Below are 72,089 nucleotides of genomic sequence, written 5' to 3'. Positions count from 1 at the left end.
TCTTAACCTCGCCATCAGGACGCTGCAGAATATACAATGCAAGTGAGGTGTAATTTTTGGTGTTTTGGAGTTTTAATTTTCGAAGAAATATGTATTCTTAGTTTTTATGGTCGGGAAGAAGATAATAAGTGTTGATATAGTCCCTTATTGGATCATAATAAGATCATATTTTTATGAGTTTGGATGCAATTAATTTGGTTTCTGGGATTCAATTAATTTGTTCTTCATTCAAGAATTGGGGATCGCCTAAATTTTGAGATTCCAAACTAACGTTAGCCCACCATATTGGATAACAGGATAAGATATCGAAAAGTTGTTTAAGTGGAAATATACTCCATGTATTTTGTCAAAAGAAAATTTATTGAATGAGACATGAAAGGGCTACCAACCAAAAAATATCTTAGAGGTAATGTTGTTATCAGTCCCAGTGAGCCCCAAGCCCACCTCCATGCTTTGCCCTATCTCAGCCCTAACCTTGGCCCAGCTATATTCCGGCAATATTTTTGTAGATTTATGAAATTTTATGTATGAATATTTTCTAAATATAAATGGTTTGATGAATTTAGCATTGTATATTATGAGCTCTTTTGGGTTCATATTATCCGTTATGCATATTTTACTAGAACAGCAAAAACATGATTCTGGGTGTATATTGAACTCGACCGAAGCTTTTTCTCGGAAAATGGACTGAGATTGGGCATGGGGTCTAACATGAAAGGAAACGCATTAATTCGGCAATGATTCAGCACATCCCAGTTGACCGGCATAGTTTGGGGCTTTTGAATTTTTTTTTTAGTACTTAATTTGAATACATATAAACAAAATGTACAACTATAAAGTTGAGCATGCCCCTATGTACAATGAAAAGAGTAAACAATCTCGTTTAAAGCATTGAAAATCTCATTTTGAATGGATTGACGATCATCTCTAATTTTGTTCAACATCGCTTATCGTTTCTTTCCTTCTAAAGGGTGTATACAATACTGTAGCAGAAAGCAAACACCAATTGAACGAATTGTTCCATACCTTCCTTTTCACATGAGTATATTGCAGCTAGCCAATACCAGAAAGGACTTCATCAGATCAGTGGAAGATGGACATTGAATGCAACCTTAGAAGAGAGCTGTCAAAACTATTTTTTCTAACCCAATGTAGGAGTCTCCCGCCATTGTAGGGTTCGGGAACGTTGTGCACAGCTTTACCTGTGCATTTAGAGAGGTGGTTTTCCATTTCGAGCCAATGACCTCTAGGTCAAAAATGGAGCTAACATATTGTTGCGCCAAAAGTCTGCCCTCAGAGAGCAGTCAAGATATAGCTGGTAAATTTGCATTGGAAGAAAAGATAAAGTAGATAATTCAGTGACTAGCTAATCCACAAAACACACAACTAGATGAAGAATGCCTTTTTGGATGAAAAGATATTGAGTGTTCAGTGTTCAGTGTTCAGTTTTCCCCTAGCAGCCAGCCAAAACTATGGAGGAGTGCTTAGGGACATAACCAAAGAGATTCACTGCAAGGAATTCATAAAACGTTTGGTTGAAACTATGAAACTCACTTATCATTATTCATTTTCAGAAAAAAAAACACTACAATTCTATACAAGTGAGAGAATACAAAATTTTGGCTACAAGTACATATTATGTACTTATGTGTGTGTGCGGGCATAGATGCATGCATACATACTCTGTTCGCTTATGTATTTTATGCAAATTTATATACATACATGTCTACATATATATATATATATATATTATTATTATTATTATTATTTTCTTAGATAGGAGTTGCATATTGCAAGTGTACATTTGAAGAATAACTTCGACAAAATAAAGCGCTGGACCGAGTATATTTCTATTCTATGCTGGAGGCTTATAAAATCAATGCACCTAGGAGAACAAGTCTTAAGGACTCAGATTGCACTGCCCTAGTGGAAAAAGATTACAAGCAGGTCGACTATGCTAGATGGTCCCAACTGATATCTATTCTAATCAGCATTCAACTTTTCTGGTGCAGCCACCTAATTTTGCCTAAATCAGTACTCACAAACATTAACAGAATTTTCAGATGCTTTCTGTACGTGGGCAGGATCTGAAGCTATAAAAAGGAATGCCAAGGTAACATGGAGACTAATATGCAAACCTAAAGAGGTAGGAGCCTAGGTCTATCTCATCAAGAAACATTGAATATTGCAACAGTTTGGTGGCAATGGACAAGAACACATCTCATCAAATAGAAATGCATTTGGAATGAGAAAATACCTCAAAATTGCTATTGGAACTGGCACAAGCTCCTCCAGCTCGAAAATTTTGCCAGTCCACTCATCGAAGCTGCTGTAAGGAGTGGAGAATCACTCTTTTTTTCGGCGTGACAACCAGTTACCAAATGGAGCTAGCTTGCCGAGGCACAATCGCATTCTTTCCTCCCTTCCAGATATAGGCTCTTCCACCAAACTCAACAGCTTCATAGAGGATTCCTCGTAGAGTTTTCCTCCAAAATTTATTTCACTGCTATCGAAATTGTCCTCAATTCCCCCTCCATTTCCTCTTATCCAGACATTTTCTTTTGGTCCCATTCCACCTCAAGCCAAATCTCTCTAAAACATACAGTTCTACACCTCTCACACCGAGCTCATTCTGTTCGTTTGAGCCATCTACTATAGAGCACCCTCTTTGTCCCCAAGAACTTTTTCATCCTATGGTTTGCAATACAAAAACTGGTTGCCCACTCTAGACAGTTGAAAGATGTACTTCTAACAAATTCCCGACTTTCTTAGTCTCTGTTCTTCCTCAAGTGAAACTTTTCTCATATTTTCTCTAATTTTCCATTCTTACTCCTCATTTGGAACTTCCTTCAAACACATTGTGGGTTCCATAAAGCTCCAAGAGACTTGAACAGATTTAAGGCTCGGTGTTCCCATCAATGGATGACCAAATATGTCACAATATCAACAGACAAATTGGTACTCTCTCCATTCGTGTACCACATTTAAGGTGAAAGGCACAATAACATCTTAAAATGCAGTTATCAACTTATCATCGAAATCCAAGAATCCATTAGAAGCAGGTTGCTCTTAGCAATAGTGAAGGATTCTCCGAAAACCGGGAGAGTGAGTCAACTGACCAAGTTCTCTAGCTTCCTTTCTCCCCTAAAAACGCAGTCGAAGAGAAAGCCACTTCTTGCCACCGAGCCATTATTAACTCCAAAAAAGAGTCTTTTGATTTTAAAAAGTGGGATGGGCCTCTCCCCAATAAATTCTTATGTAAAGAGTCCTTTGATTTTAAAAAGTGGGATGGGCCTCTCCCCAATGAATTCTTATGTAACGAGTCCTTTGAGTTTAAAAAGTGGGATGGGCCTCTCCCCAATGAATTCTTATGAAACGAGTCCTTTGAGTTTAAAAAGTGGGATGGGCCTCTCCCCATTTGGTTGCTATGTAAATGTTTGTACTTTGTACTCATATCCATACACTTTGCTTTAAATTTCCGAAAAAAAAAAAAAATCTTGTACAAAAACCAACTCCGGATCACTTTCAATCTTTGTAAAGACTAGTAATAGCTAGGTGTAACAATTCGGACATTTGTTAAAAAAAAAAATCTTGTACAAAAATCAACTTGGGATAACTTTCAATCTTTGCAAAAACTAGTAATAAATAGATACAACAGTTCGGGCGTTTATTTGAATACTGGTTAAAAAGTTTAAGCTACTAGTAGCGCTACATTATGCATAACGCTCCTCCTTCAGATTTAATGTGAAACACGAATAGTGCAATTCGGGTTTAATAGGAGATTCCCCCTTCCCAACTGCCAATTTTTGGCACAATAGCTCTCAAATATTTTTTAAAATATCTAAAATCCTCATGAACTGTTCAATTGCATGTGAATTCACATACCTTAAAATTATGTTATAATGATGTCCCTTAAAATAAATTAATAAGAAAATTAGGTTTTCTTTAAAATTATTTTCATTTTAGGTTTTCTTTTCATTTTAAATTTTTGTAAAATAAAAAATTAAATTTTTTTTTTTTTTAAAAAAATTACTTATCATTAAAGTGATGTTATAATGATTAAAATTTCCTTTAATATAAATTTAAGAAAATTTAGATTTATTATAAATGATTTTCATTTTAGATTTTCTTTTCATTTTATTTTTTTAAAAAATAGACATTGAAGAAAAATTGAAAATTATGGACCATTAAAGTGAAAATGCCCCTCAATATAAAATTTAGGTTTCTTTTAAAATGATTTTCTTTTTAGGTTTTCTTTTCCTTTTTAATTTTTTTAAAAAAATATAAATTTAAGAAAAATTTAAAAATTTTCCGTTGTATTTTTATTTACTTATAGAAACATATATTTTATTATTGTTATTATTTTACACTAATAACAATCCATTTAAATATATTTTTTCAAAAATAAGTTTTAACAACACTATACGGAATCATTCCTTTGTATTAATTTTAATTTTATCATTGAATAGAATTCTAAAGAATTACATAGTTTCATCTGTGGGTATTAAATACCATGCAAATTCCAATTTTATACAATAATTTACGAAAAATCACATTAAACCCCCAAAACTTTTAAGTTTTTTCACAATACCCCCTAACTACATCCCTGCACAACCTATATAGTTATTACAATGATTATTTGTCTCACATCGAATCTGAATATAAATGAATAGATATGTAATACTATTCGAATAAATGGGTAAGCGCGACAAAACAAAGGTCATAGGAATTATTAATTTCTAGCTTCAATTTATAGTAAGTAAAAAACATGAATAGATATGTAATATCTAAAACAATACAAGAAAACATTAACATCGCTTCCAGATGACCGTGACTTATAAGGCTGAAAATTGTTGTCCGATTTCCAATGCCGTTGATTCCGGGAATAGTGACAATTTACAACCGCGTCGAGCTATCATTTTCCTATAGAAGCATCTGTTAGACTAAGATGACAGACGTTATGTTTTTGAAAATAATACGCGCCAAAAGTCAGACGCGTAAGACGCGTTTGAAAGCTTCAATATTAATGATGTTCCCATTTCACACTTTTCACATACCTCTTGTTCTTTATATATATATCTACTAAGCATTCATCCTCTACCGTCAACACATTTCCTTCAAACACCTACCAGTAAACAAGCAAAAATTCTCCTCTCTATAAACCTAGCTTGTCAATATTAATCAAGAAGATTAATGGCAGATAAGCAACAGCAACCAGGGCATCACATGCCAGAACCAAATAGCTATGGCCACGTAGACGAAGAGGCACAATCCAAAGAACTCAAACGCCAGAAACGCAAGAAACTCATTCTATATATTGCTGCTTTTGTTGTGTTCCAAACCATTGTTATAGTCATCTTTTCACTCACTGTCATGAAAGTCAAAACTCCCAAGTTCCGCGTTCGTGCTGCCTCATTCGAGACTCTTAATGTGAATGCTTCGTCATTTGACATGAGAATGAATGCTCGACTTGGTGTCAAGAACACCAACTTCGGTCCTTACAAATTCGACAATAGTACCATTACCTTCTTCTACAAGGGTGCAGCAGTGGGGAATGCTATTGTTCCCAAGTCAACGGCTAAATTTCAATCAACCAAGAGGTTCAATGTTACTATAGACCTATCGTCAAGCAGTTCAGAAATAGCAACTGATTTCAGTTCTGGGATTTTGCGGCTGAGCTGCACATCAAGACTGACCGGAAAGGTGGAGCTAATGCTGGTGATGAAGAAGAAGAAAGCTATCAATATGAATTGCACCATGGAAGTTCATATCGCGACCCAGCAAATCCAGAATTTGAAATGCTAATGATACAGTTTTATGTACGTAGTGTTTGGACTTTATTTTCGGAAAATATGTACTCTGTTTATAAGGGGGACAGTATATGTGACTTTGTTTTCCAAGGATTATGTATTTTGTTTTATTGTTTGTGTGAGGGTAGAGTAAGTAGTACACACAGCTAGAGTTCATTTCCTCTTTATAGACACTGTTTTTTGCTTTACATATTTGGATTTGTACCAGAGTTTAGAACTCATTTTATTAGTCTATGTTTTGTAATTTCTCTGTTTTCTGATTCATTCTTTGTTCTTCAATCCAGCCTAATAGCTCATTTAAAATCACAGAAAATTACAACAGGGTTGTAGGGTAGAAAGTCATTCAAATCTGACCACTTAAAAGTACACATTGTGGACCATAAAAAGAAAAGAGACAGCAAAGCTGTAGAATATATTTCGGCGGTTTAAGTATCCCCCACTTGGTCAACAATGGGTGTTTATTAAAAGTTTGGTACAGAACATGGTATGTTTTAGGTTTTTGGTCTAACATAAACAAAATGCCATGAGAAATCTGAGGCAACCCTGCAAGTTAATAAAAACCAAACTGTTTGCACCCAATTTTGACATGCAATTTGACACCATGTATCCGGTACAATGGTGAAAAACTATTACTTAATTAGAACTTTTAATAAATTCCATAACTTTATATCCGCCTACCCGTGATTACATTTAAAATAAGAAAATTAACTAAAAGAGCCCAATGGCTTGAATATTTTTATTTTTTATTTTTAGGGAAAAAAAATATTTAGCATTTAAGTATTTTAAGTCTAAAGTTGGGATCAGACATGCTTTGTCGCATTAAACGGATCTCAACACTTGCATGTGTAAATGCTCACAAATATATGAAATGAGATCCATCTAATACTGATACAGCACCTCGAGATTTTCTAATTATTCCTTTTGAATTCAATTGCACACTGACTAATTCTTCAAACCCACATGGACAGGGGAATGGCAATTAAGGCAATCAAATAGCCATAATTAAACTTTCAAATATGCCTTTAAATTGCCAAGAAAATATGGATATCCAGAGAGTGATGGTTGTGTAGGATGGACTATCACTCCTTTTCCAACAAATCAAATCTACGCGTTTGATGTAGGTACAATATTTAAGCAGCCGACAGCCATAATGATCTTTCTTAGAGTTGTGAAAAAAATTAACACCATATATATATATACAAGAGGTAAAAGATGTAAAACAATTCATTCGCATTTGACTTCTTTACATGGGCCTAGGCCACGTTTGCCTTCTTTACATGGGCCAATATGTAGCCCAATCCTTTTGAGAAGCTAGGACAATCCTCATCCAATATGTAGACATTGTAAATCTATCAACACTTTTTATAGAACTATAAGAAATTTGTTATCAATTCATTCGCATTTGACTTCTTTACATGGGCTTAGGCCACGTTTGCCTTCTTTACATGGGCCAATATGTAGACATTGTAAATCTATCAACACGTTTTATAGAAGTGTAAGAAATTTGTTATTTTTCCTATACATTTTTTATATTCTTTCAAATGCAAGAATAAGGTTTGTTCCATTAAATGTGTTTATTTATTTATTATTAATAATCTTTTATGTTATTTGTTATATGAGCTAATACCTTTCAAATTACATTTTGGTTGTTACTAATCGTTTTCCTAAACGTTTCCTTGTACTGCAGGGCATCCAAAGAACACAGATGTTGATTATTAATAATTGTATTCCTAAATATTTTCTTTTCTTTTCTTGAAGGACGACATAACACAAACGTTTGGCAAAATTTTCACATCATTTTTATATTATAAGACATAATTAAAGTTCTGGCAGAAAAACACAGATGGCGAAAAAAAAGAAGAGGTGAGGAGATTGCTGATAAAAAATTTGGGATTTCTGAATTGATTAAATTAGGCGTCGATGTGTGTTACAACGGAATGACGATCCTCCATTGATGAGACCAAGAAAAGGTTAGCTTGTGGAGAAACACACATCTTTCTCAAATGGTCAATTCTACATCAGTAAATGCAAGAGATGGACCATGTGTGTGTGTGCGCGCGCTTTTTTTATTTTTATTTTTATTTTTATTTTTTATTTTCTTTGTTAATTTGTATTGTTGATTTAAATTGTTTTCCTGAACCTGAGATATTACCCAATTTGTATTCTAAAATTTCAAAATCGTTAAATGTTAGTTCAATGCAAACTGAGTATAGATAGTGTAGATTCAAAGATTTTCACTGAATTTTAGTGCAAGGTATGTAACGCCTTGAATCTCATGATCCGGTGCATTAAATAAGATGATTCAAACTCTATCCGAAAACCCGGACAACAAAATGCGAAAGCTAAAGTCAAAACAGTCATAATATGAAAATCAAGGGTAAAATGGTCATTTCATGAAAAATATGGAGAACATGCAGGTGTACACCATTGGATAACTTACTCAAAATCCATAAAATTAGGCTCAAGAATGACCTAAATCGGGTTTAAAACAAAAATGATATGACCATCTGAAGAAAAATGGTTAATTGCACAAGTGAATAGCCCAGTGCTTGAGCACTGGAATGTTGTGCTCGAGCACAATAATGTTGTACTTAAGCACAAGAAGGTTGTGCTTGAGCACAAAGAAGATTACTGTGAAGAAACTCTCGAAAAATGCAGAGTTCGAGCTCTAGAAGAAAATACTCGAGCACTGAGGGTAGTGCTCGAGCTCAAAACCTTAAAAAATATCACAAACCCTAATATATGGCACTTAAAATCCGAGGCACCTCCTTGGTACCCTACAAGGTCCTAAGCACAACTAAAACTCGTAAATCAAAGGTAAAATGGTCATTTCATGACAAATATGGAGAACATGGTGTACACCATCAGATAGCTTACTCAAAATTCATAAATTTAGGCTCAAGAATGACCTAAATTGGGTTTAAAACAAAAATGATATGACCATCTGAAGAAAGATGGTTAGTTGCACAAGTGAAGAGCCCAGTGCTCGAGCATCGGAATGTTGTGCTCGAGCTCAATAATGTTGTTCTCAAGCACAAGAAGGTTGTGCTCAAGCACGATGAGCACTGAAAAGTACGTATTTAAACCCCTTAAGCTTAGGTATTCTAGAACCTTTATCTATCTTATTTTACCGTTTTATATTGATTTCGTGTTATTTCCATTTTCAGGTACTTATTCCCAAAATAAGCTAACTCAACCAAATAAGAGCATAATTGAAGCAATTCTGGGATGAATCAAAGAAAGGAGCAAAGTAGAGCAAAAGGAAGGAAATGGTGGAATTTCAGCAACTTCGATCGATCTCAAGAAAAGTTCGATCGATCCAACTTCCATCGATCTCAGTACTTCAAGATAGATCCAGGCCATGATGTCATTTTCAGAGATCCCAAAAGTTTGATCGATCTAACATCATTCTCTGATCGATCGAACTTTCTTATCCTAATCCACATGCCAGATCTTTTCCAGCTGTACCACCCTACCAACCACTTTTGTCCTTTTCCTAAAATATTTCAGATTTGTTTTTATCCAAAAAGGCGCCGCCATTGAGGATCGATCCAGCTTCAATTCGATAGATCTCAGCCATGTTCGATCGATCTCACCACAAGTTCGATCGATCGAACTTCCCAAATCCCGAGAAAAATCCAAATTCCAGCTCATTAAAAGTTGTCTCATATCCAATCATTAGAGGATTATTAGTGTACGAACCCAGTTCATTTGGGGTGATTTTTGACCTACCTATATAAGGAATATGAGCCACTTTTACACATATAGACATACTTAGAGAAGATAATACTTAGTGAGGAAGAAAAGGAGATGAGGAGGCTAGAGACACCATTGGAGACTCTTCATCAACCAAGGAGCAGATTTCTTCCATGGAGCTTGCCCTTGAGGGTTGGAGGACATCATCCATGAGTGGCTAGACATCATCTTGGGGCTAGAGTTAGCCCTAAGCATACTTTCTACTTCTTGGTTTATGTATTTATGAGGGGATTTATATTGTGATTCATGTCTTGACACTTTTATATATATAGATCTTGTTTATTCAATGATTTATGTGGTTTAATGCTTCCAATTGATCATTTCATTATACCTATATGTCTATGTATGTTAGAATAGATGTTCATGTGTTTGTCTCTATTTCTTGTGTTATTGATACATATCTATGTGTATTGATACTATAGATCTAGAGATTGTCAAGACATAGTGCTTAATGTCATGTTATTATGGTTTATTTGATAGTTCATACTTATTTCTTGATGGATTGTACCTTTCCCTTAGTTTAATTAGTTTAATTTTATGTCATTAGCTTAGTTGTAGTGTAGCTATTAAATGGGAGGACAATTCATGCTTGTTGTTGATGTTCCATACTTATGAAAGCAAGTAACATATATTTCTAACCTTGTGATGTGTTTGGATTGTGAGCTTAAAGAAAGGATTAATGGCTTAATTTGATATGTTGTACTATCCACCATGTTGTTTAGACAATACATGCTTAATTTGTCATCCATGCTTGTTGAAACAACCACACACATACACTTTGTTGCAATACATGTTTTTCCCCTCATTAATCATTCATTAAAGGTATAGAAAAGTATGTTTAGTGGTGATCTCTAAACCCCAAGATCTCTCTCTCTCTCTCTCTCTCTCTTTCATTCTCATTATTGCATTATTGTTTACTTTAGTTTAAATTGCATCTTAGTGTAATTCAACCACCAACCACTATTTTGATCACTCGACCTACTAACCCTAATCTTGATTCCTCAACCTAGTACGGCACCTCAATCCCTTGGGACGATCCTTTCTCATTCATACTACATAGTATAAGTGTTAAGCGGTTTATAAATTTAAATTATGGTGCCCACTTGACACTAATTTCCAAACTCAAAGTTTTATGCATTGTTTTGTGCACACTCTTGGAGAGGCACCATAGTTTTTGGCGCCGTTGCTGGGGATTAATTGATTGGCAACGTCGTATTTGTGAAATCAATTAGTACTTTTTTGATCATGTCTTTACTTTGTTTTTAATTTTTATTACTTATTGTGTTTGTTCTTGTTTGACTAGGAACATTGGGCTAAGAAGGTGAACAAAGGAATATTCTAAGCAAAGGAGCTAAGAAAATAAGGAAAAAGGCTAAAATCATAAAAAAAATTGCTAAGCTAAAAGCTAAAAATTTGGAGTTGAAGTGCTAAAGAACCTTTGGGAGCTTTTTCTTACTCAAACCTTTAATTAAATCGTCGGCCCACGTGGAGACAATTTACTTTTCTTGCATATTGTTAAAGCATGGGAGTATGGGAACATTGTATGTGGAGGAAGTTTGTTGATTATTGACTTGTTATGAAGGTGAAGTGTTTGTCATTATTGCTTATTGTGTTGCATTGTGCATACATGGTCGTAGATCATTGAGACCCACTCTTGTCCCTTTAAATTTTCATCTTGAATCCATTATTCGAAACCCTAGGGGAAGAGGTAGTTCTAGTCAATCCATTTTATCAATGGAAGTACATAATGAGGACTATGAGGAGGATCTTGGTCACATAGACCAACAAGGTATCCTCCATCCCAATGTACATCATGATAACATGCAAGTTCCATTAGGCATGTCGAGGCCATTTGTTCATCCACCACAACAACAAGGCCAAGTTCTATTGGGAATGCCAAGGCCAATGTATGTTCCACAACCTCCCATCATTTAAGGCAATCAAGGTGCTCATGTTGCACCTCCAATTGCTAATCCACCTTTTGCTTTAAGAGATCACTATGTGCCTAATGAGTATAATGCACCCACATGCATTCAATTGCCACCATTTAGAGCATATCATTATGAAATCAAACCACAAACCATACAAATGCTTCCTAACTATCATGGACTTCCAAGTGAAGAACCTTATAAGCATTTGAATGAGTTTCTTGAAGTATGTTCCACCGTAAAATATACGGACATGTCGGAAGAGGTCTTAAGGCTTAAACTTTTTCTATTCACCCTTAAAGACAAGACAAAATATTGGTTTAATAATCTTAGGCCTTTTTCAATAACTTATTGGGCAGAAATGCAATAAGAGTTCTTAAAGAAATACTATCCGATTTCTAATACCAATGCCATGAGAACCTCAATTCGAGAATTTTCACATGGGGATAGGGAAACATTTCATAAGGCATGGGAATGCTTTAATGAATTGCTTAGGAAATGTCCACATCATGACATGCCCAAATGGTAATTAGTTCAATATTTCTTTGAGAGCTTATCGGATAATTACAAGGGCATGGTTGATGCTTCCATGGGTGACTCTTACATTGATAGGCATGAGGATGACATGTGGCGTCTTTGTGAGAGCATGAGTGAAAATTCTTTGCATCGTACTTTATCTTCGAAGAATGGTAGAAATTCTAGTGGTAGGAAGAGTATTGGCTTACATCAGGTCGACCACTCCAATGAAATTGCCGCCGAGATGAAATCATTATCTCAAAGGTTTGATCAATTTTTAATCAACCAAAACTCGGTGAATCAAGTATCTTCCCTCCCTAACCATTCTCATAATGCATCTAATGAGACACGTATGACTTATTCAAGTGTTTTACATTCTACTTCCAATTGTCCCCATGGACATGTGCAAAGTGAGCATCATGAACAAGCAAATGTTGTTTTTACTAATCAAGGGAACAATCCTTATGGCAATCACTACAATCCTAGTTGGAGGAATCACCCGAATTTCTCTTGGAAAAACCAAGGGGGGGGGGGGGGGCTCAAACCCTTCCTAAGGCGATTTTCAAGGGAAATACATTTCACCTCCAATGCAAGGCTAAGGTTCCCAAGGTTTTAGATCATCATACCAATCACAAGGAAACCAATTCTCTAATTCTCATTTTCCTAATCAACCATCATATTCCCAAGGAAATGTTAGAAGTCCCGTTTTTGAAGAGAAAGTTTTAACCGCTTTGGGCACTTTAGAGGCCAACACACAATTACTTCATTCTCACTCTCAATCTATTGCTAAGCTAGAAACCCAAGTAGGGCAAATAGCTAGTATTTTGAATGCTAGAGAGAAAGGAAAAATGCCTTTGAATGCCCCACAAAAGCAACAATGTGTTGTGGAGACTCATTCCTCATCTGAAGGTCATACAATAGAGCATGTCAATGCGGTGACTACCTTGAGAAGTGGAAAGATTGTGGACAACCAAGTGGGTATGTCTAATGAAGAGAGTGAATCGATGCAACCACAAGTTGACACCCGTCCCGTTTCATATCATATTCCTCCTTCATTGCATGTGCATGACCATACAAATGAGAATGTGTTGAAAAGTGATTTGAAAAGTGATTTTGAAAAAAGAAATTTGCAAAATGATTTGAAAACTTCTTGTGTTAAAAAGACTTCAAAGAAAATTTTCGAAAAGGTTTTTGAACCAAAAGCTCCATTTTCGGATGCCTTAAAATGATTCATTTCAAATGACATGCAAAAGGCCAAAGTAAATGAAATTATGGAAGTGTTTAGGCAAGTGAAAGTCAATCTTCCACTTTTGGATGCAATCAAGCAAATTTCGGCTTATGCCAAATTCTTAATAGACTTGTGCACCCAAAAGAGGAAGAACAAAAGCCAAGCACCTAGAAAAGTGGTCTTAACTGAGCAAGTGAGCTCAATTTTGTAACATAACACTCTTCCAAAGTTTAAGGACCCCGGTTCACCTACCACTTCATGTATCATTGGTGATCATATCATTAATTGGGCTCTTCTTGATTTAGGAGCAAGTGTTAATCTTCTTCCATACTCGGTATATGTCAAATTAGGTTTAGGAGACTTGAAACCGACATCAGTAGTTTTACAACTTGCCGACCGATTAATCAAAAAGCCTAGGGGTATCATTGAGGATGTCTTGATTAAGATTGATAAATTCTTCTTTCCTGTTGATTTCGTTGTCATTGATACGGAACCAGTCCCAAATCTTAAGAGCCAAATTCTCATTACCCTTGGCAGTCCTTTCTTGGCAACCGCGAATGCCAACATTAATTGTAGTTCAGGGATAATGAAGATCTTATTTGGCCACATGAAGGTAAAGTTGAATATTTTCAATCCAACCCTAACTCATTTGACAAGCATGAAGAGATTAATGTTGTAGAGAAATGTCATGACCTCAAAAGTGAAGGAATTGAGTTTTTGTGTGAGACCAAAGTTTCAAAAAGTCCATCTTCAAACTTGAAACCAAAGAAAGTTATTTCAAAATCTTGTTTTGAAAGGGTGTGGAAGCCCAAAAATTATCTTGACCAATGACCGGAAACGTCTTTTGAGCTTAATCCAACAAGTTCCTTAAAGAACCATTTGTTGGGTGGAGTTCAAAGCACTTGTCACCCCATTGAGGAGGGGATGCACTACAAGCTGTTTGATCCGGGCTAAAAGAGCCCAACGTCTTGCTAGAGACGTTAAAGACTAACAAGACATTTCGTAGGGTGTCAAAACCCTATTCCTCCCTCATTTTTATCTTTAATTTCATTTCTTGCGAAGTCTAGATATTGGCTTTGGGTTCATATGCACTGCTAGGAATTGTGATTAGGATTGCATGCACTTTTATGTTGAAATTGAGCATTTTGCATAAGTTCAATCAATCTCAAACTGAGTTCAATCGATCGAACTTCCCACTTGCATCAAACCTGCATCCAAATTACTCTCTGTCCAATGGTTCGAACAAAACCTGCATATTTCAACTCTCTGTCCGATCGTTCGAACTTGTTCCTAGATCGATCTAAACTTCTTTGATCGATCCAACATCATCTTGGATCAATCTGCAGTTCCAACACTTAGAAAAATTTTGAACCAGCATCCACCTGCATCCAAAAGCCTCTCTGTCTCATCGATCGAACATTTCTTCAATTCTATGCATTTTCGATCGATCGAATGTATTCTGTGATCAATCTTGGAAAGATTGATCTTTGTTCTTTGATTTTCAATTTTGACTTTGTTTTAAATTTCAAAAATTCAAAAAAAAATATATATATATATATATATATATATTTTATTATTTTTATTTTCCAAAAATATATTTATATATATATAAATTATATATATATTACTTTTATTGTCATTTTTTTATTCCAAATATATATATATATATATATATATAATAAATAATTTGAATAAATATTTTTCCAAAATCCTAAAAAAATCCTAAAAATATTTTACTTTTTCTTTTATTTTTATTTTTATTTTTATTTTCCTTTTTCAAAAATGACAAAAATACTTTGTCACTTAAGAGGAGAGATCGATGTCAGTTCGATCGATCTGAGATTTAGTTCGATTAATCGTTCTGGCAAGGGAATGTTTTTAAAATCGATTCGGGGTCATTTGATCGATTCAACTTGAATCGATCTCAGACCCTTGTTCCCCCTTCGCCACTGCATCCCAACTCTTCCCCATCTCCGGCGAGACTCCGGCGAGCTTCCCCTCATCACGAATCACTCTCTCTCCTCTCGGATCTCATCACCTCTTTGCACCTCATCTCTCTTCACCCCGGTAAGATCTGAATCTCCCTCTTATGATTTCAAGCTTTAATTTGTTCTACACATGCTCTAAATGCTAGATCTAAGCTATTTTGATGTTAAAATCTCCATTGATGAAGTTTGAAGTTCTTTATATATATGTGTATATATATGTATATATGGTTGTATATATTTGGAGACTTGTTTCGATTTTTGGGAGTATGGACCTCATAAAGTGACTAGGATTGATGCTTTGTTGTGTTGATGGGCCCACGACCATGTTCGTGAAGGCCCCGTGCCATCCACGTTATAGATTTGTGACTTTTCGAATTTCACTTCTCAGTTCGATCAATCGAACTTTTTATTCGATCGATCTGTAACAGATCGTTCTAACTCATTTTTGATCGATCGAACTTGAATCGATCTCACATTTTTTTGATCGATCGAACTTCACAGATTTGTTTCACACATCTCACACACCATCTCTTGTGTTTCATGCCATCTCATACATGCCTAATGCCTGTGTTTTCCACATTGGATGCATTCTATACTTATACTGTCTCACATGTTTCACATCATGTCACTTATTCCTTATCACTTAAATAGATTCATGTTCCTTATCTGTTTTGTCTATCCTATTTGATATACATGATTCTATGAACTGTGTTTTAATTCTTTATATCAACACTGACTTCCTGTGCAACTTTTTCCTTTTATTTTGTAGACCATGGCTAGGTTTAAGACTGTAGCCCGCGGACACTATCACTCTAGGGGCTGGCCGAGTTTGGATGACAAGACGGGTCCATCTCATGCCCAGGAGCCCACTCCACCTCAGTCTCCAGTTGACAGCCGCCTACAATCTTCAGACGGAGCATCCCCTTCACACGGTGACGCTGAGGCCGAGCACATACCATCTCCACCACCATCGCCAGCTCAGCCAGCCCAGAAGTTAGACCAGCCATTATGTAGATATTCACGCCTTCGAGTGGCGCATGAGTCGGTCTTTGACACAGACTTCTTTTCCCGATCGGTGCTTACCTGGTCAGCATATGATTATATCTTCAGACGGGGCATCTCAGCCATACTAGCCCCTGTCTCATACCCAGTGTACCCGAGGTTGGTCCGGATGTTCTACCAGAACCTCCGACCTGCCCCGAGTAACCTGGCGGAGCTGCGGACCACCATTGATAGCTACCCGATCCGCATCACTGTGGACACATTGTCCAGATCTTACCAGTGTCCACACGTCTACCCTCCAGAGCTACAGGACACATATCCTACTCTCTACAGGCCCACTTATGCAGACATGGCCGTTTTACTCACAGGTTACTATGTCGGTGGCAAGACCTATGCCACCCGGACCTATCTTCCAGATGACCTGTGGTTTTCCGACTCTGTCTTGTTCCGTAACATCTTCATGGACGGCCATAAGATAGAGAGGCACAGTGACTATTTGACAGCTCTGTACGCATTCTATACAGGGCATTGGTTATCTATTCCAGCGCTTATCTGGAGCGTCATGATGAAGCTGTATGTCGACCACATCAGCAAGGCCAAGCCCAAAAGGGCTAAGTATCTTCCATTTGTCCATCTCATCACCCAGATTCTATGAGACCAGCGTTATCCCTTCCAGCCATGGGAGCAGACTGAGTGTGGGGCCTGTTCCTTTAAGAAGAAGGACTGGGATAAGAGCTACAACGCTCTTATCAAGAGCCTGAGGGACGATGCTGTCGAGGTAGCTGAGGATTTAGAGGCAGAGGAGCAGGCAGCAGCAGCAGTAGACCCGGCAGCAGACGATATACCAGTCAATCCGGCTGCCGTACATATGGACATTGATTTGGAACAGCCTGTAGAGGACGCAGAGCAGCACTCTCCAGTTGGGTCACCCATTCACGATGCGGAGCAGGCTCAGGATCATCATTCTCCCGATTCAGCCACACCTAAGGCTCCAGCACAGACACCCGGCTTTGGAGAGCGACTCCAGGCTTTGGAGGATGCTGTAGTTTCTATATGCGCCGACACGATCTTTCTCCGAGAGAATGCTATCTCCATTAGAGCTGATATTGCTTCCCTCCGTACGGATGTCGTGACCGCATTCAAAGATCTATCCAGAGACATCCGCGGAGCGCAACCTGCCCGTCCTACCTCTTCCTCCTGATCATTTTATATATCTGTGATCTCCGCATATTTTTGATACTGTTATACTATTTTTGCAGTCGTGTCTGTCGGCTTTGATACTGGATGTACTGCACTTTATTTTTATTTATATATGCTTTCTGTATGGATGTTATATTTTCATATTCTTATAGATATCTATTTGACTCCATCAGGTGCATCCCAATGACTTCAGTGAGAGAGAGTACTGCGAAATTTTTTCAGGACCACCTTTTTACCTCTCTCTATTTTCAGTTACTATCCCATTTACACTTGCGTGTCCACTGTGCACTGTTATTATCCCTTTTGTTATCTGATGAGTTTTATCCAAGTGCCAAATTTCAGGACCATAATTGATCCCAAGTTTGGGGGGGCTATGCCACCCACTTTGGATACTTCTGTCGCAGCCATTCTTTGCCTAAATTGCACTGGTATACTCTTTCCTTTTGTTCTCTTTGCATATTGAGGACATTATGCCATTTAAGTTTGGGGGTAATGGTGCTTTGTAGTGCTTGTTTTAAAATTTTGAATTTTGAGCATGACTTGTGTATTTGTGAATTTTCCATGATTGGTCCAAACTGGCTATGATTTTGATCTTTTGAGGACTATATTGCTTAGAATTTAAAAATTGCTTGACTTGAGAGTCCAATACTCCTTATATGCCTTTTGGATGCCATTTATGAGTAAATTTTTTGAAAGGTTGATATTTTGCTTACACTTGTGGTCCACATCATCCTGATTTTGTGATTGTTTTTAGATTCACTCTAGTATTCTACACTAGCACAGGCGCACACTACCATTCATTTGTGGGGTACATGCTTTGTTGATTATTGTATTGGTTATATCCCAATTGGGCTAGTAGTGCATTGAAAGCTTTTATTTTGATAAAGGTGGATAACAAACCCTTTTCATTGAGTAGCCGAGATTCTAGCCTTATCAAGCACTGAATTTCTAGGCCGAAAGGTGGAGGGCCCAAACTCTAGGTTAATAATTGAACTTGCTTACAACAACAAAAATAAAAAAAAAAAAAAAAAAAAAATAAAAAAAAAAAAGCAAAACCAATAAAAAGTGATAACTTCTCCCAAAAGGTGAGAAGTGGGAAATGATTAGATGGAGGTTGTTTTGATTTGTAACCTAGTTGATTTGAGCTTGTAAGTCCGTAGGGGTGTTTGAACACCTAATGCCCTAAAGCCGTCCGGTTTGGGAGTCATTGACCTAACGTTCGACCTCATGGATCACTAGAAAGCTTAATAGATCAACACATTGCACAATGATTCCATCTTTGATCCCTTTAAAAATAAATAAAAAATAAAAAAAATCGATTGAAAAGAATAAGCGCACCTAGATCAATAAAGTTTTAATAAAAGGTCCACTTTTTGTCTTGATGATCAGTACTAGATTTGTGTGCTAGTTTGAGGGTAAGGATGTGATTAATTCTTTAGTTGGCTAAGATAGCAACATATTTGATGCCGGTCCACTCAAAAAGGATTCTAGAGTTGTTTTGATTTTCATGATCATTTTCTTGATGTGTGGAGGACCATATTTACTTGTTTGATGTTGAGATTTTGGGAGATTGCTTAGAAATGTTTGAAAAATTGCATACTTGAGGTAGTTTTCTCCAAATGCTTGTTTGCAATATTGGTTCCTCTTTTGAAAGAATGAGCTTAATGTTCGTGGGTATCATTTCTGGAAACTCTCACGAGACTTCACTCGTCCACTAGGGGTAACCTAGGGGTTTAAAAGGCTTGTTGCATATGTTAAATGTAATCGTGTTCCCTACGAAAGTGGCGTTATCCATTTATTGCTTTCTAGTTCGTAGTCGTATAGTTGTTCATTTTATTCATTTACTTTCTAGTTCATTGCTAGGGACTAGCAATATTTAAGTTTGGGGGTATGATGAGCGCTGAAAAATGCGTATTTAAACCCCTTAAGCTTAGGTATTCTAGAACCTTTATCTATCTTATTTTACCGTTTTGTATTGATTTCGTGTTATTTCCATTTTCAGGTACTTATCCCCAAAATAAGCTAACTCAGCCAAATAAGAGCATAATTGAAACAATTCTAGGATGAATCAAAGAAAGGAGCAAAGTAGAGCAAAAGGAAGCAAAGGGTGGAATTTCAGCAACTTCGATCGATCTCAAGAAAAGTTTGATTGATCCAACTTCCATCGATCTCAGCACTTCAAGATAGATCCAGGCTATGATGTCATTTTCAGAGATCCCAAAAGTTTGATCGATCCAACATCATTCTTTGATCGATCGAACTTTCTTGTCCTTATTCACATGGCAGATCTTATCCAACTGTACCACCTACCAACCACTTTTATCCTTTTCTCAAAAATATCTTCAAAATATCTCAGATTTGCTTTTATCAAAAAAGGCGCCGCCATTGAGGATCGATCTAGTTTCAGTTTGATAGATCTCAGCCATGTTCGATCGATCTCACCACAAGTTCGATCGATCGAACTTCCCAAATCCCGAGAAAAATCCAAATTCCAACTCATTAAAAGTTGTCTCATATCCAATCATTAGAGGATTATTGGTGTATGAGCCTAGCTCATTTGGGGTAATTTTTGACCTACCTATATAAGGAATATGAGCCACTTTTACACATATAGACATACTTAGAAAAGATAATACTTAGCGAGAAAGCAAAGGAAAGGATTAATGGCTTAATTTGATATATTGTACTATCCACCATGTTGTTTAGACAATATATGCTTAATTTGTCATCCATGCTTGTTGAAACAATCACACACACACACTTTGTTGCAATACATGTTTTTCCCCTCATTAATCATTCATTAAAGGTATAGAAAAGTATGCTTAGTGGTAATCTCTAAACTCCAAGATCTCTCTCTTTCTCTCTTTCATTCTCATTATTGCATTATTGTTTACTTTAGTTTAAATTGCATCTTAGTATAATTCAACCACCAACCACTATTTTGATCACTCGACCTACTAACCCTAATCTTGATTCCTCAACCTAGTACAACACCTCAATCCTTTGGGACGATCCCTGCTCATTCATACTACATAGTATAGGTGTTAAACGGTTTATAAATTTAAATTATGGTGCCCACTCGACACTAATTCCAAACTCAAAGTTTTGTGCATTGCTTTGTGCACACCCTCGGAGAGACACCAGAGCGCAAAGAAGATTACAGTGAATAAACTCTCGAAAAATGCAGAGTTTGAGCTCTGGAAGAAAATACTCGAGCACCAAAGGTAGTGCTCGTGCTCAAAACCTTAAAAAATGCCACAAACCCTAGTTTATGGCACTTAAAATCCTGGGCACCTCCTTGGTATACCCTACAAGGTCCTAAGCACAACTGAAACTCGTCCCGAACATCATATACACACCCCAAAGTGGTCAAAGGTCCGTGAATCATGGTATGCACATAATGAATCCTAAATATGTCGTTACTTTACATGAATGTGTGCATATGCTAAGATCCATACAATGAAAACGAAACAGCCTCATAGCCTTATACATTATTTAAACATTGAATCATTTACTGAATACATGACATTTACATTATCCAAATGTATCGAAATTACTGAACGGTTACAAGTAATCACATATAAAAATATCTACAATAATTATAAAATAGCGTCGTCCACGCCAAACATGAAAAGCATCCAAAATCCTTGTCTTAACCTGAAAGGGGAATCTACGAGCGGTGAGCTTACAATTAATGCTTAGTAAGAAATATGCTAGGTACAATCACATAATATATTCTTTTGGCCCCACGAGAGTAGCCTATGTCAACAATGCAAAGAGACATGCTCCCTAACATCTAATTCCGGTGAAAATTAAAAAAATAATTAATAATTTATATTCATTTATCATCATAGTTAATATATGAACCACAAAAAATATACAACATCCATTCCATTTCTAGTAGTCATGTACATAGCAAATGAAATACAGCAAGTAATGAAGTCGCAACTGCACATGGATGCCAACTTACAACAAAATTGGGAATTGAAAATAATAATAATAAACCAAGTTGCCACTACACATGGATGCCAACTTAAAAATAGATTCCAAATCAATAAGAGAGGAATATCTTGATATACATGACCCCCAGTCATGCACATTACATGAACCAGTAAAAGTGGTTCTTCTAGAATAAAATGGTCGGTAACCAACCATCTAAAGAGTTATTTTCGGTCTACTAAACTACATGAACAAACCTAATGGTTATTATAAAGTTGGAGAGCCCAAGCTTGCCTACTAGTGCCACGCCCTAGCTGTCACAGATCAAATCGTACAATAATCCTAACAATATCCTAAAATCATCATCTAATTTCATAAGGTAAGCATATACCAATATATAATCAAATTGCACTTCACAAGCGTACATAAGCTCATGTTTTCCACATGAATCATGTCCTAAAATCCAATACTATCATGGCATGCTCATTAATGCATTGACAACATCTAAAGCGATATATAATTATAATCAACTCTATATAATCATGAAATCATTTTATCAATTCCAATACAACCTTGATATCCACATAGTCATACTTTCAAAAGTAAGCTCACTACATCATTCACATAGCCTCAAAAGTAAATATAACATATATACTCAACATCATCCATATAGCCTCAAAAGTAAGTATACCACTTATACACAAATATGTAATTTACAAAATCAAGTGAACTCCTTGAATAATAACCAAAATTGCAATAACAAATCCATGAACATATTAGGCCTATAATTCATTAACTATATCACTAAATCATCATTTTAAAGCCGTTTTAAAATCAAATATGAATTTCTAAATATACATAAACCCTCATATATGCATGTGTAGATAATCTAACTCACTCATAAAACTCAAAGAAATATAACCTTACATATGCAACACACCCCTACCTCAATTGGGATGAAATTCCCAATAATCACAAAAAATGAAAGTGCTCTATTTGAGCTACAACTTCGGGGGGCTGAAGAGGATGAGGACGGGAATGACAAAGTCTCCTATGACCACTTCAAAATCTAAACTTGAACTTACCCCAAAATCCCGAAGTTGATCCGAACTCGAAATAAAGACAAGGGTTTTGAAGCCATATGTGTCCCCGTGCTTTTTCCTTTCTACGGCTAGTCAAGAAGATCAATGAAAGGTAAAGGAAATGGAGTTTTAGGTTTATGAAACAATGGTGGAAGCCTTGGTGAGAGGAAGAAGATGAAGTGTACGTAGGAGAAACGAAAATGTATAGATATATGTGATATAATATCTTCACACACATACACTAGCATTACCTCTCTCACACACACTCAAATCCACCCTCCACTTATCACTCATCCACCCCATGTAATACCCCCAATTTTCAGAGGATTTATTTAATTATTTTTATTACATTTTAATTGATTATGTGGTTACGTGTTTATGTGATTATTTGATTTAATTGTTTAATATGAATTATGTGATTTAATTGTGTGTATTTGCTTGTTTAATTAAGTGTATTTATTTGTAATTAATTATTATGATTAAGTATTTAATTGTTTAGTTTATTTTATTCAAAGGATGGATTTGGGTTAGTAATAATGTACCAACCAAATGGGTTTCATCGACTACTTAGATTGGAAACCTAGATGGGTAAGGACTAATTATGGCCAATGGATGTTTTAGTTATATATATATATATGTGATGTTTCCGATTTTCGTTATTTTCCAATTCTTGGAATTTTTCGTTCATGTAAGAGCATTTTTGTCTTTTCTAGTTTTACGTGCCAGACACTGTGGGGTGTACCGATTGTGTCCGAGAGTTGGTTGGAACATTTCATTGAATCCAGGACTCTTTGAAATGCCAAAGTTTTCATTTTCGCATTTTTTCGTTTTCGGACCGAACGGTCCTGTGTGGGACCTGCTTTCGGTACTGTTGTGCACGGGGATTTTAGTTGGGTCCATTTGCATCTCATGCATTTTATTTTATGTGTTTTATGTGGTATGTGTATAGTTGTATGCATTTATATATATATATATATATATATATATATATATATATATATATTTTGTGGTGGAGAAACTAGAAGGAAAGTAAATCAAAAAGTAATTCTTAAGTGGTGGGACCGGAGAAACTAGAAGGAAAGTAAATCAAAAAGTAATTCTTAAGTGGGGGGACCCACCACTCACACACTTAGTGACTTAGAGACCACAATTGGTCTCTCATCTCTCTCTCACCCGTAAGTCTCTCTCTCACTCTCTTGTTCTTCCCTTTTTCTTTTTCTTTTGATTTCAAAACTTCAAGACTTGATTACTCCCTCATTACTTGGAGTTTTTGGAAGTTGTTTACGGCAAATTGAAGGCCACGACGAGGCCTTCAAATCCATACCAACAATTTCAGCTTTGGGTCTCCCTTTGATTTTCGAAATTTGAACCCATTTTGAGGGTTTTCGCATTCTAAGAGGTAGGGGCCCTTAATTCATGAGATCTTGTATCTTAGTGAGTTAATTATCTTTAATTGTTGCTTAACATGATTAGATTATGTAGAATCTAGGAAATCGTTGGTAGTTATGTTAATATGTTAATTGTGATCAAGTGTATTAAATGACTTATGTGAATAACATGCTTAATTGTTGAGTTTTAAGTGTTTATCATACTAGATCTTTGCTGTATAAAAGCATGTTATGATTTTCTTGATGATCCTTGCGAATTATGCCTTGCTAATCAAAATTCTACTAGTTATGAAATGATGAACATGGATATGGCATTGATGCATCTATGTACTAGCATTGGGCATGAATGGGAGAAATTGTTTTGAAACAGAAAAAGGAATTTTGGGAAAATGTTTAGATGAATTGGTTTTATGAAAACCTGGTCGCCGCGGGGGTACCAAAGGGCCGGAGTGTTAATATAGCCTAGAGGGAACTAGGGAGATTGCCCTAGCGTGGTTGAGCTAGCTGGGCCCAAAATGACTCCGCGGGGGTACCAAGGGTCAGGGACACTAGCCAATCATTCTCTCGCGTCGCTGCGGGGTTACCAAAGGGCGGGTTATATTAACAGTTTGAATGTGATGGTTTTGAATGTTGAAAAATGAGGAGCGACATTGGCATGCATTGCATTCCATAGCATCATCCTGCTTATACTTGAGAATGGTTAGTATGCTATATTATCCTGACATAGTATGATCCGCACTTCCATTGCTCTTTTCTTTGGTTGGATTCACGGGGACACAAGAGGCGTGTCTTAAGTGTCACCTACTGAGCAATTCGCTCACCCTATTATACTTAACATTTTTCAGGTTATGGGAAAGAGTTGGCGGATGACAATCCACCACAAAATTGATGGAGTATTGAAAGCCCTTCATTGTGCTATTTTGTACTTAGGCCATTCTTTTGTATGTCTATTGTTTTGGAAATGTAACTAAGTTAGCAGTCATGACCTTGTAACTTAAATGATGAATTTTATCCCTTATTTGGGGTAAATGAAACTAATGTAATCATTGTGTATATCTCCATGTAATTGTAGTAAGTGATGTTGTAAAATGATTATGTGATGGCACAATAGTTCATGATCATTGAATGTTTTATAATTGATGGTTTAGTTCAGGTCCGGGTCATTCTAAAGTTCCCTCAACCATTTCACTTCATTTTCCAAGTGCAGCAGGTCAATTGTAGGATCAGGACTCGAATGAGCCATTTCGGTCGACTGAAATGGTTCATCGGTCGATCGAACCAATTGCAAACTCTCGGGATCTCTTGTTTCGGTCGAACGAAATAGGGTTCGATCGACCGAATTATCCTCTTGCTCTTAGGATCTCACCTTTTGGTCGACCGATGGAGGGTTTCGGTCGGCCGGTTCTTGAGGGTCTACTTCGGCAGACCGAAGCTCCACTTCGATTGACCGAGGTGCACTTATTTGGGTTGCTTTGCTCTTCCTCACTAGTTTCTCCACTCTTGATCCTTTGGGAATTTGATTAGAGCCAATGTGGAAGCCTAGTTATGATCCTATAAGTGTCATCACACCTCTAGAAATGATGGGTTTGACGTAGATGACCTCGGGTTTGAGTAAGGACCCGGCTAACGGTTTGGATCTCTGGGTTTGGGTCGTTACAGGAATGGTATTAGCGCCTTAGGTTCGAATGCCTTTCGGATGACAGGTAGTGGCTTACCTAGAAAGGGTAGAGAGTTGACTTGCATCGTTTATGTGCCTATGTGTTAAAGTGCTTAACTGTTTAAGAAGCATGCTTACTTGTTACCTATTTAAATGTTTATTATTTTGAAAGGCATGCCTATTTCCTAAGCGCATACATGTTTAAATTGTCGATACATGTAAATAAAGTGTTTATGTTAATTGCAAGCATGCTATATGTGATAAGGAGGAAAGTATGAGGTATACGATGGTGGCAAGAGGTAGGCACAGTGATGCAAATTTTCTTTATAATACTGTGACAAGTAATGAACATGGTATTGTAGTTTCATTCATTTTGTAAAAGTGCATATCTATATTTTATGTGTTTATGCGGTCGAGCATGGGATGGTTATGTGGGTTTTGACCTGAGTTAGTGAGGAGCTCGGTTGCTCCAGGGTGGTTGGGTGTCAGTTCTTATCGAACGGATGGCAAGGTCTTTTAGCTCGTGGATTGAGCTGTTTGGTGTGTAGTTATTTTCATCCTCTCATTGTATTTTGTGCGGTGCTTAGAGCACGACTTTAGGACGGGTTCATATTTCATGGCAAGGTGTCATTGTTGTGTGTGAGTTTCATACATTGGTGTATGGGTTCTTGTGACCATAGAGGTCAGGTGTGTGAGAATGAGTTTTTGTGGGAGAAAGGTATGACCTTAGGGAGGGTTAATGTTCATGATTTGGGTCGCGGTTTGGTGCAGAGGTTCTTTTCGGACAGGTCGTGGTAGGTGTAACAGAGGTTATTTGAGTCACGAATGCGGTATATGGGTTGTAAGTGTGTATTATGGGTGCTCTGGTATGGTCTAAGGAACCGTGTTGATTAAGGTGGTTGAGGGGACTTATTGGACTCAGTAGGTCTGGTGTGACATAGGCATTGACTGAAGTCATGCTAGTATTGGGTGATTGCCGGTTTGATGTGATTCAGTTCGTAGGTAGTAAGAGTATATTTTAGAGACTGGTTTGTCGAGGGGTGATTCCCATTTCGGAGAGTCACAAAAGTGTGCCAAGAGTAATTGACTCTCGGTGAGTTGATTGTATGGCTAGGTTAATGAACGGAGTTCTAGGTTGGTACGACTGTCTAGAGAGTCTTGAGGTGATGTATAGTGGTTAGTCTTAGTTGTGTAGAGTAGGATTGCACTATAAGGCAGGTTGTATGAGGCCATTGAAGTGCTTGGTTGTTGCAGATGGAGTGATTGATGGTAAGTACTGTGTTACCAAATGGACTAGGTATTGGAAATTGAAAGCTGTGGACTGGAGTTGGATTTTATGTTGTATCTGAGGTATCAGGAGATTGTGCTTGGTGTTTAAGGATCCGAAAAGGTAGACTGGTGATAAGAACGATTGGGACGAGGTTGATTTTGTGGGTTTAGTTGTTAGCCCCATTTGACTTTTGTTAGGGCTAAGGCTGTTATGAGGAATGGTGAAGAGGGGAGGTAATAGTGTTGAACCTAGATTATGAAGTTCTCTTGTTTAGGCATGCTGATTATCTTAGGATGAATGGTTTAAGTAGTCGGTTAAGCGTTTGTAATTGATTGCCTCGTTGATGATTTTAAGGAGACAATTAGGACATTCTGAGATTTGTGCTCATTTTGTTTTGAGGATTTGTTAGCATGGCAATGCCTTATGGATGTTCTTTTCCAAGTGATAAATAGTGTTCGTTGTGGGAAGTATTGAGAGTAATGGTCATTTTCTTGTTACGATGGTGTTATCTTAAGGACGTTTGAGGAAGAATCACTTGGTGGTGACTTGATGATCCGGTGAGATGAGACATCCGAGTTATCTTTCGGTAAGAATGTAAGTAAAGGTGTTATGGTGTGATGATTAGTGTTGATGAGTGGAATAATTTAAGGCATGATCTGAATGTGGTTTAGGATTGTAAGTGTTGTTGTATGTTGTCAGGTAAGTGATGGAATTGTGCGCCAATTGAGGCAGTTGTGGTCAGCTTAGTCTTTAGAACTAGAGAGAGGTGTTGTCATGTAGGTATATTTTTCTTTTGAAGAATCAGTGGGTTGTTGAGACTGAGGTCACGGGTCTTGTGCGCACGGTGATTGAGGCAGCGTCACTTAGGTAGGTAGAGATGAAGTGGACGGTAAAGTGTCATTTTATGGCGTAGAGGTGGTCGGTTGGGAGTGAATAATTCTAGGTAGAATGGGACGTGGTATCCGAAGGGTTATGATTGTTTCTAGTGTTGGTATGCCATGAGCATCGGTGCTCCTACCTGATTAGTTTTGGTTAGCAGGAGTATCGCGGTGTGTCGTATGTGAGGTTTCTGTGTTGATAGTATGCGACGGTCCATTGGTGGCGAGGTCGCCTGGAATAGAGATCGTAGTCCCGTACGTGTTTCCAGTTGGTTTTCCTCCTTGAGTGCAGGAAACTCATGTAATACCGCTAATCAACCCGTGTCTCGGATCCTAGGGGTATCACAACTCATTCCATCTCAGATTAGATTAGTGTCCACGGTTGGATGATTGGTGAATAGCGTGTGATAGGGTGTCGGGTACATTCGGGTACGAGTTGTCTGTCTTTTATGAGAATGGAGCTTGTTATCTTTTCGTTATTCTAGTCCTGGCAAGGACGTTGTTTGTCATGAGTCTTGTTCTCCGTTTAGGAATTGTGCGCGTCCGTGGGTGGACGGACCTGTGTGAGGTTTGTTATGTTGTTAGAGTTCATCGGTAAGGTTTGGTTGTATAAGTCGACTCACTTCCACGGGGGGAGGTGGAGTCTTGGGTTTTGTAGTGCTTGTTTTGAGAATGGTTTTGACTGGTGGAATGTGAGACACGGGTTGCCGAATAGGGATTTTGTTTCCGGTGTAAGGTGCTATTGGAGATGGCTAGGGGTGTGTCGTGAATCACAAGCTTGAGGATGGTTAGGTGATGTGATGCGAGTTATGTACTCGGGTGTCTTTATTGATGTCTGATTTGAACAGTGTCTTGAGGACAAGTGTTGGTATTGTGTGAGTGCTAAGCGTCTAGAGAGTAATTGTGTGATTTTATTGAGGAATAATAGGGACGATTGACATTGCTTTTGAGGTTTCAGACATGAGACGGTCGTATTGTGCATTTTGAGGAAATAAAAATCGAATCGAATGATGTTATGATGTTGATTACCTGTTGTAGGTAATATGAGGTAACTGAAAAACTTTTAGGTTGATTGATGATTGTGATATTGGCGCTGTGTTACTTTAGCTTGTTATGATTGAGGCATGATTAGGGTTTTTAGAGCTGGTATGTGACTGTATAGTTGTTGAGGTTATGTAGAGCGACGGATTGATTAGGGAGTGGATCTCGCGGTTACTTTGAGAACTATGTGGGGTTGTGTTTGGGGTTTAAACCTGAGGACAGGAACGACGTCTATGTTGAGATCGGATCGATGATGAGAATGGTCTGGCCAACCATTTCTCCTGAGTTAGTCCATTTTTAGCACGATGTCGGGTCAAAGGTCCATGATTGTTTTAGTTTGTCAAAAACAGTGAGAGCACGGAATTACGGATTGTGTTGGTGTGACAGTGTGGATTCAGGTGGTTGTCACGGGTAACGAGGTATGTTCGGTAGGATCAAGTGTCCAATAAAAGGTTATGGACCATCATTGATTATTGAAGATCTTGTTTTGAGGATTTATGTCCTGGGTACAGGATAGTACCCTTTACTGATTTGGTGACAAATGTTTATGCAGTTGTTGGGAGAATTGTTGTTTAGTCATCTTGAGGTGATAAGTATAGTGATCGTCGTATAGCGCGATTGGTAGTTGTTGGTGCGGTTATGTGATGGTTTAGTTCCGTGTTGGATAGCGAGTGCTTAGTTTGACAGAGATGTATAGAATAGGAATTTAGGGTGTCTTTTGAAGGATGAGTTGTGATAGCATGTTGTCATGTTCAGGGGTCTTGTGACCATTCTTCTTTCAAGCCTTGTGTAGCGGTGTAGAGGGGACCAATGTTGGTTTTAAGTCGAGTGTAGAATTCAATGGGTTTGTGTATGATGTTATGAGTAGTGAGTACCCTCATAGGGTAATGATCATTTGGTTTTCTAGCGGAAGAGTGTGGTTGCCTGTTGGCGCCAGTGTCAAAGGCAATATGGTTGTTGAGTTCTTGTCTCGAGGTTTCGCAAGGTGTTCTCGGAAAGTGTATGGCTATGGGCCTCCTTCTTTTAAGGAGGGTAGATTTCGAGGACAAAATCTCTTTAAGGAGGGTAAATTGTGATGTTTCCGATTTTCGTCATTTTCCAATTCTTGGAATTTTTCGTTCATGCAAGGGCATTTTTGTCTTTTCTCGTTTTACATGCCAGACACTGTGGGGTGTACCGATTGTGTCCGAGAGTTGGTTGGAACATTTCATTGAGTCCAGGACTCTTTGAAATGCCAAGGTTGCCATTTTTGCATTTTTTCATTTTTGGACCGAACGGTCCTATGTGCGACCCACTTCCGGTACTGTTGTGCACGGGGATTTTAGTTTGGTCCATTTGCATCTCATACATTTTATTTTATGTGTTTTATGTGGTATGTGTATAGTTGTATGCATGTATATATATATATTTTGTGGTGGAGAAATTAGAAGGAAAGTAAATTAAAAAGTAATTCTTAAGTGGCGGGACCTACCACTCACACACTGAATGACTTAGAGACCACAATTGGTCTCTTATCTCTCTCTCACCCGTAAGTCTCTCTCTCACTCTCTTGTTCTTCCCTTTTTCTTTTTCTTTTGATTTCAAAACTTCAAGACTTGATTACTCCCTCATTACTTGGAGTTTTTGGAAGTCGTTTGCAGCAAATCGAAGCCCACGACGAGGCCTTCAAATCCATACTAATAATTTCAGCTTTGGGTCTCCCTTTGATTTTTGAAATTAGAAACCATTTTGAGGGTTTTCGCATTCTAAGAAGTAGGGGCCCTTAATTCATGAGATCTTGTACCTTAGTGAGTTAATTATCTTTAATTGTTGTTTAACATGATTAGATTATGTAGACTCTAGCAAATCGTTGGTAGCTATGTTTATATGTTAATTATGATCATGTGTATTAAATGACTTATGTGAAGAACATGCTTAATTGTTGAGTTTTAAGTGTTTATCATGTTAGATCTTTGTTGTATAAAAGCATGTTATGACTTTCTTGATGATCCTTGCGAATTATGCCTTGTTAATCAAAATTTGTACTAGTTATGAAATGATGAAAATGGACATGGCATTGATGTATCTATGCACTAGCATTGGGCATGAATGGGAGAAATCGTTTTGAAATGAAAAAGAGAATTTTGGGGAAATGTTTTGATGAATTGGTTTTATGAAAACCCGGTCGCCGCGGGGGTACCGAAGGGCTGAAGTGTTAATATAGCCTAGAGGGAACTAGGGAGATTGCCCTAGCGTGGTTAAGCTAGCTGGGCCCAAAATGACGCCGCAGGGATACCAAGGGTCAGGGACACTAGCCAATCCTTCTCTCGCGTCACTACGAGGTCCCCAAAGGGCGGGTTATATTAACAGTTTGAATGTGATGGTTTTGAATGTTGAAAAATGGGGAGCGGCATTGGCATGCGTTGCATTCCATAACATCATCCTGGTTATACTTGAGAATGGTTAGTATGGTATATTATCCCGACAAAGTATGATCCCCACTCCCATTGCTCTATTCTTTGGTTGGATTCATAGGGACATAAGAGGCATGTCTTAAGTGTCACCTACTGAACAATTCGCTCACCCTATTGTACTTAACATTTTTCAGGTCGTGGCAAAGAGTTGGCAGATGACAATCCACCACAAAATTGACAGAGTATTGGAAGCCCTTCATTTTGCTATTTTGTACTTAGGCCATTCTTTTGTATGTTTATTGTTTTGGAAATGTAACTAAGTTAGCAGTCATGGCCTTGTAACTTAAATGATGAATTTTATCCCTTATTTGGTGTAAATGAAACTAATGTAATCATTGTGTATATCTCCATGTAATTGTAGCAAGTGATGTTGTAAGATGATTATATGATGGCACATTAGTTCATGATTGTTGAACGTTTTATAATTGATGGTTTAGTTCATGTCCGGGTCATTCTAAAGTTCCCTCAACCATTTCAGTTCATTTTCCAAGTGCAGCAGGTCAATTGCAGATCAGGACTCAAATGAGTCATTTCGGTCGACTGAAATGGCTCATCAGTCAACCGAACCAATTGCAAACTCTCGGGATCTTCTATTTTAATCGACCGAAATAGGGTTTGGTCGACCGATCCATCCTCTTGCTCTCAGGATCTCACCTTTTGGTCGACCAATGGAGGGTTTTGGTCGACAGGTTCTTGAAGGTCTGCTTCGGCCGACCGGAGCTCCACTTCGGTCGACCAAAGTGCACCTGTTTGGGTTGCTTTGCTCTTCCTCACTTGTTTCTCCACTCTTGATCCTTGGGAGATTTGATCAAAGCCAATGTGGAAGCCTAGTTATGATCCTATAAGTGTCATCACACCTCTAAAAATGATGGGTTTGATGTAGATGACCTCGGGTTCGAGTAAGGATCCGGCTAAAGGTTCGGATCTCCGAGTTCGGGTCGTTACAATATATATATATATATATATATATGTATTATGTATATTATTATTATTTTACTAATAGTTAAACGTGAGAGGTTATATTATTTATAATTATTTTCCATTTCTTTTCTTTTTCCTTAAGTTAGAAGTATTAGGTTAGGGTAAGTATGAGGTAGCCTATATATACATGTATTATGAGTTTGTAAGGGGGCTATTTATTACGTGAGTTATAGAGAGAACATATAAAGAAAGAGATATAGAGAGAAAGAGAGAACGTGAGGGAGAAAGAGAGGATTTGGCTAAGGAAGAAGAGGCCGAACCTAGGAGAGGAAGAAAGAGGTTGTTCGTGGGCATGAACCAAAGCAGCAAAAGGGTGACGATTGCAACCAGAAGCTGCTGGCGTTAAAGAACAAATCGGAGAAGAGGGTGTTAGGGGTTTCAATCTGAAATCCTTAAGGCAATTTCTTTGTTCTACTCTTCTCCTTAGATCTTGTATTCAATACATCCCTAGGATGACTATAAGATGATTAAACATAATTAATAAACCTGATTACATGTTAAATCGGATTAAAAAATAAAGATTATATATATGTATATATATGTTTACATGCTTTGTATGATCTTGTAATTTAATGCATGAATTGTTGTTTAAGTTTGATTTAATCATGGCTAAATGTTTTAAATAAATTATTGCAGACATTTGGGACTTAAAATACATGATTAGGACTCTTAACAATGGAGTACAGAGGAGTTGTAAAGGCTGAAAAATAGAGAAAGCGACCTGCAATAGGAATGAGCCGACTCAGTTCCTGAATGAGCCGACTCAATTGAGACTGAGTCGACTCAGTTCATAAAGACCGAAGTCGACATAGCTAGAAACTAAGTCATTTTAGTTAGAGAAGAAGTCGACTTCTTCTGAGAAGAAGCCGACTTAGTTGGCTCGGACTGGGATTGGTAGTTTTGGATTTTTGATGTTGTTATAGTCTATTTTAATTGATTCAAATAATTTAAATGGATTGTTTAAATTCCTAAAAAGCATAATATACATTAATTTACTAAGGTTTGAGACATAATGGATTCTAAATAACTTATAAGTTGTTTATATGATGTTTTATATTGTTTTTATTGTTATAGCAATTGCAATGGATGATTTAAATGATTATAATCATATTGTGACAGTTTATTATATGATTTTATATATTTGTTCTATTTGTTTGATTGTTTGGGAATCATTGTTAGGATATGATTTCGGATTATACACCATTGTCAAGATATGGCTATATATTAAGGGTGGGTTGGCTAATAAGTTTAGACTCATTCCTTGTCATGCCATTATTAGGATATGGATGACTTACCATTGTTAAGATATGGCTTTTATTTTATATTGTTATACTATAGTCAGGATATGTCTATATATATACATATGTATATATATATGTATGTACCATGATTTGAGTTTGAGGTCTCTGGATCGATGGTTAAGAAGGTTATATTTCCCCTGCGATGCGTAACTGGGTATAGAAGATTGTGTGTGCCCTGGTAGATGATGGTACTCATGACCACTTCATGTGCGCTTTGCATGATGCCTACTATTCGGTTGAGTTTGCCCTATAGTCTAGCAAGAGTTGATGAGCACTGAAAAGTGCACATTTAAATCCGTTAAGCTTAAGCATTCTAGTACCCTTATTTATCTTACTTTGCCGTTTTAGACTTATTACGTGTTATTTATATTTTCAGGCACTAATCCCAAAATTGAGCTAACTCAGCCAAATAAGAGCTTAATTGAAGCAATCCTGAGATAAACCAAAGGAGGGAGCAAAGTGGAGAAGCAAGGAGCAAAAAGGAATCAAAGTTATGCAGCTGAAAAGTTCGATCGATCCAACTTAGAGTTCGATCGATCGAACATCTATGATCGATCACAGTACTTCTCGATAGATCCAACCTTAGCCTTTGTTGAAATTCCAAGTTCGATCGATCCAACATCACCTTCGATCGATCGAACCCTATTTTGTCATATTCAAATGATTGATCTTATCCACAGCTGTACGCCTACCAACCACTTTTGTCCTTTTCCCCATAAATATCTTCGAAATATCTCAGCCTTGTCCTTATCCGGAGGAGTCAGACCACTTCGATCGATCCAAGATGCAGTTCGATCGATCGAACCCATCTTCGATCGATCTAAGTTAAGGTTCGATCGATCGAACTTCCTCCAGCGAGAAAACGTTAAAGTCCAGCTCATTTATTCCGTCCTTCACCCAATCATTGGAGAATATGCCTTGCACGACCACAGCTTATCATAGGGTGTATTTGACCTACCTATATAAGGAATATGATACACTTTTTGGAGGGGAGCCTAGAGTCTCTTGTCACACATTGAAAATCATCTTGGAGGCTATTCTTGGAGAGGAAGAAGGGAGGAAGCTAGAGCAACCATTGGAGGAGATCTTCATCTACAAGGAGCAACCATGGAGTTAGCCCTTGAGGGTTAGATCATCACTACCATGAGTGGCTAGACATCTTCTTGGGGCTAGAGTTAGCCCCAAACATGCTTTATTTACCTAATCTTGTGTAATTTTGAGGGATTTGTGTTGTAATGCATATTTTGATTCTTTAACTTATGAAGATCTTGATTATTCATTGAGTTTTATGGATTAATGCTTCTAATTGATCATTTTCTCTATCTATATGTCTATGTATGCTAGAGTAGATGCTCACCTCTAGATTTAATGTTATTGATGCATGTCTATGTGTATTAATGCCTTTAATCTTGAGATTGCCAAAATGTGAAGTTCTTAATGTAATGCTCTTGTTATGTCTCTAGATGGTTTATACTTATTCCTTGATGAATTGTGTTTCTCTTTTAAGTAGTGTAGTGTTAGTTGGGGAAACAATTCATGCTTGTTCTTTGATGTTCCATGCTTTTGAATGCAAGAAGCATATGCTCTAATTTTGTGGTGTAAATGAATTTTGAGCTTAATGAAGGATTAATGATTAGTTATGATATGTTGTATCTTTCACATGTGTTTAGACAATTTATTCCTCTCCCAATAGATATTTTGTACCTCTCACATGATGATTAGATAATGCATGTTTAACTAAGTCATCCTTATGGATTGCTTGGACTATGAGCTTAATGAAAAGTTCAATGACTTGAATTGTTATTTTGTTATCTTCACATGATGTTTAGACAATATATTCCTCTACCAATAGATGTATTGTGGCCTCATACATGTTGATTGAGACAATTTGCACTTGTTGAGTCACCCTTACCAATTGAATGTCTTTTACACACACAACATTGTTGCAACACATTCATTTCCCTCATTAGTCACTTGATTATGGTTTGGAATAGTATTGTTTGGTGGTGATCTCTACACCCCAAGACCTTTCCTTCTTACTTACTCTTTATCTTATTGCATTGCTTTATTATAGTTTAGCTCATTTAATATAATCAACCAACCAACCAATTGTGTGATCACTCGACCTACTAACCCTAATTACCATAGTTCACAATTCGATACACCATCAAATCCCTTGGGACGATCCCTACTCGCCCTATCTATATTTTATATAGAGAAAGGTAGTAGTGGCTTTTTATAAATGTAAAACTTGGCCACCTCCTAAACACACACAACTCTCAAGCTTGACTTGGTATCGCGACCCTTGTAAAGGACCGGTCAAGAGTCTTTAGTTTGTATATTATATATACCGACTATATAGCTATTGTATGAGTTTGATTAGGATGTAATCGTTTATCGGATCTCTATTTGGAATGTAGTAGAAATGACTTGTTCGTGAGCCTGAGCCATAATTTATTTTCAGGTTATCATCAGTATTATGAGATATATATTTTGTAATTGGCTAATTTAGTTGTCAAAACATGTTTGATTGAGTTGTAATTTTTCGGTTCAAAATTTCAAAGATTAAATATTGGATGCGAATTTGAAGAGGTTCAAGTGTTCATGATATACTACATTCCGAGATGATGAGAACAATGCTTTAAGAAGTTTTGAGAGGTAATAAGAACATTAAGAAGGGTTTTGGAAGTTTTTAAGGAAGAATTTACATTCTGTATATCTTGAACTGGTTCAACACTGGTTCAACATTAGCAGACCTTCAAGACTGGCCATCTTGAACCGGTTCAATGGGGCTGAACAGGTTCAAGAATCCCAGGGATTCTTTGTTGGTCATCTTGAACAGGTTTAAGGGAGCCGAACCGGTTCAAGATGTCCTGGTAGCATCAGAATTTCAGCTTCCTTCTTCTGATTGTTTCATTTTTTATCACAACTTCTTTCCAAGTCCTATACACGAAATTTTCTATATATTCAGAGGGATTAGGACATTCTAACCTCTATATAAACCTTGTTAGTCTTATAGGTTTATTCATGACTTTAAGGAACATCAATTTTATATTTTGAGAAAGCCTTTTAGAGATAAAAAATTCAGAAAATCAAATCTGATTATTCTGAATTTATTTATGAGAGCACACACATATATATTCATGAGTGATTAAGTAGTGTTTTTCTCTATCTCATCGGAATTGGAGCTATATTGAAGATTCAGAGATTCTGGAGAAAAAACAGGAATTAATTCTTCTATATCGAGTTCAGATCTTGAAGAACAAAAGTAAAAACGATCACACTTTGAAAGGGTTAGAGTATTTGAGGAGTGTTGTCTGATCTACTTGCTACTCTTCTACAGATATTAAGCATAAGCCTGAGGTCAAGTTGCTATTGGACGGAACGTCGCAAAGCTAGAGGATTGTCAGCAATTGGTGTTTGGTAAAACGATAGGGTGTAAGCAAGGGTCAAAGTTTAGTGTACTTTCTTTCAAACATAATGGATCGGTTTAATTTGGACTGAACAATCCATGAGGTTTTTCCCAAGGAAACAGTCGACGTATTTTATTAACTGGGATTTCCTTACTAAAAATCCTGGTGCAATCTCTCTAACCTTAACTTGCTTTACTTTACAGTAGTTATATTTATGATTGTGGTTGTTTAAATTGACCATATAATTTAATCAATCATAAATTGAGCAAGTTGATCAACCTAATAATCAGATCTAGGTCATTAAAGAAGTTAATCACAATTAAAATCAACTAATAGCTTCTGCACCCCGCGTTAACTTTATTTTCACAAGTATTAAGTGTAGATCTTGTTCGTGCAGAGGAGAAACCAGTTATCATCACTATTCCAGTCATCTACATATGATTCTATCTTTTATTTCAGTATTCAAACTTACATATGATTCTATCTTTTATTTCAGTATTTAGACTTAGATATTTATTATTGTTATTTTAGTAGGGATATTTATTAGGGGTCCACATGGTATGGATTCTCGAGTTGTATTTTGGAGGATTATTGGTATTAGAGAAGTTTATTAATCATTGGAGTTTATTATGAGGATTTTATTAATAGATTATTATTTTAGTTTTCTTTTCAGCCATTTTATTTATTCTTTATTTATCCATTTCTATTATGTGTTCGTTTATTACCTTAATTGTTATGATATTCCCCGGTCTTGTGCGCGGACCTGATCAATCAGTGTTATGAAATTGGGGGTATCATAGTTGGTATCAGAGCTATCCGTATGTCACACAACTTTCACAAATTGCGCACAAGTCCCCATGAAAATAACTCAAAAGATAACACTACAACAGTTTTGGCTTTTACAACGCTCAAAACGCTGGTAAAAGCCTTAAAAAGCGTTGGTAATTCAATTACCAGCGCTTTACTAGCGCTTCTTTAAAAGCGCTGCTAAATCCAGCATCAGTATGGCTTTACTAGTGCTTTTGGAGAAGCACTGGTAAGTGGCTTTTACTAGCGCTTTTGAAGAAGCGCTGGTAAAGGGTTTTTACCAGCGCTTCTCCAAAAGTGCTGGTAAAGCGTATTTACCAGCGCTTTTGGAGAAGTGCTAGTAAAAGCATATTTACCAGCGCTTTTTGAAAACGCGCTGGTAAAGGGCCATTTTATTATTATTTTTGACCATAAAAAAGCGCTGGTAAAGGGCCATTTTATTATTCCCCCACCCCCCCCCCCCCCCCCTATGCCAGCACTTCTTCAAAGAGCGCTGGTAAAGTGTTATTTAATTTTTTTTTTTTCCCCTTATTGTTTTTGGAAAAAAAAAATCTTTACGGCTACTAATGTCTTCCCAATATAACACAAGTCTATAAAAATACGACCCAAATTATTTCACATAGTACAACCACAAGTTAAACCTACTGCTAATATGAAAAATACTATCGAAATTGGCTAGTAAATGTCAACCAAAAAGCGAAAGTGTTATATAACCACAAGTTAACCTGCCAATATGAAGATACAATCCAAATTGTCTAGATAAAGCTACTAAATGTCACATAAAAAGAATTAAGAATTTTTGACAAATGTAGTACAAGTTTTTCAAAAAGAAGTCATCCACGGCGAAAGAAATTCAGAAAGCACATCCACTCCCCCATCTTCAGCTTCAACTTCAACTTCAACTTCAATAAGTTTTCTCGCCCATTTGATTTGAATTACCTTACATTTTTTATAAATTCATTAAGCGCACATTATAATAAATGGAAACTTAACATATAAGAGAAATTAAAAAAGTTCATAACCTTAACTGAATTGGCATCACGACTAGAAAATGAATTTGGAGGTCTAGGAGGAGAATTTAAAGAATTAGAACCCTTCAAAATAACAAAACAAAATACATGAAATCTTGGCATAAGTAAACATATATTTAGTAAAGAGTAAAACTAATAATAAATATACCTGTCCACTACAATTTTGTTGTTGCATCTGCATTACTCCAACCATTAGTTCTCACTGTAAGAGATTGTTCATTATTAAAGTTTCCCTATTTCTCCTATGACGTCCTTGGATTCTAATTATAGAGAAAAACTAAAAAACCGGGAGTAGTTAACATTTACTAAAATGTTTTGTTCTATGATCTGTATTGAAATTTTAGGTTCACTGGTTTTTTCTCTTTCAGTTTTGCTTTTTTTCTATATATGATAGATTTCTAGAATGATCTGCAAGTCAATGGAAAAGCCCAACACAATAGAAGTAGAACACTAGTTTTGAGTTCTCTGATCAACAGCAGCACGACTACTTTGGCAATAATGTATTGTTCATTGATTGTTGACGGTTCTAAGATGAAATGTTATGTACTATCTGAGTACGAGATAGAGCTGCTAACTGATGTTTTTTTTTTTCTTTTTTTCTAAGCTTAAGGCTTTTCTGGGAGTAATTATTGCTCATGTATGAATTAATTGTGCTTGATGTGTTGTCGGCTCTATGGATTTATCTATGTCCTTCTAACATAGCCCTGGTGTTTTCAATATAAGAAAATTATAAATCCTACTAAATAGAGGAGCCATTGTTTTAAGCTCAAAATATAGTCATTGAAGTTTGCTCATGACTCTGCATACCAGTCAACATGTTTCACACACACACACACATTAGTAGTCAGATTTTGCATCTTGGACTACAAAGGATGAATTGATGAACATGTGAGAAATAGAGGAATGAACAATGATTATTGCTATATATGTTTGTATGTGTGTGTGTGTAAAGATTTATGTTCTGATATAGAGAATCAAAATTTAACTACAAGGAGGAAGTTCCTCCTTATATGAAGGGGCATGGACAAGTGACAAGGCTAAGACAAAATCCATGGAGAAACTTCAAACCTACCTACCAATGATCCAAATCCATCCACTGCCCCACTAGTTCTCCCCACAAAGGAAAGAAAAGAAAAGAAAAGGATTTAGATTTTCATAACAACCAAACAATCATAAGAACATGAACACTTTGAAAGTAAAATGCAAACAAAGGACCCTTATCGATCCTATATGATAATAAAATTTCAAGAAACAAAATTAAAAAAATCCTTTTCTCTTATATCAAAGGGTCCCACCCCAAGTCCCTATTTTGGCCCCTATCAATCCCTTTTTTAGGTTAATGGTTGATATTCAGTTGTGTCATATTTTTTCATCAAATAAACAATGACTAGTGCTTTTTTTTTTTCTTTTTTTTTTTTTCCAGTATACAGTTGAATGTTCTGTATCTCAGCCATAGCATTTTATGATCTGTCATGTAAATTTTTCAGTGTCTAAGAATTGTGGAGTAATAGCATGTATTTTCTTATTTTGTCTTGCCATTATTTTCTGATAGTTTTGTTTTTTTGTTCCACCCTTTTAGAGAATGATATGTAATGAAACACCCAAAATTTATCAATTCTTTCTATAACTAAAGATGCTGAGAAAGTTATATCTACAAGATTCATCATGTTTATTTATGCATTTCCAAATGATGAAATATGTGAGTGCAGTAAGTTATAGTGATTAGAAAATATTTCCTTCTTAAAGACCATGTTTCAAAAGTGCTGGAAGCATAAAATTGTAACTTTTTTTTTTTCCCCAGTAAGCCATAAAATTGTAACTTCATTGCTTCATTGTGCATGTGTGTGTGTGAGACACAGAGAGTGATTGAGAGAGAAGTAGTTACTGTCACAATCTAAAGTCAACTAAGAATAGAGAAGCGAAGTATAGATTTTAAAAGTGAATTCATAGGAGCGAACATGAAAATTTATGTTGGATACTTGAAGTATAGATTTTAAGAATAGAGTGGGGAATTTAAATGAAAATTTTCGAACTGAATATTGGATTTGGTCAATACAGGCTGGGGCTAGAAACCTACTTTCAAAGGTTAATGGCTGCTCAGAATTACTTCCGTCTATTACTTATGGTACAACTTTTTAATGTACTTTTCAGAAAAGGAAAAAAGAAACAGAAAAAACATGTTTCTTGGTTGTATGACTTGTATTTTGGCCTTATAAACCTAGCAAATGTTATCAGTGTATGGTGTAACATGGGGATGACCAGCTCTTTTGTGGACGTTCAGTTAGTATGGTGGTGTATGAAAACATGTATGTGCTATGTATAAACTGCAACACATAAAATTAAAACCCAAAAATTAACATCACAATACTAATATGTTTGTTGTAAATGCATTTTATATGATTATAGATTTCAATCAACAAGAAGCCTCCACATACAATGATCCTATACTCCCATGCTTTTCAACAAATACAAAAAAGTAAATTGCCTCCACACGGGCCGATGATAAATAATGAAATTAAAATGCCTCCACACGGGCCAATGATTTAAAAATTGGTCACTTCAAGGCATGTGACCCCTTAATACACCGCAAAGAGTTTAAAAATTGGTCACTTCATGGCACGTGACCCCCTTTTTGCAAAATGGAAGCCTGAAAACTTACAATCATCTGTGAAGTAGCAGCATCAGTAGCACGTGACCCCCTTTTTGTTCACTCACTTTTTCCACTTCACTAACCGTTCGTTTCATTGTCAGCTTATTATTTATCCTTCCTAGAAAAGCAAACAAAAAAGTGAGAATTCATTTAAGAGAATGCAATCAAATTGTTAAAAAAAGGTGGTGCACAATCCAAGAATCTTTTTAGGTTTGTACAACTTAACCATCTTGAATTTTTTCATCATTTTTATGGATTTTTAACACCATAAGCTTTAGTGCTTCACCACTTCTGCAATTTTACATGATGGATTTTACTATTTTTACTATTTCTATAGGTGAGTAAAAATAGGTGATTGAGGTAAAATTCACCATCCTGTGAAATTTCACATGGCATGAAACTGAAAAAAAAATTAATAAAAAAATTAATCATAATAATAATTTCTTGGAGAGAATTTTGATTCTTTGATGTATTAATCTTCTAAAAGCCTAAAAAAAACATATATATAAATAGAAGCAAAGCGTCTAATGTACTCTGCCCGTCCCACAATAGTTGTCCACATTGGGACGAAAATAGTAATAGAGAAGTTAGTTACAGAGTGTAAACAACATGATTCGTGTTAGTTATATAAGTAATTATTATTTTAAAAAAATCAAATTTTATATAAGTAATTATTTACTTTCCTTATCTTGTATTGCAATAGTATTATATTTCTCCCATTTTCCTATAGGAACTCTTATGCAATTTAACAAAAATAAATAAATAAATAACACTCTTATGCAATAACAGAGGCTGATCATACTAGTCCTGTGGGCTCTAGAGAATTGTTGGTAAATTGTTGGGAAAGTGAAAGGTTGCTTCAGTTGGAGATACTTGTGTTGAGAAAGGAAAGGAAAAGAAAAGGGAAAAGGAAAAGGAAAAAAATAAAATAAAATGATTCCATCTATTTTTTCAACATTTGCTTTAATGTCCTTTCTTGTCATGGGTCCCTTCTCTTTAGGAGAATGTCTTACATAAATATATAGAAAACTTGCATTCTTTTGTTGAGGTGACCCCAATGCATGAAGCCATAAATTGAGCTTGTTAAGTCAAGAATGAATAAGCAAAAGAAGAAAGAAAAAAAGAAAAAGAAAAGGGACACCAACTAATGATATCCTTATGTGAGAAATCATGAAGTGGGTATGTGTCTATGTTGTGTGTGTGTGTGTGTTGGGAGAGATGGAAATTAGAAGGTGAATGCCATTAATTTTTAAATCTTTTCATTTTTTCATTTATGTTCAATAAGCACATAAAACACATATAGATTCTAATATTCAATAAGAAATTAGTGTATAGTTTATTTCAGCAAGCATAAATATTACTCGAAAAAGATATAAAATGCTGAATTCATGTGATTTTTCATGATGAGAAAAATATCATAGTAAAATATAAATGTTAAAAACGCGCACACATACCACCTGACATTTTAATGGTGGAAAAATGAATTGTGGCAGAAGATGGACACGAAGATTCATCTGCACATGATAATGTCATAACGAACCAACAATGCTCTGTTGCAAGGAAAGAACATTTCTAAGGAGTAAGTAACAATGTTTGTGCAAGACATTTTTGTTTTGGTTTTTTTGGGTAAGGATACATGTGATATGAACAATAAAAAAGTATGTACAAGTTCAGGTATATCATTCTTTCTATGAGATTTTTTTACATGAAAAATATTTTCTGATATAAAAACATTTTATACCAAAACCAATGGAGATGAGAGAGAGAATCTGGAAAGCAGTAAACAAATTCAATTTCTCTCTCTATACACACACACACACACACACACACACACACACACACACACACACACACATATATATATAATATAATCACTAAAAAAGATATACTACTCTTTTATAACATGATATTAATCTAAAAACAAAGCCTTCAGAAATCCTATGAAATGGACAGACCCTACAATAATTTGGTCATGACTGGAAAAGTTCCAATACATTCACTTCATCCTTCACAACCTCTGTCAAAGTTCAAGTTCAACAAGCATTTTGGAATGAATTTAGTTTTCATAATATTTTAATAAACTAAGAGAAAGTGAAATCCAATGTTAACAGGCAACTATCTAAATTGTCAGGTATAAAGGATAGGAATGGTAAAAAGAACAGATCTCTAATAATACTCATTAATGTTGGAGCTTCCTGAACAACATATATCTAGAATAATTGTCAAAGTTTAGAACAATTTAACCAGCTAATGTGTCTGTCATGCCATGGATTGCGATATTGTTGGTAGTACAAAAGGATTCCGTTCCAAATCAGGGCACGATGAGAAGTCAAATTAAACTTTCAGATCAACAGATTCCCCAAAAAAAATAATAAAATAAAAAATAAAAAAAATAGAGAAAAGTAAAGAAAAATTCAAAGTCCAAAACAAAAAAGTTCAAACAATCAAACATAGAAAGTTAGGAGCACACCTTGTTTAGACTTCAAAAAGTTGTAAGGAGGAGGCAAGGAGCTATCCAAGGCTTTCGCGATGTCCAGTGGTCAGGGGCAAGGAGCTAGGGCTTTCGCGAAGAGAGTCGTCTGCCGACTCTGCAGAAATAAAGCTAGGGCTTTGTAACTTTCCTACTAGTGCACGTTGACAAATATGGTAATTTCATAATTTAAATTAAAAATATATATATACACAGGTAATCAAAATCAGAAGGCGAACAATTACTAACCTAAAAAAATTCTCGTCCGATCTATTAGTGTAGACGAGGTTTTGGAAGCCCCCAACGACGACTCTTTCTCTGTGTGTGTGTGACTTTGTCTCTCTAAACCAAGCCACCAGTTTTGGAACGCTGACCGGTGATGGAAGGAGAGAGAGCTGTGATGACCGGTGATGGAAGGAGAGAGTTGTGATGACCGGTGATGGAAGGGCGAGACCGGTGATGGAAGGGTGAGAGAGCTGTGATGGAAGGAGAAAGAGCGGCTGAAGGAGTTAGGGTTATTGCAAAATGAAATGGGAAAGGGGAATAAAGTGTTAATTGGCTCTAAAAAACGAAGTAGTTTAGGGCCCAAAATCAACGGAGGGAAAAAAATGGAGGGGATGGGAAAAAAAAAAAAAAGAGGGAAGGGAAAAAAGGCTAAAGACTCAATACCAACGCTCCTAAAAAGACCGCTGGTACAAAAGACCGCTGATACTAAATACCCAATACTAAAGACCCTATACCCTATACCAGCGCTCCTAAAAAGAGCGCTAGTAATGGTAAAACCCCAATATGTTGTAGTGTATTATAATCGCACATATGCCCAAAAATAAAATATTATATCTAATTAATGTATCCCAAATGAAATATATATGTCCACAATATTTGAAAAATATTTGAAAAAAATATCCTGAACACGTGACCCGATCCGGTCCCACATGATCCAAGGCCGAAAAATGCCATTTTTTTTTTTTTGGGAAAAATGGAAAAAGGTAAGCACTTCATTGTGTAATGGATAAATTCACATTTGAAATCCCATTATACTTCTAGTACTATCTTAATGTTAATTAAAATTAATTTTTATATACTTATTTTGAATTAAAAATTTCCTTGTATTCCCTAAAAATGTTTTACTTTTTTCATAATCTTATTCATTTTAAAATATATGAATCAAACTAGTTTATGAATTGTCTCTAAACAGATTTTATTTAATTCAATTTTACATCTATTGAAAATATACTTGGTGAAATCAAAATTTATTCTAAATCTCTTTCTAATTTAATTGAGTTTTACACGTACATCTTTTTAAATATTTGTATCAGATGATTAGAATTAATTTTTTTTTTTTTTCTCTCAATGCCTAAAATATTTTGTAATTATCTTACTCATGTCATTTGATTTATAATTTTTATTTTTGTAGTGTCTTATGGAGTATTATTTATTATTTTTATTAATAAAAAAAACATATATTTTTTGCAAATATTTTGAACTATATGCATTACACGTACATATTTAGTAGTCTTTATGTATAAAAAAAGGCATTGGAAAAAAAAAAAAAAAAAATCTTGTCACTTTCTATTCTTACTAGGTACTTTTATTTTATTTAAGAAAATCTATAAAATACTTTGCAGGCAAGTATCTAATATTTGTAAAAAAAATTTAAAAAATAAATAAATATAACAAATTACTAGAAAATATGTTATATCTAAACAAACAAGATTTTAACATGCAAAAGTCAACAGGCACGGCAATTTGGGTTCAATGGGACATCTTATAATTACTAAAAATGATAGTACCCCAAGAAAACAAAGGTCAGAGAAATTTTTGTTACACATTTTCTTTATTAATAATTAGTTTCCACACCAATTTTCAAATAAGTTGAAGACATGAATAAATATGTCACATCTAAAACAATACAAGAAAACATTAATATGGCTTCTAGATGGCTTTATAAGGGTGACAACTGTTGTTGATTCGGGGAAGTGATTACAACCGCGTCAATAATACGCGCCAAAAATTCGACTGTAAAAAACATAATACGCGCCAAAACAAAGAAGTAATCCTTTATCAAAAAAATTCTCGGACGCGTTTAGTCCAATTTTAGTCATTGTTTAACGAAACTTCATAGTATGGTGTTCCCATAAGATCACACTTCTCACATCGGATATAACAATGTATATATCTGTAAAATCTTCATATATATAGCTACTAACCATCCATCCTCTACCATCAACATTTCCTTCAAACACCTAGCAGTAAACCAGCAAAAATCCTCTCTCTTTCTCAACCTAACTTGTCAGTATTAATCAAGAATCTTAATGGCAGATAAGCAGCAGCAACCAGGGCATCACATGCCTGAACCAAATAGCTATGGCCGAGTAGACGAAGAGGCACAATCCAAAGAACTTAAACGCCAGAAACGCAAGAAGCTTATTCTATATATTGCTGCGTTTGCTGTGTTTCAAACCATTGTTATAGTCATCTTTTCACTCACTGTCATGAAGGTCAAAACTCCCAAGTTCCGCGTGCGTGCTGCCTCATTTGAGACGTTTAGTGTCACGGCATCATCATTTGACATGAGAATGAATGCTCGACTTGGTGTCAAGAACACCAACTTCGGTCCCTACAAATTCGACAATAGTACCATTACCTTCTTTTACAAGGGTGCAGCAGTGGGGAATGCTTTTGTTCCTAAATCGACAGCTAAATTTCTATCGACCAAGAGGTTCAATGTTAGTATAAACCTATCATCAGCCAGTTTACCAACCAATTCAGAATTAGGAAGTGATTTCAATTCTGGGATTTTGCCGCTGAGCAGCACATCAAGATTGACCGGAAAGGTGGAGCTAATGCTGGTGATGAAGAAGAAGAAAGCTATCAATATGAATTGCACCATGGAAGTTCATATCGCAAGCAAACAGCTCCAGAATCTGAAATGCAAGTGATGATCATGCGTTTATGTTATTTGACTTTATTTTCTAAGGATTATGTATTTTGTTTGAGGGGAGAGAGTTGTGTCTATTGATATTGTGGTCCCAGCTGTTTTGTGCTATATATATTTGAACTTGTACTCGCAGTTAATGTTTGTTTAATTATCTATTGATATTGTGGTCCCAGCTGTTTTCTGCTTTACACATATGGATTTGTAGCCTGAGTACATCAGATTTGATTAATTTGTCCTTGTCTTGTACGAGTAATTTTTATTTATTTATTTTGGATTCTTTCTTTGCTTTTTTAATCCAACCTAATAGCTCATTTAAAAGCACAAAAACGCAAATAAGATTCGCAATGAAATTACTAAACAGTCCATATATAACATAAAACTAGATTATTTTTTAAAATTCCATACTTGCCCTTTGTGTTAAGGTTAGGATTCCTGGCACCAAAAACATGATTTAATTCTTCTATATTGAGTTCAGATCTTGAATAAAGAAGGAAAAACGATCACACTTTGAAAGGGTTGGAGCATTCGAGGAGTGTTGTCTGATGTACCTCCTACTTTTCTACGGATATCAAGCGTAAGTCGGATGTCAAGTTGTTGTTGGATAGGATGTTGCAAAGCCAGATGATTGTCAGCAATTAGTGTTTGGTAAAACGATAGGATGTGAGGCAGAGTCAGTTTAGTGTACTTTGTTTCAAATATAATGAATCGATTTAATTTGAACTAAACAATCCACGAGGTTTTCCCATACAAACAGTCGACGTATTTTATCAATTGGGGTTTTTTCGCTAAAAATTCTGATGCAATCTCTCAAACCTTAACTTACTTTATTTTACAGTTGTTATATTTATGATTGTGGATGTTTAAGTTGACCATATAATTTAATCAATCATAAATTGAGTAAGTTGATCGACCTAATAATCAGATCTAGGTCATTAAAGGAGTTAATCACAATTATAATCAACTAATAGCTTCCTCATCCTGCGTTAACTTTATTTTCACAAGTATCAGATCTTGTTCGTGAAGAGGAGAGACCAATTATCATCACTCTTCCAGTAATCTACGTATGATTCTATCTTTTATTTCAGTATTCAGACTTAGATACTTATTATTATTATTTCATTTAGGATATTATTAGGGATCCACATGATATGAATTCCCAAATTATATTTTGGAGGATTATTGGTATTAGAGAAGTTTATTAATCATTGGAGTTTATTATGAGGATTTTATTAATAGATTATTATTTTAGTTTTCTTTTCAGCCATTTTACTTATTCTTTATTTATCCATTTGTATTATGTATTCGTTTATTACCTTAATTGTTATAATATCCCCCGGTCTTATGCTCGGTCTTGATCAACCAGTGTTCCGAAATTGGGGATATCATAGTTGATATCGGAGTTATCCGTATGTCACACAACTTTCACAAATTGTACACAAGTCCCCACATGAAAATATCTCAAAATATAATCGCACATATGCCCAAAAATAAAATATCATATCTAATTAATGTATTCCAAATGAAATATATATGTCCACAATATTTCAAAAATATTTGAAAAAAAAATCCTGAACACTTGACCCAATCCGGTCCCATATTGCCCAAGGCCCGAAAATGCCATTTTTTTTTTTTTTTTTGGGAAAAATGGAAAAAAGTAAGCAGTTCATTGTGTAATGGATAAATTCACATTTGAAATCCCATTATACTTCTACTACTATCTTAATGTTAATTAAAATTAATTTTTACATACTTATTTTGAATTAAAAATTTCCTTGCATTCACTAAAAATGTTTTACTTTTTTCATAATCTTATTCATTTTAAAATATATGAATCAAACTAGTTTATGAATTGTCTCTAAACAGATTTTATTTAATTCAATTTTACATCTATTGAAAATATACTTGGTGAAATCAAAATTTATTCTATATCTCTTTCTAATTTAATTGAGTTTTACACATCTTATTAAATATTTGAATCGGATGATTAGAATTAGTTTTTGCTCTCTCAATGCCTAGAATATTTTGTAATTTTTTTTTTCGGTAAGTAAGAATATTTTGTAATTATCTTACTCATGTCAATTGATTTTATAATTTTTATTTTTGTAGTGTCTTACGGAGAATTATTTATTATTTATATTAATAAAAAATATATATTTTTGCAAATATTTTGAACTATATGCATTACACGTACATATTTAGTAGTCTTTATGTATCAAAAAAAGCATTGGAAAAAAAAAAAAAAAAAAAATCTTGTCACTTTCAATTCTTACTAGGTACTTTTATTTTATTTAAGAAAATCTATAAAATACTTTGCAGGCAAGTATCTAATATTTGTAAAAAATAAAAATAATAAAAAAATAATAAAAATAAAAATTACTAGAAAATATGTTATATCTAAACAAACAAGATTTTAACATGCAAAAGTCAACAGGCACGGCAATTTGGGTTCAATGGGACATCTTATAATTACTAAAAATGATAGTACCCCAAGAAAACAAAGGTTAGAGAAATTTTTGTTACACATTTTCTTTATTAATAATTAGTTTCCACATCAATTTTCTAATAAGTTGAAGATATGAATAAATATGTCACATCTAAAACAATACAAGATCGAAAACATTAATATGGCTTCTAGATGGCTTTATAAGGGTGAAAATTGTTGTTGATTCGGGGAAGTGATTACAACCGCGTCAAGCTATCATTTTCCTATAGATGATGGCTTTATACGATACTGTTGAAATTGTTGTTTATTCGATGATAATAATAATACGCGCCAAAAATTCAACTAAAAAAATAATAATAATACGCGCCAAAAACAAAGAAGCCTTAATCAAAAAAATTCTCGGACGCGTTTAGTCCAACTTTAGTCATTGTTTAACGAAACTTCATAGTATGGTGTTCCCATAAGATCACACTTCTCACATCGGTTATAACAATGTATATATCTGTAAAATCTTCATATATATAGCTACTAACCATCCATCCTCTACCATCAACATTTCCTTCAAACACCTAGCAGTAAACCAGCAAAAATCCTCTCTTTCTCTCAACCTAACTTGTCAGTATTAATCAAGAATCTTAATGGCAGATAAGCAGCAGCAACCAGGGCATCACATGCCTGAACCAAATAGCTATGGCCGAGTAGACGAAGAGGCACAATCCAAAGAACTTAAACGCCAGAAACGCAAGAAGCTTATTCTATATATTGCTGCGTTTGCTGTGTTCCAAACCATTGTTATAGTCATCTTTTCACTCACTGTCATGAAGGTCAAAACTCCCAAGTTCCGCGTGCGTGCTGCCTCATTTGAGACGTTTAGTGTCACGGCATCATCATTTGACATGAGAATGAATGCTCGACTTGGTGTCAAGAACACCAACTTCGGTCCCTACAAATTCGACAATAGTACCATTACCTTCTTCTACAAGGGTGCAGCAGTGGGGAATGCTTTTGTTCCTAAATCGACAGCTAAATTTCTATCGACCAAGAGGTTCAATGTTAGTATAAACCTATCATCAGCCAGTTTACCAACCAATTCAGAATTAGGAAGTGATTTCAATTCTGGGATTTTGCCGCTGAGCAGCACATCAAGATTGACCGGAAAGGTGGAGCTAATGCTGGTGATGAAGAAGAAGAAAGCTATCAATATGAATTGCACCATGGAAGTTCATATCGCAAGCAAACAGCTCCAGAATCTGAAATGCAAGTGATGATCATGCGTTTATGTTAGTTGACTTTATTTTCTAAGGATTATGTATTTTGTTTGAGGGGAGAGAGTCGTACCTATTGATATTGTGGTCCCAGCTGGTTTGTGCTATATATATATTTGAACTTGTACTCGCAGTTAATTTTCGTTTAATAGTCTCTGTTTTGTGGTTCCGCTGTTTTCTGATTTACATTATATGGATTTGTAGCCTGAGTAAATCAGATTTGATTTATTTGTCCTTGTTTTGTACGAGTAATTTTTATTTATTTATTTTATTTGGACTCTTTCTTTGTTCTTTAATCCAACCTAAGAGCAGCTCCAATGGCGTAAAATTTGAAGATTCTGGGCTGAATTTGAAGATTGAGCTGCTCCATTGGACTCTTCATAAAGTGGGCCCCGTTAAGACAATCTGGATCCAAGTCTCTAAAAATCAAGATTGGTTTGGAGAATTGCGGGCCTGACATGCGGGCCCGCATCAGTTTTCTTTTTCTTTTTAAATTCAGGCCCAAACAATGTTTTAGTCCAAAACACTATTTGGTAAGGGCTATTTGGCTAGAAAAAAAAGGAAAAAAATAGTTTTTTGCCTGATTTTGGTCTTTTTTTTTTTTTTCCCTCAAAATAATTGAACCAAAGAGCCATTAAGGCACTGTTTGGCTGACACAAACAATGCTTTAAAGACTTTTTTGAGCAAAAAAAAGTTAAAAAAATAGATAAAAGTGTTTTTTTTTTTAAAAAAAATTTGCTTTTTATAATATTACTACTGACATATAGCCATTAAGGCACTGTTTGGGTGACCCAAACAGTGCCTTAACGGCTATATTGGCACAAAAACTAATCTTTTGAATTTTTTTTTGAAAAAATTCATTATATATATATATATATATATATATATATATATATATATTTATTTTTTATTTTTTTGAAAAAAAAAAAAAAACCTTTCATTTTTCCTCTATAAATACATCAACCCCTACTATTATTCACCTCGTATCCAACCCATCTTCTCTAGTTTTCAACCTATAACTACAACCACTAAGTCATTTTCTCAATCTTTTAGTTATATTTTTTACTCCAGTTTAATTCCATGAATCCTTCACCACCATATTACAACTACAATTCCCAATTCAACCAATCAAATGATAATTTTGATCCCTTTTTATTTGTTGGAGAAGAATCTTAATTTGTTGGAGATGAATCTCAATTTCCGTCTCATCAACCTTCTCAAGTTTCTAACATTGCTACTGAAGTGCCACAATCCAGTAACTCCCAACCTCCCAGAAAGCAAAGGGCTATTCGGCCTCCTAATTGGTCCACGGTTGAAGATGAGGCTTTATATTATACGTGGATGGCCATTAGCATTGATGCGGTCATCGGTTCAGACCAACAAAAGGTAGTGTTATGGATTCGAATTCAAGAAAGTTTTGAGCAAAATGTTAGTGGTGCTGGTACACCTAAAAGAAATCATATCGCTTGCTTGAATCGTTGGTCCATCATGCAACAAATGATTACCAAATTTTATGTTTTTAATTCAAGTCGTATTGTATTGTTTTTTTATTTTTATTGTATTGTTTAAATTTATGTCTTATCGTATTGTTTTTAATAATAAATATTGTATTGTTTATTATTTTTTTTTTTATGACATAGTCGTTTTAAAAATATAGCCGTTAAGAAAAAGTTAAAAAATAAAATTTATTAAAAATTTAAAAAATAATAAAATATTAATATTTTTGGAGAGCGAAAATGCACCATTGGAGTACATCTGATAGCTAAAATTTAGAGATTGTAAAACGCTGGCGTGGCTATGGGAAATGCTGACGTGACTATGGGAAAATGCTGATGTGGTAAATTCGGAGAGTCCATTGGAGATGCCCTAATAGCTCATTTAAAAGCACAAAAATGAAAAAAAGGATTTGCAATGAAATTACTAAACAGTCCATATATCACTTAAACCTAGATTATTTTTTTAATTCCGTACTTGCCCTTTGTGTTAAGGTTAGGACTCCAGGCACCAAAAATGGAGAAAAAAAAATCCCTTCCGTACAGGCATATATTCATAGATAAAACAAATCAAAGGTAAACAAGAAATGCTTATAGACACTATTGAATGTCTTCCATGCATCTTCATTGAAGAAGTGCTCACGAGCAAACTCAACTTTCTCGGTGGCTGAAACAGAAATATATCTAGCCGATATCTCTTGAGGAGGAACATTTGGAGCACCGGGAGATGATGGAGCAACCGGAGGAGTGCTTGAACCCATTTGGGGTTCTCGGATAACAATCCTGGTTCTAGCTCGCTTCAGAGCTCTTCCGGAGTCAATTCATTTTCCTTTAGCTTCCTTAGGCAATCTAGGAGCCATTTGATTCTCAAAATTTTCAGTTTGACACTTTCAAGTTCTTTGAGGGATCTTCACAAATACTTGGTGTGCAATCCCAAATTGTTCTTGAGAAAACCTTGATTTTAATCCTTTAACCTCGTAAAATCAACAAGGCAATGCAAACAATAATCCAAACCTTCAACAAATCAGCCCCTAACTTCGTCAATTTCTTCCTCTCTGTGAGTTGTGCAGCGGAAGATTACTTGTATAGAAAGTTTTGTATTTAAAAAAAAAAACGATCTGCGTCTTTCTAACTTTATTTATTTTAGCAATTAATCATTTAATCTCATTCAAGATAAAATAAAGTAATAGAGTTAGAGATGACATTAGGATTTTTAGCGAGGAAACCCCAATTGGTAAAATAAACCAACTATTTGCGTGGGAAAAAAAAAAAACCTCGTGGACTGTGGAGTCCAAAGTAAACCGATCCATTATGTTTGAAATAAATTACAATGGACTTTGATTCAGGCTCACACCCTACCGTTCTACCAAACACCAATTGTTGACAATCTTTTGGCTTTGTGACATCCCGTCCAACAGCTCTTGACCTCAGGCTTACTCTTGATGTCTGTAGAAGGATCATTAGTAGATCAAACAACACTCTTTGAATGTTTTGACCTTTTCAAAGTGTGATCGCTTCACCTTTGTTCTTCAAGATCTAGATTTGATGTAGAAGTAATATATCTTCTTTTTTTATCGTTGTAGAAGCAATACTTTGATCACAATCAGGATTTAAATAACACTCTAAACTCACTTGTGTTTATGTGTGTGTTCTAGAAGGATTGACAGAAAATTAACTTTGATTTTCAGCAAAAATATCTCTCTAATAGGCTTTTAAGGATTATAAAGTTGTAATGTAAAAACCGTATCTACTTAGATGTTAATCGAGGTTTAAATAGAATTTTCGAAGACCCAGATATGCATAGAAAAAGGTAATTTTCGTGCATAGGACTTTTGGAAGAATTCTAAACAAAATACGAAGTTTTAGACAAAACAGGAAGCTGAAATCCTAAACTGTATCAGCAGTTGGTACCGGTAGCCAGCTTTGGAACCAGTTCCCAAATGACATAATGGTTTCTTCGGAGCTATGGTTCTTGAACCAGTTCCCACTTAACAGAATTCTGAAAAACTTGGTAAAATTCAGTTTTTAGTAACTTGAAGAATACACCATATAGGTATAGTGTTCTAAGTGGGAAACAACTTCCTAAAGTGTTGTTCATACCTTCTTTGTAGATTAAAGTTTATAAAACTTGAATAACCTTCCAATTCTGCAGCCGATCTTGATCTTGATATGGTAACTTGAGAATTACAACTCGATCAGACTTGTTTTGACATCAAAATTTGCCAATTACAAAAATTATATCTCACAATATCCCCCTTTGGCAATTTTGTGACAAAACTCTAAAAACAAATATAATTTATCCTAGTAGAAAAAATATATTACAAATTGTCAAGGACACAAATTTTTTCTTCTCTGTTCTCTTCTTCTCTTGGACAAATTTTACTTGATTTTCTGCACATGGATCAAGCAAAACTACCAGTGAAAGTTTAATAAAAATAATTTATAAAAACTCCCCCTAAATAAATTATCCAATTTTTCATTTTTCTCCCCCTTAATTAACCATTGTTCTCCCACTTTTTGGAACAATTTGACAAAACAAATATCAAAGCGAAGAATGTAATAGAAGACAAACAGTTAATTCAGTAAAAAACATGTCATTAAACAAAATATAAATCCAAAACTAATGACAAATTTTAACTGAAAAAAATATGATGCATGAATGTATGATCAGAAAAAATCAAGCATCAATATCGCCCTCAAAAGGAATAGTAGTAGTTGAAATATCATCTAAATCACTATCACTACCATCCTCATCATCATCATAACCATCATCATCTGTCTCATCATCATCATCCTCAGGAATCAAAGATGAATCTGGAGGTGTAGGTCTGTAGACGTCCTCAGTAGAACCACCTGCCTACTGACCTCTAAGGAATCTCACCTTAGTCTGAAGATCACATATCGCATCAAGCAAGGCCTTCTAATTCTGAAGAAGTAGAGAATATAATAGATTCGCATCATCTCTCATGAAATTCCCTTTGGAGGGAAAGATCTGCGTAATCTCTAGAATCCGAGTCGAAGCATTGTTTGAACCCCTAATAACCTTGCATTCTCCCTTGCAATCTTAGACTTATTCAAGGCCTGAATGTCTAACTTAGACATAATCTCGTGATGATGAGCTCGGGGAGGAAGCATAATCTGAAACTTCCTATAGAGTCCCATAATGATCAAAGGGAATAGAGAGGACTTTCTTTAGGTATTACTCTTGTAGTGAGCAACCATCAAATTCACAATAGAAGCGGCAATGTGAATCTTTGCTCCAATAGCAAGATTATACAATACCTGAGTCCGATCCAAAGCAATTACGTCCTTCTTCCCAAAATAGTCAAGATTGGCTATGGCAAACAAATTCAGAAATTCTGCCTCATCAGTGAGATAGCGAGAAGGGATGTGGTCGGCAAATCTCGGAGAACCCGAAACTTACAAAGCGTCATAGATCTCTTTCCATTTAGACCTTGACTCATTAAGAGGTAGAATATAACCTGTACTGCTCACCCTGTTTAGAATGCCCAAGGTGCCATAGACAACATCTTCATTCACACGATAGTCAGTCCCAAAAATGTAAACCTCAAAATATCCATCATTATGAACTCAACGGATATTGGAGTAGAAATAGTGTACCATGTCAGAAGAGTAGTTGTACTCCATGGTAGTGAAGAAAAGCCAATTGTTCTTCTCAATGTACTCAACGAGCTTATGTCCTGCATTATTCCTGAACTTCTTTAAATTCATATTCCTTTCGGATTTGATTGGCCCACCTTTCTATATTTTTGTGTATGCCTTCCAAGCATGCTCATTGTAGAACTGATCACGGGTGAACTCTATCTTTTCGATAGCAGAAACTGAAGGATACCCAGTTGGTACCTCAATGATAGGAGAACCCGAGTTCATAGGAGATGACGAAGTGTCCTTAGGAACATTTGAACCTTCTTGAGGTTTACGGAAAGAAATGCTGGTTCTCACTCTCTTGGAAGCCCTTGGAGCCACAATTCCTTTTCCCTTGGCCTCCTTAGAGATCCTCGGAGCCATTTGATTCATAGAAAATTTTGGTTCGGAGCTTTAAACTTGGTTCAGGAATTTTATCGTACGCCTGACGTGCACCCTAAACTTTGTTCATGAGAAAGCTTAGTTTGGATCTTCAAAAACCCCCAGAAATTAACCCAATAAGAAGATCATACCTTTTATCACAACAAATTTATCCCAAAGGTCTTTAAACTTCTCACAACTATATACTTGAACCAATCCTCTAAAAATTTTCAAACCCAATCTCCAATATCAATTTCAATTTTCAAAGCTTCAAATCTCAATCTTCAATCTTCTTCAATGATTTAAATATGTAAGAAATAATCTTGCAATGATTGAATGTAATGCACTTTGAAGATATATTAGAGATGTATGTGTGTATATGTATGATTAGAGTAATATGAAGAAAGAGAGAGAGAATGTATGTAACAAACCCAACATCGCACAAATTGAAGTACTTAAGTGCAAAATCTCACTGCCAGGAACCAGTAGCCAGTTTGGGAACTGGCTCCTAATCGGCAGTCATTTTTGTGCTTTGCACAACAAGCCTAAACTGGTAGCCCATGTTTGGTACTGGTAGCAAATAGGCCGAAAGGATTTGTTCAATGTCTTGCATTCCTGAACCGGTAGAGGGAATGAGTATTGGTAGCAACTGAACAATTTTGATTCCATAGACTTGAATTTTTTTCTTTTTTTTTCTAAAAAAAATTTCTTTCCCATATTATTTAAGTACTCAATGATTAAAACAAACCAAAAAAAAACTAAAACCTAAAAATCAAAATCTTTATGAATTTTTCAGAATTTTCAATTTTTTTTTTTTTTTCATTTTTTTTAAAACAAAAACAAATCATTGAGCATTTAATCTTCAAGTCCATATATGATCCAAATTTTCAGAGAATTTTTTTGGAGTATCTAAGAACACAAATATTTGACTCCACATAATCTTCAATTTATTTTAAATCTCAGAAAACAATCACAATATGAAATTCAACTTGCAAATATTATTGAAATATTTAGAAATTAATCTAGCAAGTTCATGTGTGTGTGTGTGAAATCCAATTTCGTCAATTTTCAATCAAATTTCATTGTTTAAATCATATGAATCGAAAAGCATCAAGATAAGATTGTTTTTGAGCAATTTTTCTAAGTAAGGTGGCTTTCACTCTAAAGAGCAGACAACAATTTCCCAGTTCAACTTGTCTCCATATTTCTTTTTACTCAATTAGCTCATCTTCAAAGTCTAATGGGAGTTTTTGACCCAAACTCAATAGGTAGCCTTTTATTCAACAAAGAAACTAGCAAATTTTTCAAATTTTCTTTTCTTTTCATGCTGAATATATTTTTTTTATCAAATTTTTTTCATCCTCCTATTTTTATTTATTTTTTATTTTTTTTTATTTTTTTATTTTTATTTTTTTTTTTCAGACAATAACCTTTATAGATTTTGTGATCAATATACCCTAGTCAATAATTTAATGATTTTCAATCAAATTTCTTAGAGATGGACTAGTGCACAAAAACTATGAACTCAAGAGATTTAAACCTAAAAATCTCATAATCAATGCAAATATTCTTTCATCGTATAGATTACAATCCAAAAATTTATTTTTATCAAATTATCATGTGTCTCAATTTGCATTTAAAGATATATCATAAATTCATTGAAAAAAATTTCACACATATTATCATGAAGAATATAATCAATGCCTCAAAACTTTAACCAAACCCTAACAACTGATCCAATGGCAAATAAAATTTTCAATTAACACATTCCATGATCACTAAGCATCCTAGGACTTAGTTTGAAGGATTTGAAACCAAAGTCCTTTTGGAAACTAGTTCCAAGGACTTAATTGTCACATAATTGATCAAATCATCCTTTTGGATCCACACAGTTTTCACTCTCACTTTCTGAAAAGCTTTTTCAAATTTTATCTCTTTCTTAGGCAAATTTCTAACTTTAGAATTTTTAGGTGATACATGAACCTCATGAAAATGAATTCTAGAAAAATCTTTCTTTTTCCTGTGAAAATATGAATGATTGTTATGTCTATTCTTATGACAAAAATTGCAATGCAACGATTTAGGCGTATAAGACATATCAGAATACAATTCATCACGCAAACTAGGATCAGGCACAATATGATTAAAAGATTTCACTAAAACTATTTTACCTTGATTACTAGATAAGCCTCTAACAAAACCTAATCCAGTTTTATTATTTATATTCTTATCCATGTTGATCATCTTATTTAACTTGACTTGACTAGCAGTGAACCCTATCAGCCTATCTTGTGCCTTTTTCAATTCAAGTTCACTATATTCAATTCTCAGAGCAAGATATTCTTTCAAGGAGTTAGTACTACTTACCTTATTTTCAAGAGTAATGATCTTACTATTGAGATCAAAGATGATTGAATCGCTTTCAAGAGTTTTTCTTTTTCCTTCATCAATCTATTTTCTTATATCTTCATTCTCTTCTTTTACTTGAATAAACTCCTTTGCTAACTTATTGACAGTCAATTTGACTTCAATAGTTTCTTTGAACATCTTCCTTAATTTTTCTTCATCCTTTTCATTCTCTTGAACCTGTTCATCAAGAACTTCATTGGCTTCTTCATCTGAAATGTCAGAATAAGACAAAATAACAACATGAGGACTTTTATCAATAAAAGCGACATAAGAAAAATCATTTCAATCATCATGAGGAGAATCATTATCACTAGAAGCAGAATTTTCAAAAATATAAACTTTTATTGTTTTTCCTTTATTCCTATCCTTTCGATCTTTCTTAGGACTAGGACAAATATTGGCTACGTGACCTTTGCTACAACAATTCTAGCAAGTGAATTCAGTTTCTTTTGATTCTTCTACTTTCTTTTCATTTATTCTCAATTTTGACCCCTTATCAAAATTTTAGGATTAGCCCCATTGCCATTTCTTCTCCTCCGTTTTCTTTGCAAAAACTGATTAAATTACCTTAACATAAAAGCAACATCATCATTAGAATTATCATTGACAGAATTATCAACCTGTGTTGATTTTAAAGCAAGATTTTTTTCCTTCTGATTTAGATCAAAATTCTGCATCTTAAAATTTTTCAATGAACCTACGACTTCATCTACTTTAGAAATAGACAAATCCTAATGTTTAGTGATAGTTTCTACCCTTATTTGAAATCTTTTAGGTGAAGACCTTAAGATTTTCTCACAGATTTTCTTATCACTAATTCTTTTGCCTAGGTGACGCAGTTCAGAAATAAAAATTAGAAAATGATTCAGCTTCTTTCATCACAATATTCCCAAAGTTATGAGAAAGCATTTGGATTTTGGACTACTTCACTTTTGAAATCCCTTAATGAGTAACCTGCAAAATGTCCTAAACATCTTTAGCAGTTTTATAATAAAAAATTCTAGCATGTTCAGATGGAACAACAGAATTTATAATTGCATATAAAGCTTTTCTATTAGTATCATTATGCTCAGTTTTAATACCAGTAAAGGTAAAGGCATCTTTCAAAACTTTAACTTCTTTACCATCAATAGTTTTATCTTCTGTAGGTGGTGTATACCAGATTCAACTATAGCCTAAGTTTTACCTCCTGAATTATGTAAATAGGCTCTCATCTTAGATTTCAAAAATTGATAATTATTTTCTTCAAAAACCACCTTCTTTCAACGCATAAGACATGATGAAACAAAATTTTAAAAATAATCAAAACTTTCCACAAAGATCAACTCAATGTAGAGATTGACTCTGATACTAATTTGTGAGCTGTGCGGCGGAAGATTACTTACATAAAAAGTTTTGTATTTTAAAAAACAGATGTCTTTCTAATTTTACTTATTTTAGAAATTAATCAATTAATCTCAAGTAAGATAAAATAAAGTAAAGTAATAGAGTTAGAGATAACACCAGGATTTTTAGCAAGAAAACCCCAATTGGTAAAATAGACCAACTGTTGGAGTGAGAAAAAAAAAAAAAAAAAACTTCGTGAACAGTGCAGTCCAAAGTAAACTGATTCACTATGTTTGAAACAAAATAAAATGGACTTTGGCTCATACTCACACCCTATCGTTCTATCAAACACTAATTGCTAACAATCCTCTGGCTTTGCGATGTCCCGTCCAACAGCTCTTGACCTCAGGCTTACTCTTGATGTCACACCCCAAAACTATAGGGTGCGATTTATAAGGTTAAAACGAAAAAATGGAATAGCAATGCTCAACTTAAGAAAATTCTGTGCAACGGTTACTCAAAAAATCATAGAAAATTCAATTATTATGGAAATAAAGCAAACTAAAATTATTTAGAAACTAGACTCAGATTACAATGTGACCAAGCCACTCTCGGATACTAGAAAAACACCAATAAAAATAGTTTTTGGAAGGAAGAAGGCTCTCACAGCTTGTATAGAATTGGAACCAAGTGTAAAACTTTGGCCTGCTTAGTCTTTTAGAAAGCCAATAAAAATTTGGGGCCTTAATCTTTAGAAACTAAACACATGAAATAATAAAACTGGAAAGTTTCGTAATTTATAGATGTCGGAAAGTCCATCAAATTCTTCCCTCAAATTCAGTTTCCAAACTGTGACCAAATACCAAACAGCGGATAATTTAAGATTTTTTAAAAAATATCCACCAATCAAAAAATTATGAAAATTTTATGAGAGACTTTATGCACATAAGGGAACATATGGTAAATATTTCACAGTGTTTAAAGCACTACAGCCTCTGATTAAAATTCGTTTCCAAGCAAGAACTAGAGGAATTTTAAATTAGTTTTTTTTTTTTCTTTAAAAAATAACTCTTTAATAGAAATTTAGAGCTTACCCCATAAACAACTTATATAATACACAGCCTAACAAAGTTCTAAAGATGCTAATAATATTTACATTGCATAAAGTCGTCCATGGGAAAATAATTTTAGTCCAAAATTCTTTGTACACCAAAAATAAAGAGTCACAGCTCTGATGCCCAGAGAACTAAGTACATATGTTTCCCATAGCAGGCTATACACAAAACATCTAGGTACAGTACCAAGTCCTAAACAACACATAGTAGAGAACATGCTGTCATATTCACTTTAGCACAACAACCACAGCCTTAACATGGTTTCATAAGGCATCAAATATGAACAAAAACAGTACTTAAGGCTAATAATATTACACAAAAACACCAAACATAAGATGCTACACAAAAGGATCCCATCTATGGGAACTCAAGGTCGGGTCTAGCATTGCCGTCCTGAGCACCAAGACTTGAAAAATTAAAAGGGTGAGACAATACCCAGTAGGAAAGCCTTTAACAAATGCCTTCACGAAGTTTTTAGGTACATGATCTGATTTACACGATAATCGTTGGCCAAGTTTCTACCAAAACCAATTATAACATGATGAAATTAAAAAAATACAATAGCTAAATAAAAATCCCAGTTCCAAAACCATTTAAGAGTTAAAGTGAGTTAGTAAAGAGCAATCTTCATTTGGGCCTTTTATCAAACAACTTTACTTCAATTAGAGTGATCCCAACTATCTCTCCCACTTCTACTAGTAGGGATTCAACTCTGAATACCCATCTAAGGTCTACCGCGGCGGGTTTATGGTCTTTCACCAACGTGTAGCTCATACCCAATTGCTCACCCCTTTCGCCCGGGACATCACCCTCTTAGTCCCAAAGTTAAGTAATAGAATAATTTAACCCAAACAATTTGAGATAACTCAGTTACAACATTCCAGAATCTAAGAAGAATTATTTTGGCATAGAATGGATAATATACATCAATCTATTAACATGCTAAGTTCTGATTGGAAAACATTTACTCGTGTAGAGTTTTGACATAAAATCATAAACAACTTTTATGTAACAAAACTCAGATCATGACCAAGCATATGTATAACATCTTAGCTAAAATCAAGCATTTGACTACAAGAAAATCATGTACTTGCAGCAAACAAAACTAGAATTTCATAGTAACAATTAATTAATTAATTATTTTTTTTTGTAAACTTTATAGAGATGAAATATGGAATTTGGCGAGGAACATTAAATAGGGAAACAAAACTTTAAAATAACTCTCAAGGCTGCAAGAGTTGAAGAGAATCCCTACCTAATTGAAGGTAACAACTGGAGGTAGTGAGATTAGATGGTGTGAGGGTAAAGTGCCTACATTTCAGCCTTAGTCCGAACCCTTCTTCTTCTTCTTCTTCTTCTTCTTCTTCTTATTTGCTTTTTATTCTTCTTTCTCTCTGTAAGAACCCACAGCTAGGAGTTTTCTTTTTGGTTTGGCATGCAACAACTATGAGGGAACTAGTTACAAGTGTAGTGCTAAATGATTAAAAATGTCTCCAAGCTTTGCATATGAATGACACCTAGTTTTGGATCCCCTACATGCTGCCACATGGAAACCCATTAAACCACCTTCTATCAATATCTCAATACTCCCTCATTTCTAAATAGAAAAAATAAATGAAACTCATGACTGCAAATTAAATACTAGATCAAAAAAAAAAAAAAAAAAATTATATACTAGACAATTAAGGAATTATAAATTACCAACGAACCGTGTAAAATAAGTTGAAATCAAGTTAATGACTTTTGATGCATTTAAATAAATTCCAAGAAATTAGGGATGTACTAATGTTAAAAATGCAATACATGAAATAGGTAGAAAGAAATTAAATCAAAAATCAAGTAATTCAAGTCCTAAACATAGGGAAGACTTATTTAAAATTTAAGGTTGTCACACTTGATCTCTGTAGAAGGATCGCTGGTAGATCAAACAGCACTCCTCCAATGGTTTGACCCTTTCAAAGTGTGATCGCTTCACCTCTGTTTTTCAAGATCCGGATTTGATGTAAAAGTAATAGATTTGCTTTTCTAATCATTGTAGATGTAGGACTTTGATCACGATTAGGATTTGAATAACACTTTAAACTCACTTGTGTTTATGTGTGTGTTCTAGAAAGAATGACAGAAAAATCAACTTTGATTTTCTGCAAAAATATCTTTCTGATAGGCTTTCAAGAATTATGAAGTTGTAGTGCAAAAACCTAATCATCTTAGATGTAAATCAAGGTTTAAATAGAATTTTCAAAGTCCTAGATATGCATAGGAAAAGGTAATTTTCGTGCATAGGACTTTTGGAAGAATTATAAACCAAATAAGAAGTTTTAGACAGAACAGAAAACTGAAATCCTAAACTGTATCAGTAGTTGGTACCAGTACCTAGCTTTGGAACCAGTTCCTAAACGATAGAATGGTTTCTTTGAAGCTATGGTTCTTGAACCGGTTCCCACTTGACAGAATTCTGAAAAACTTGGAAAAATTATGTTTTTGATAACTTGAAGAATATACCATATAGGTATGGTGTCCTAAGTGGGAAACAACTTCCTAAAGTGTTATTCATACCTTCTTTGCAGATCAAAGTTTATCAAACTTGAACAACCTTCCAATTCCGCCATCGATCTTGGTCTTGATATGGTAACTTGAGAATTACAACTCGATCAGACTTGTTTTGACATCGAAATTTGCCAATTATAAAAATTATATGTCACACTCTCAACAATTTTTTAATCATAAGTTAACCAAACCCTCTAATATGATTTCAAACCCAAACACCAAACTTCATATAATGATAATGAAGAAGATTACAAGAAATAATGATGATTAACTTAAGCCTTGGATGGAAGATTGACTTAATGTTATCACACATTCAGGTGTATATGCAAGAGAGGGGAGGTGAAGAAACTCCAAAATCGTGGCCAAGTGTGTAAAATATAACCCAAACGTGCGCTGAAGACATGACTTAAGTGCCCAGATGTGGGGACTTGAACAAGTTTAGGGACCTTGAACCAGTTCAAGTCTGGAAGTTTCAAATTCAAAGAAACCTTGCACACTTGAACTGGCTCAGGGACCTTGAACTAGTTTAAGTCTTCCAGACTTAAATCCTTTGAAAAACTTGTTCAAATTTTTTCAAAAATAATTTAAAGACTTGTAGGGATGATCATACGCCAAAAAATAACTTGACTACTTCAAATAATTACATGAAACAACTAACAACAACAACAAATAAAATAAAATAAAACTTGTATTTTTTGAAATTTTTTCATTTTTTATCTTTTTGAGAATGAGAAAACAAATCCCATTAATTCCAAGTCATCACATAATCCAAAATTTCCAGAGAATTTACGAATATTCATGAGTACAAATGCATGACACCACAGTCTTTTTCAATAATTTTCAACTCTCAGAAAGTAATCACAACATGAACTCCAACTTGCAATTTTTAAAGAGAAATTTAGAAATTCATCTTGCAAGTTCATGTGTGTGTGTGAAATCCAATCTCATAAAATTTTAATCAAATTTCATCAAATTATTGTCTAAGTCATATAGATCGAAAAACATCAACATAAGATTGTTTTTGAGCAATTTTCTAAGCAATGTGTCTTCCACTCCAAAGAGCAGACAACAATTCCCTATTTCGATTTGTCTTGACCTTTCTTTTTTTATTTTCTTTTCATTCTGAGGTTTTTTTTTTTTAAAATTTTTTTTTTCATGCTCTCTCTCTCTCTCTCTCTCTATATATATATATATATATATATATATATATATATATATATATATATATATTTGTTTGTTTTTTGAACAATTATCTTTATACCTTTTATGAGCAATATAACATAGCAGACATTCCATTGAATTTCAATCGACTTCTTTAGAGATAGACTAGTGCACATGAAGATATGAACTCGAGAGATTCAAATATAAAAATCACATAAACATAGCCAATTGTTTTTCATTGTATAGATTACAAACTAAGAATCTATTTTTATCAAATCATCATGTGTCCCAATTTGCATTCAAAGACAAATCATATATTCAACCGAAAGAATTTTTCACACATGTCATCAAGAAAAATATGATCATTATTTCCTCAAAACCACAATCAAACCCTAGACTTTCAAAAAGTGATCCAAATGGCAACATATTTTCAATAAACAGAATCCATGATCACTCAACCATCCTAGGACTTAGTTAAAGGGTTTTGTACCCAATGAACTATTGGAAATTAGTTCCATAGAATCAACCGGCACATAGTTGACCAACTCTCCTTTCTTGATCCACACCGACTTCACCTTCAATTTTTGAAAAGGTTTTTCAATTTTGACTTTCTTCTCATGTAAAATTTTAACCTTAGGAATTATTGGTGGAACAAAATTCTGATTCTTTATAACATGCACCTTATTCTTAGCATGAAACCCATGATAATGAATATCAGAAATTTTTTTCTTTTTCTTGCGAAAGTAATAATGTTGGTTTTGTCTAATTTTACCACAAAAAGTGCAATGCAACACATTAGTCACATAATATATTAGAATGCAATGAATAAACCCATATAGGATCAGGCATGTTTTAATTAACAGGTTTCACAAAGATTATTTTACCTTGATTACTAGATAAGCCCTTAACAAATCCTAAGCCTGTTTTATCATTCACATTTTTACCAATATTTGTCATCTTGTTCAGTTTGACTTGTCCATAAGTAAAAGCAATCATCTTTTGTTGTGATTTCTTCAATTCAAAATCAAGAAATTCAATCTTAGAAATAAGAGAATATTTCATAGAGTTAACTATACTTACCTCGCCTTCAAGAGAATTGACTTTTTCTTTGAGATCAGAGATGAGTGAATTTCTTCAAAGACCCTCAATTTACCTTCACTAACTAGTTTTCTCAGATCATCATTCTCTTCTTTGACTTGAATAAGTTCCTTTGCCAATATTTTGATAGCCAGTTTAACTTTCACAATTTCTGTAAACATTTTTTTTTTTTTTTCAATTGTTCTTCATCAATCCCATCCTCTTCAACCTGTTCATTATGGACTTCGTTATTTTCATAATCTGAAATATCAGAATCAGACAAAGTAGCAACATGAGGACCTTTATCAAGAAAAGCAACAAAAAAGAAATCATTGCAATCATCATGAGATGATTCATTATCACTAGGAGTTGAATTCTCATAAACTAAAACTTTCATCGATTTTCCTTTATTCCTGTCCTTTGACTCTTTCTTAGGACTAGGGCAAACAGTCAAAATGTGACCTTTGCCACCACAATTCTAGCAAATAAGTTTAGTTTCTTTAAATTCTTCTCCTTTCTTTTCATTAATCTTAAAAGTTGAACCCTTGTCAAAATTACGAGGATTGGTCACATTGCCATTCCTTCTACTTTGTTTTTGCAATTATGAATGTCATATCTTCATTGGAATTATCATCAATAGTGTTATCAACTTGAGTTGACTTTAAAGCCATATTTTTTTCTTTTTGACTTTGACTAAAATTCTGTATCTTAAAAAATTTTATATAAAGAACCCACAACTTCATCTACTTTAATTAGCACTAAACAAATCCCAATGTTCAGTGATGGTTTCTACCGTAATCTGAAATCTCTTACGTAAAGATCTCAAGCTTTTCTCACAGATTTTCTTATCACTAACTCTTTTTTCTAAATGATGAAGTTCAAAAATAATTTCGAGAAGAATATAATAAAAGTCAGAAAAAGTCTTATCTTTTTTCATCACAATGTTCCCAAACTTATGAGAAAGCATCCGGATTTTGGATAGCTTTACTTTCGATGTTCCTTCATGGGTGACCTGTAAAATATCCCAAGCGACTTTAGTAGTTTTACAATCAGAAATCCTAACATATTCGTATGGAACAATAGCATTAATAATTGTATACAAAGCTTTTCCATTAGCATCATTACGCTCAGTCTCAAGTGCAATGAAGGTGGAAGTATTCTTCAAAACCTGAACAACCTTACCATCCAGTGTCTTTTCCTTAGCCGGATGTGTATAGCCTGTCTCAACAATAGTCCAGACTTTAACTCCTAAATTTTTCAAATAAGCTCTCATTTTTTATTCCCAAAAATTATAATGACATCATTCGAATAAAGGACTACGTTGATTAGATCCACCCTCTTTCAAAACATAAGACATGATGAGAGAAATTTTTTTATTTTTTTTAAAAAAAAAAAAAAAAAACTTTCCACTAGGATCAACTTAATGTGTAGAGTTTGTCTCTGATACCAATTGTGAGTTGTGCAGTGGAATAGATTGTGGAAAGTTTGAGTTTTTTTAACTGTTTTGAGAGAAGATTTAATCATGTGTTTCTGTATTCAATTTACTACACTAAAATTACCGATTAATTAAACAATCACATACAATTTAAAAGCAAGTAAAGTTTAGAGTGACACCGGATTTTAGTGAAGAAACCAATTAGAAAACCTCGAGGTTTTGTGTTTTATCCCAAGCGTAAATAGATCCACTATGTATGAAGCAAAATACACCGAACTTTGACTCAGACTCAAACCCCTTCGCTTTACCAAGACTTAATCTACTGAGCGTCTTTGACTTTACAACTTCTTGTCCAATAGCTCTCGACTTCATACTTATGCCTCGAACCTTGTAAAAGGATTGTTGGTAGATCAACAACACTCCATAAGAGCCTTGATCCCTTCAAAATGTTATATGAAATTATTCTTGTTTGAATCTAAATTTGATGTAGCAGAAATAAGATATGCTTTCTCTTATCGTTGCAGATGCAGACTTCAATAGACTCGAACACAATCAGGATATGAACAACATCCTAAATTCATTCGTGTGTATATAGTGTGTATGGTCTTAAAATTCTCACCAAAAAGGCTTTTAATGAAAATAAGAATTTTAATGCAAAAAGCCACACAAACCTAGATGAAAAAAATATGTTTATATACTTTCAAAACCCTAATTATACCTGAAAAATAAGTTAATTTTGTGCATGGGTTTTTGGAAGAAAGTCTATGCAAAATAGGAAGTTTAAAACAAAGTAGGAAACAAGTTACTTAAAACTGTTGAAATACTTGAATTGGTTTAGCTGCTTTGAACTGATTCAAGTTGACCAGTGTTCTTTTTAAAAACAAAGCTTTATATTTTGAAATGGTTCAGCTGTCTTGAACTGGTTCAAGTTGGCTAGACCTGAACTAAAAGCATAAACACTCTAAAAATTTCAGCAATGCTCATTTTTGAAAAATGTACAATGTATATAAGTGTCCTAACTTTCTAACTTAACTTCATAAGGTGGTGTTTTTACCTCATCATAGTTCTCAGACTCTTGATCACGAGCAACTCTTCAATTCCGCTTCCGATCTCAAATTTAAATTTTGAAATCAAATTTAGATTCGATCGGACTTGTTTTGACAACGAAAATTTTTAATTACAAAATATATATCTCAAAAGACTCAATGTTCCCAAGGCTTTCCTATCAAGTATAACCCAATCTTTATCTTTTATAGTATCTGGTTTCTTTCTCGAGAGAGGTTGATACAAATCCTTCTAATAGAGATAGTCTTCTATATATCTACATCTTTCAAAAGCCGAAGTTCGAACCATTGAACCTTTTGATCTTCACTTTTTCATCTTCTGTCAATATGCGTAACCTCGATTTGATACCAATTGTTGAGAAAAAAAACATGATAATAAGCACAAAGTATATAAAAAAAACATTTTACATAAACAAATCATTTGGGAAACAAAACAAAACAAAACAAAACAGAAAAAAAAAATCACAACATTGACATTGTGCGGGGTTTGACAATATTGTCTAGTTCATGGCTCGCGTTAGTTTCTTTAATTTTAAAAAAATGGAATAATAAATTAATACACTATTACAAGCCATTCTCTCTCAAATTGTTGTGTAGCCAACTATGAAATAAATAGACTTGGTATTAGGGTTACATCACATCAAAATCACCCTAACTCTTTTCCTTAAAAATATTTAATTTCTTTGAGCTCCCCCAAAAAGATCGGGCTCCACAAACCCAACACCAAGAATATGAATGACTTTTGTTGGTCGTAGTAGTAAAGGTGACAATATTTTCCAAGTGATTCCTTCTCAATTCGACTGTGTACTTCGAGATGGGATGACACTTTTTTCAAACCCGATCTTGGTCATGCAAAGGGACAGTTGTGGCTTACAATTCAACCGCAATTTTCTCATTCCTCTCAATATCGATCACAATAACTGATCCCAATACTCAGTGACTGTGCCGAAATTTGATAGTTAAGGGGTTATACTGTTGAAGTAGTAGTATATGATTTAAATTTAAAAAAATATATAAAATTATTATAATATAATTTTCTCTAAAATATGTTTTGATACATATGCTTAAGAGCATGTTTCTTATGACGACACTTAGTAAATTACATCGTTTAGGTTATAGTGCGGGAGATTTAAGACTTTACTCACTTGCAGTCTTATGATGACATCAATTCTTATTTATTTAATTTATTTTGCGTAGAAATTCTAGAATGCAAGTATGTGGCCAAGCCATTTTTTTCCACATAGAAGCATCTACTACTGGTCCGCTAAGCGCCAAATCCAGCAGTCAGATTTCTATTTACCACATATTCCACATTGATAGCTAAAGTTCAGACTCTTTTGACCACATATTCCACATTGATAAATAATGTCCAACCTTAATTAATCAGTGTTTAATAAGTGTTCCATATTTGACTTTTCTTCAATATGATCGTTCGTATATGGCTGCTTACAATCCCACGTCCCACCAGTTCCACCAATAATTCCTTCAAACACCTATCGTTACAACCATTTAAATATATTTTCTTATATATAATAACCAACCACCACTCCTCTCCCATCAACATTTCCTTCAAACACCTATCAGTGAACAAGCAAAATCCCCCCTCTCTCTCTCTCTCTCTCTAAACCTTGTCAGAAGATTAATGGCAGACCATCTTAAACGCCAGAAACGCAAGAAACTTCTTCTATATATTGTTGCGTTTATCGTGTTTCAATCCATTGTTATAGCGATCTTTGCACTCACAGTCCTGAAAGTGAAACGCCCCAAGTTTCGCGTGGCTGCTGCCTCATTTGAGACATATAATGTCTCGGCATCGTCATTGGAAATGAAAATGAATGCTCGACTTGGTGTCAAGAACACGAATTTCGGTCCCTACAAATTCGACAACAGTACCATTACCTTCTTCTACAAGGGTACACAAGTGGGGAGTGCTTCTGTTCCCAAGTCAACGGCTAAATTTCAATCCACCAAGAGGTTCAATGTTACTATAAACCTATCATCAACCAGTTCAGACTTGGCAACTGATTACGGTTCTGGGATTTTGCAGCTGAGCAGCTCATCAAGATTGACAGGAAAGGTGGAGCTAATGCTGGTGATGAAGAAGAAGAAAGCTACCAATATGAATTGCACCATGGACTTTCATATCCAAAGCGGGCAGCTCCAGAATCTGAATTGCAAATGATGTTATGCTTTTATGTCATGTGACTTTATTTTCCAAGGTTTATATCTTTTTTCTTTTTGTTTGAGGGGCAGAGAGTAGGATACATATATATTGTGATCCCTGTTTTGCCATTTTTTTTTTGTGCTTTACGTATATGAATTTGTACACAGAGTTCATTTCTCTGATTTGGGCTTTAGAAATTTGAATTTGTGTATTTCGGATTCTTTGTTTGTTTTTCAATCCAATTGCTCATTAAAAAGCAGAAAAATGAAAACAGGATTGCTGGGTAACAAGTGATTCAAATTTTCCGATGGAATTATTAAATCTGACCAGACAAAAGTAAGCAGTTTTTTAATTATCCCATTTGAGCAACAATTTTAGTGTTTGTTAAAATTTAGTAAATGAACTCGCATGTTTTAGGCAAACATAAACTAAACTGTTTGCACCCAAATTTATTTTTTTTAATTTTAAATTTTAATTTTTTTTTTTTTTTTAAAAAAAAAAAGAATTGGCTTTCAATTTGGGACTCGTGAACACCACACAATTCGCAAGTCCATGAAAACTGAAAAGGAGTCATTAATGTGATCGATGCAAGCCGCCATCCTTTTTGTCTTTGGTACGGCTGCAATCACGTAATTATGGACCTCACCATAGGCCACCTGCAAACTAGAAATGCATAAAATACTCATTAATACGGAGGACATGCATACACAATTAGTGTCCAAACTGTTCAGTGGCGAATAAAAAGTAGTATATTAACTTTAAATTAGAGACTTATGATTTAATTCGATCAAAATTTTTTGTTTGATTAGCTATTCTTTTGACTATTTAGGAAACTTAGTGATTTTTTAAGAATAAATTACACTCATCTATTTTGAAATTTATCATAATTATACAAACCTACTCGAATAGAAAATTTATTCAAATCTCCCTTCAAAAGCAAAACTTATCACATGAACCTTCCTTGTAAGTGATGTGCTGTCAATTGGACTTACGGGGAATATCAGCTTACTTGAATAAAATTTCTTTAGGGACCACCTCTTGTTAGCGCCAGTCTTAATGGCTGTTTTGATGGGACAAAGAAAAGCTCAGACTAAAGTACAAATCTATCATCATCAATTTATCACAAATCATCATCAGTTTATCCACACTAATATCCAACTGAACTTAAAAAATTTGCATACTAACCTCCGTAGGCGTAAACCTCTACCGCCTCACAACAGACCCATCTAACCCATCTTCCTCTTCCTCTTCTGTTTAGGTCTCTTCCATGATTCCTTCACTTCTTCCATTTTCTTTCTCCTACCAATTTAAATAAAAAGTAACGAGTGAGAAAAACTTTATTGCTTCGGTTATATTAGTGATATGATATCACCTACTAATTAAATATCGACACGTAGTGGTAGAACCCACTAAAATAAGATTTTACTTATGTAATACGATACAATGGATTGATGGCACGAATGAAGAAATATCAAAGGTGAAAGGAAGTCTTTTTTGCAATTGTCACACCCCAAAAGTTGAATACAAATACATCTGATAACAATACTCAATATGGGTGTGAACTACAAATCATTCCATAATACATTACTCAAATCAACATGAAATTACATAAAATCCTTAAAATAAATATCTCTCTACAACGAAGAAAAATAGAAACTCTGAATTGCTCTAGTCATCAACACCAATTCTACAACCACCAAGTACCTAAAATGTTAAAATGTGGTGAGTTCACAAGCTCAGCAAGATCATTGCCCAACAAGTAATAATCTTACCTCACGTCGGTAAATAAAGGTACACTAAATAATATATCTACTTGATTAACTAAATAACTATA

General features: G+C 34.8%; 5 protein-coding genes and 1 long non-coding RNA gene across 8 annotated transcripts in view; 5 read left to right on the top strand and 1 right to left on the bottom strand.

Moving 5' to 3' along the window:
• Nucleotides 1-46, top strand: part of LOC132270244 (late embryogenesis abundant protein At1g64065-like) — a 606-nt gene extending 560 nt beyond the window's left edge. The window contains exon 1 of the mRNA XM_059771435.1: nt 1-46. This exon is cut by the window's left edge and continues 560 nt beyond it. Within this exon, the coding sequence (XP_059627418.1) occupies nt 1-46 (46 nt within the window).
• A 5,147-nt stretch (nt 47-5,193) lies between these two features.
• LOC132270243 (late embryogenesis abundant protein At1g64065-like) lies at nt 5,194-5,805 on the top strand. Its single transcript, XM_059771433.1, has one exon. The coding sequence runs from the start codon at nt 5,194-5,196 to the stop codon at nt 5,803-5,805; it is 612 nt and encodes a 203-aa protein (XP_059627416.1).
• Nucleotides 5,806-38,323: 32,518 nt separating this feature from the next.
• Nucleotides 38,324-44,405, bottom strand: LOC132271704 (uncharacterized). 3 transcript variants are annotated; one of them, XR_009469771.1, is made up of 4 exons: nt 44,039-44,405; nt 43,790-43,907; nt 41,329-41,437; nt 38,324-38,732 (listed from the first exon to the last, which is right to left on the bottom strand). It is a non-coding gene; the product is annotated as an uncharacterized LOC132271704 (long non-coding RNA). The 3 variants fall into 3 exon arrangements; XR_009469772.1 differs by having other exon boundaries at nt 38,324-38,703; XR_009469770.1 differs by having other exon boundaries at nt 38,324-38,577; nt 44,039-44,397.
• A 1,699-nt stretch (nt 44,406-46,104) lies between these two features.
• LOC132270242 (late embryogenesis abundant protein At1g64065-like) lies at nt 46,105-46,731 on the top strand. Its single transcript, XM_059771432.1, has one exon. It carries the CDS (start codon nt 46,105-46,107, stop codon nt 46,729-46,731), a length of 627 nt encoding a protein of 208 aa, XP_059627415.1.
• A 3,080-nt stretch (nt 46,732-49,811) lies between these two features.
• LOC132270241 (late embryogenesis abundant protein At1g64065-like) lies at nt 49,812-50,438 on the top strand. Its single transcript, XM_059771431.1, has one exon. It carries the CDS (start codon nt 49,812-49,814, stop codon nt 50,436-50,438), a length of 627 nt encoding a protein of 208 aa, XP_059627414.1.
• Nucleotides 50,439-69,733: 19,295 nt separating this feature from the next.
• Nucleotides 69,734-70,273, top strand: LOC132270239 (late embryogenesis abundant protein At1g64065-like). The gene has a single exon (XM_059771430.1). The coding sequence runs from the start codon at nt 69,734-69,736 to the stop codon at nt 70,271-70,273; it is 540 nt and encodes a 179-aa protein (XP_059627413.1).
• The last annotated feature ends 1,816 nt before the right edge of the window (nt 70,274-72,089 follow it).

Source organism: Cornus florida, unplaced genomic scaffold (genome assembly GCF_030987335.1).
Source record: "Cornus florida cultivar Cherokee Brave unplaced genomic scaffold, ASM3098733v1 CherokeeBrave_3.0.0_Hap2_Chr08, whole genome shotgun sequence".
In the NCBI taxonomy this organism is placed as follows: domain Eukaryota; kingdom Viridiplantae; phylum Streptophyta; class Magnoliopsida; order Cornales; family Cornaceae; genus Cornus; species Cornus florida.
The sequence above is the reverse complement of the archived record's forward strand: the minus strand, read 5'-3'. Positions and strand labels throughout refer to the sequence as shown.

Coding starts and splice junctions, on each gene's coding strand:
- LOC132270243 (XM_059771433.1), top strand. CDS start 5,194: ATGGCAGATAAGCAACAGCAACCAGGGCATCACATGCCAGAACCAAAT.
- LOC132270242 (XM_059771432.1), top strand. CDS start 46,105: ATGGCAGATAAGCAGCAGCAACCAGGGCATCACATGCCTGAACCAAAT.
- LOC132270241 (XM_059771431.1), top strand. CDS start 49,812: ATGGCAGATAAGCAGCAGCAACCAGGGCATCACATGCCTGAACCAAAT.
- LOC132270239 (XM_059771430.1), top strand. CDS start 69,734: ATGGCAGACCATCTTAAACGCCAGAAACGCAAGAAACTTCTTCTATAT.